Source organism: Sipha flava, unplaced genomic scaffold (assembly GCF_003268045.1).
Source record: "Sipha flava isolate LNK unplaced genomic scaffold, YSA_version1 275_pilon_pilon, whole genome shotgun sequence".
NCBI classification, from domain to species: domain Eukaryota; kingdom Metazoa; phylum Arthropoda; class Insecta; order Hemiptera; family Aphididae; genus Sipha; species Sipha flava.
This window is the reverse complement of record NW_020272940.1, coordinates 137,182-209,270: the sequence shown is the minus strand read 5'-3', so window position 1 is coordinate 209,270 and position 72,089 is coordinate 137,182. Positions and strand designations below refer to the sequence as shown.

General features: G+C 31.9%; 3 protein-coding genes across 5 annotated transcripts in view; 1 reads left to right on the top strand and 2 right to left on the bottom strand.

Moving 5' to 3' along the window:
- Nucleotides 1-10,255, top strand: part of LOC112685420 (putative inorganic phosphate cotransporter) — a 130,621-nt gene extending 120,366 nt beyond the window's left edge. For all 3 annotated transcript variants that reach the window (XM_025557283.1, XM_025557284.1, XM_025557282.1), the window contains 2 exons: nucleotides 89-330; nucleotides 9,632-10,255. In XM_025557283.1, the coding sequence (XP_025413068.1) occupies nucleotides 89-330; nucleotides 9,632-9,829 (440 nt within the window). In that variant the 3' untranslated portion in view covers nucleotides 9,830-10,255. The remainder of the gene's footprint in view (nucleotides 1-88; nucleotides 331-9,631) is intronic.
- A 5,700-nt stretch (nucleotides 10,256-15,955) lies between these two features.
- Nucleotides 15,956-16,682, bottom strand: LOC112685409. Its single transcript, XM_025557274.1, has 3 exons — nucleotides 16,613-16,682; nucleotides 16,444-16,536; nucleotides 15,956-16,374 (listed from the first exon to the last, which is right to left on the bottom strand). Exons 1-3 carry the CDS (start codon nucleotides 16,659-16,661, stop codon nucleotides 15,956-15,958), a joined length of 561 nt encoding a protein of 186 aa, XP_025413059.1. The 5' UTR covers nucleotides 16,662-16,682.
- Nucleotides 16,683-51,678: 34,996 nt separating this feature from the next.
- Nucleotides 51,679-67,961, bottom strand: LOC112685398. Its single transcript, XM_025557264.1, has 5 exons — nucleotides 66,928-67,961; nucleotides 59,021-59,171; nucleotides 58,752-58,891; nucleotides 53,332-53,517; nucleotides 51,679-51,927 (listed from the first exon to the last, which is right to left on the bottom strand). Exons 1-5 carry the CDS (start codon nucleotides 67,112-67,114, stop codon nucleotides 51,755-51,757), a joined length of 837 nt encoding a protein of 278 aa, XP_025413049.1. The 5' UTR covers nucleotides 67,115-67,961; the 3' UTR covers nucleotides 51,679-51,754.
- Between the last annotated feature and the right edge of the window lie 4,128 nt (nucleotides 67,962-72,089).

Sequence of the window (72,089 nt, the reverse complement as noted above, 5' to 3'; positions counted from 1 at the left end):
AAAGAAGTATTTGATTAAATACCCGAGCCCTGTTCATCGCACTCGAACCGGAACCCGTGGTTAATCGTTTCGTTTGTTTCGTTTCCAGGTCAATTCGGCCCTGCGGTAGCGCTGATTGCTGCGTCCTACACAGGCTGCGACCCGTACCTGACCGTGGCCATACTGACGATTGGTGTCGGCCTGAACGGTGCCATTTACTCGGGATTCAAAGTCAACCATCTAGACATATCGCCGCGGTTCGCCGGGATACTGATGAGCCTGACCAACTGCCTCGCCAACCTTGCCGGACTGTTGGCCCCGATCGTTGCCGGCTACGTCATCGACAAAAGGGTGAGGCCACGTGTTGTTCATGTATTCGTTTGTACATCCATGCATGCGTATATTTTTGATTTGTTATCGGAAACCGTTACGATTGTGATCGTTTGGGTGTACGCACCAGAGATGTCCACTTTACAAGTGCTCACACGTAATAACGTGTGTCCCTTGGTACACAATTATTCCGAAACAGATCCCTGAGCGTTTCCCTTTAAAAACGACCAGCTACTCCTGGTGCAGGACCCCCAGGCATCACTTAGTTCTTTTTCGCTCCGATTTCATATTTTTTTTTTACGTGTTTTCTTCGATATGTTTACTTTTTATCCCAAAAACCCAAGGTCAATAGCCAGTATGTATACTGCCAATGGGCATACGTAAACTGCGCCCAAATTCTTAACTTATTAAATTTTGACTTCATAAAGTCTCTATGTATTTTGTTTTCATTTTGCACAGTCTTGGAATAGAAATATCTAACAAAATGGTTAAAGTAATGACTATAAAAATAAAAATAGTGATATTAAAATATGGTTAGTTCAATGTTACGGCTTACCATTTCTAAGTCCAGGAAGTGTATCTGAGTATTTTGTCAATTATTTAATGAAATCAAAGCCTGGCGACGAAAGAGTGACACGATTTGCGGGTTATTTGGTAAACGTAATTATAAGGGAAGAATCTCAGAATTCACCTGAAGTATGAGCTCAAGCATCAGCAGAGCCAAATTTAACCACAAATGCATGCGAGTATTATCATTCTCACTTTAATTCCAGCTTTTATACAACTCATCCAAATATTTTCATGTTCATAGAAAAGTTAAAAGAAATTCAAATAGAAGTATACATTGAACTAAATAATATAAATAAACCGTTTAAATTCCAAAACTCTAAAACAAAAAAAAAAAAAAAAAACCGCGAAAACTTAGAAAATTTAATTATTTTTTTATTTGCATATGACATATTCGACTTAAGATAATGTGAGAAATATTACAGATAAAGTTAGTAAAATTAAAACAAATAAATAAATATAATAATTAAGATAACTAGTCAGTAGTCAACTAATTAAAAACAAGTAATAAAATATATAAAATGTTAGTATGGTAGTTTATAGTAGGTATAGTAAATTATAATAACATCAATACTAATACCAATAGAGATCACAGACGAGTATTTAGTTCTTCAAGCCATTTTATAGCTGTTGGTCCACCCTCGTGTAGTTTTGTTAATCCTAAAAAAAATTTAATTAATAAATATAATAGTGGTCAAATTCCAATTGAGGAATATATATCCACCATATGTTATTATTTGTGATATTTGTATTTATTTTGCTTTTTTAAAATTATATTTTATTTTAATTATTCATATTATATGGCTGTAACGAATTAAGTATTTTACCTGGAATTTTACCCGGACGCAGTTTACATGTCACCTTTTTACACATGTTAAAACCTCGGACGCAGTTTAAAATCGCAGCTGCCAATACAAACATACAAATAGTTTTTAAACGAACCTTTTTTTTTATTCGTAGAAAAAACAACGTTTTGACTAAAAAATGTTTTTTCACAAAATCTTATACTTAATATGCTATACTATAAGTATATATTTTAAATTTTATATCAATGTCTTGGCCCACATATGTTGGAAGTAACAAATTCTGATAAAATGTGTTCTGTTTGAACAATTTGTCTTATGCACGATATTTAGCATGTACAAATTTTGTACGAATTTACTCTGATAGAAGGCAATTATTTTTCTTTTTGGTCTTGTGCTGTTTGTTATGATTGTTATTGTATTTCAGCTAAATTATAAAAAAAAACATAACTCACCGTATTTGTGTACAGTGCCTTAAGAGTTAGTTTAGTTATTATGTAAAAATATTATACTTTTTACTATATTTTTTAATTGGACGTGATAAAAGTGTATGCCCCCGGCTGAATGATCTGTAGATAAATGATGATGGGGGATATAGTACAAATTTCCTTCAATCAACAAACGGACAATGTATTTATACACAACGTATGGCGATTTTTTACTTAAAACTGTTTTTCATAGAAATGTGTCATAGTGTTTTCGCGTGTACAAACCCTTGCCCAGCAGTGTTAGCATGTTGAATTGTACTTAGCTAGTGAACAATGTAACCGTTACTTATTTTTATTTTTATAAATTATTTACATGAAAAAACTAATAATTTATAGCTTATTTTTATGCGAAGAATCAAGAATTCTTTTGTTAACATCATTTTTTGGTAGTATTTTATATATGTATATTTTTGATCGTTAGCGCGATATCGTTGTTATAATACATCACAAAACACATTTGCAGCATTTGCTTATCAACCCTTAACACGCCTATTATCTGCTGCTTATATGCAATATATTTTATCATCTTTGAGGTAAGATAATATCCTAAAGATTATTCCGATAAGTGTTTTTTTGATGTATGATTTATGTAGACAAGATAAAAATCTTTTTAACGCATAAACGTTAGATTCTTTTTATTGGCAATTTAAATCACTACGATTACTTGAAATGTCATGAATTTGTGAAGCCTACAAATAGCAAATATTTCAATGTTTTGATAAATCCTATTACACAATACCGTTAATGGTCTAAAATAATTAAATAAGCGATTATTTATGATATATTTATAGTATATATTATATACACACAAAATATTATGAATCACGTCAAATGATAATTTATATTATTGATATCAGGTAAATTAAATATGAATTCGAATCGGATTAACTACATTCTTTCTATTTAATTTAACAGTGCAATTATTTTCAATTATTACAATTTTTGTATACTTTACGTGATTAAATATACAAATTATTATTTCTAAATTTACAATAAAAATAGTACCACGATGTAAATTTTTACATGTAGTTAAATATAATTTAGCATTATTAAAATTATATTTATTTAAGTTACCCACAAAACTCACAAGTTTAGAAGAATCAAATAACCAATTACTTAATAGTGTAAACATATTTAGTGAAATTAAAAAAAAATTGATGAATATTCCCGGTCCCAATGGGAATATAGTTAAAGATAAATAAAAAAATGTAGAATATAAAACCATTAAAACTTTCTCTGAGGTAATGACAAGAAATCAAAATGTTAATTTAGATAAAACACAAACATTTTTACTCGTAAATTATTTTAAATATATACCGAAAACCAGTGTAGACGTTGAACGTACTTCTTCATTACATAAATATATTTTAAGTAACAGACGATGCAATTTTCAAGAATACCATTTAGAGGTGTATATAAATTATAAATTTTAATTCGGAAAAATGATATATTTTTTAAATATTATATAAATTTCCATAATATCATTTAAGTACCTAAGTAATTAATGATTATATATTTAATATAATTTTACTATGTAATTTTAATGTATTTTTCATTGCAATTTTAACAAATTTATACTACAATTTTGGCATCATTTTATTACAATTTTAAGATATTTGTAACACTACTATATCCGGTCTTTAATTATTGATTATAAATTAAATGTTTGAATTAAATTTTACAAGACATGATTTCCAAGTTTGAAAGCGTTATGTACCTTATATAACTTTTAAAATTGTGTTACTACAACTAGTACTTTTTTCTATTAAAAATACACAACAAACACTTAATATGATATTAAAAACTCATATCGCATGTTATTAATAATTTGTTTTCACAGACATTACTACTTCGACTACTATACTATCCAACACTTTTGGAAACGAAAAACTTATTCATTATTGTTAGAAAAGGTATTTTGATAATTTCCAATAATAATAAATTAAAAAAAAATAACTGTCCTATTATTTTTAGGCTGGAACTGTACACTACGTTTTCCGTTGTATTACGTATGCCATGTTTTCCGTGTTCATTAAAATGCATTAGTTTCGATTAGAATGGCTATACACGACGGTCGTGATATGTCGCGTTTTTTTTTTCCACGACGGAATACGCTGACCCGGTCGCGTTTTTTTCGATCAAACGCCGAAATTATAAAAACCCAAACTTCTAATTCTACTATGGTTTAAATTAATATACTGGAGTCAGAATACGCTACGATTATACTATCATTGTACGAGTAAAATCATTTTACGTTGATATTAAATATTGTACCCGTTTAATTTAGTTACACTTGCTCAATATTTTTTATTTATTCTATTTTAAAAGCCCGTGAGGTAAAAGTACAGATATTTTGATATAAATAAATGTTTAATTTTTATTTACTATGTATATGAACCAGGCGCGGATCCAGGAAGTTTTAACAGAGGGTGCTCAAAAAAAAAATAATAATATTAATCATACCTTTTTATTGTTCTATTTTATACAACTTTAGTGCTTTTTTTCAAACGTCAGGATTCAATATTTATTAAATATTAACTTAATAATAACACACATTTCTTTTTTTTTGTACTCATGTTATAACTGTAATCATACTTTTTCATTATTCTATTTTATATTAAAATTATAAGTGTTAAATTTTTTTTCAAACATCTGTATTTAACATTTATTAAATATAAACTTAAAAATAACATTTATTTATTTTTTCTTACATATATTGCAACTGTAATTTTCTCGTGTGTTTTTTATTGAATTCTTTAATAACTTCCTTTAAAGTAATTTTAATATCCCTGTGAATATTAAGGAGCATAAGTCCATTTAATCTATCTTCTCCTATTGTTATCTTAAATAAGTTTTTGTTTATCAAAGTGAGGAAAATTTTACTTCTGCAGCGCAAGTGGTAACTGGTATAACGCAAACAATTTTTAGCGATTCCTTTATATTCGGATAAAATGCAGATTCATGGTTTAATGATTCTATAGCGATTTTCGGTTTATCTAATTGGGATTTCCAAAATTGTTTCCATAAAGTAACCTCACCTCTAACAATTGATCCAATTAAATCATCAACATAAAATTTGACCGATTCAATAATTTTTTCTGTCTGTAATTCGTGTAAAAAAAATGGTATTGAATATTGTAAATGCATAATTGTTTCATGACCGTAACCTACAAATCTATTTTTAATTTCCGATATTAAATAATCCACAAATAGTAAGTATAAGGTCAAACGGAAATATTCTTTTGGGTCTTTGGTATATATATTTTCGCGATTAGTTTATTTTGAACACGTTTTTTTACTTCTATCTTATGCATATCGGCTGATGTTAATGATTTTGTATAAATCGAATTAAAACTTTGAATATTGTTCTTTCTTTTATTTTCAAACTTTTCTAAAATAGTATTTACCATTTGCAATGATTGAAAATATTCTAAATTTTGATTTTGTAACTGCTTAGAAAGAGGCAAAGTAATTGAAAATAATTCTACCAAAACTTGAATTGTAATTAAAAATTCAAATTTCAACACAATTTAGTAAATTATTAGCTTTACTAGTAGTGAGCGTTGTTTCCTCATTAAAGTTTCCAAGTTCGTTCAAGCAATTTATAATAATATCGTATAATTTTATAATTCTAGAAATTGAAGAACTGCATCGTATCGTTCAACCCAGTGTATTTCACGTACAGATTTAAGTCTACATGATTTAGAATTAGGTATAACGTTCATTGATGTAGTATTTAAGAGTAACATTCGTGTTGGTGATGCGCGGAAAAATTATTACCTCTGTATAATACCAACAACTTTCCGAATCAAAACTATAGAACACGCTTTTGATATACTTAAATTTAAACAATGTGTTTCACAATATGTATACAAAGCAAGATGCTGAATTTTTAATATTTGAGCTTGTGCGCCTTGATATTTTCCGGGCATATTAGCCACTCCGTCATAGCCTTGAACACGCAAATATTTTATATTAAGCCCTAAGTCATCTAATTGGCATATTATTACTTTGGAAAGATTATAACCAGTTGTATTTTCAATAATAATCAATTTTAAGAAATCTTGCACTTTATTATGAAAAACAGCGAATGCACAAAACTAATTGTTCACTAGTACTTATATCGGTTATTTCATTAACAAGTAATGAGAAATATTTTGATTCTTTAATAGCATTTACAATTTTACCAAGAACTACACTAGCACAGCAATCGATCAAATCGTTCTGTGTAGTTTTACTAATAAAACTTGCATTTTTCGGACAATTTTGAAAATGGTTTTTTAAAACATCATCACCTGAATCTAAACGAAATATCAAAAGCTCTTTAAAATTTCCTACATTATTTAAATTATTTTTAAACAAAACTCCATCATCACGATGACCACGTAAAAGAAAGTTTTGACGACGACAAAGAAAAATTGTATTGATAATCGGGACAAGTTTTTTTTCGATTTTCTTTAATTTTCTTTTGAATGTTTAAATTTAATTGAACAGCTACAGACTTCTCAGTAGATTTTTAGACATTTTTAAAATCATCCGCTTTGATAATTGTAATTTTATGATAGTCGTTATTTGAATGTTTTTTAAACAGTTTGAGAGCTTTTTTTTCATTTAATGGCTTAATGCATAATTAACCTGCATTGTCTTTACTTTTCCCCATTACATCACGAGAAAATAACACACAAGTTCTACAATAAGCTCCTTCGTGTTTTTGACTATAAGATAACCACGGAAAATCTTTAAGCCATTTGAATTGAAATTTTCTTGAATTTTTATCTTTGGGAAAATTATATAAAATATCCGGTCTCCATATTTTTGTCATTGCAAAATATTTTTTATCATTACTTAATTTTGAACTTTAACTGTCAATAAAGTTACCAGTACCTAATGTATCAAGAAAAATATTCTTTTGTTCATGATAGTCAACATCGGTTTGTAAATCTTTAGAACTACTTTCATGTACATGTGCAGAAATATCACTACTAGTACTTACATTTTCTTCATAATTTACTTTAGATCGATCTTGCACTTTATCTGAACGAATTTTCTTTGCAAAGAAAGACATTAATGATCTCTGAATACTGACAGAGAACGATCATGTTTATTGAGAGATTCAGAGTCATTTCTAAAATCTGACATCGTATTATATATTTAAAGCCGGATGTAATAAAAAACCTTGTTTTACTAACAATCATACAATATTATATTCGACTGTCAGTCACGAACCGAGACTCATAAACAAAATAATAATATAGCAATATTATTGACAGCGAATGCCGAATAATAATAATAATAATAATTACAGCGATCTAATCTAATCTAACAAGTGAATTGTGTATACTTTTGTTGCCGAATGTTATATTTCGTCATTAGTCATTACTATACGTACCGGTCACACTATGCGTTTTATCGGTTGCCGATCGGCAAACGACCGCGACATCTATAATTAATATATAAACCGCGTTATCGGGGCTAGACTGACCAATTCAGCGAACCGATTTTATCTAAGCTCGATAACGTAATTTCATGTTGACAGTTGTTATTAGTTCAATTGGTTGTGTTTTATCAGATCCATTTCCTCAACACCGCCATATTGGAATTTTGAAATATTTTTTTTTTCATTCGATTGTGCTACGCTAGTACCGTTTGTTCTACTTGGTCCCGCGTTTGTGCTGACTTTCTAACCTCGGAAAATCAAATTTTATGTTTGGTGGGGCTGAAGAAATGTTAGCCCCGCCATATTGGAATTTCGAAAAAAAAAGAAAAAAAATAGTTGATTCTTGATACACAAATCAAATTACTTGTTTAGTAAGAATCACTAAAAAATGTAGTTAGTAAAGCAAAAAGCCGAAAAGTACATTTCTTGTAAATAAAAAAAAATGAAACTTCTAACAGTATTATTAATTTAAAAATATATGTATTTAATTTTATAATTATGTATAAATAAAATTATATTAAGACTACATTTGCAAATAAAAGGTTAATAATTAGAGTTTATTGTTTTAAAAAATTGTAAAATCTTAATATTTATTAAATAACTATTGTTACTTAAATTTTTACTAAAAAAATTAAAAAAGGGCCTCTTTAAGTCTACTTTGCCCACGTATAAATTTTACCTCGCGCCGCCACAGGAGAGGAGTTGTTACATACGTCCTTCTTCCACTATCTTTGCACTTTTTTCCATACTGGTTAGCGTCTGTGAGGAGAACTAAATTCTTACCTACTTGTATACTATGCTTTATTTGTCCTTCTTCTAGAGACCCATTCGATTGTATATTTTTATTATTTAGTGTGTTTGTGTGTGTGTGTGTGTGTCATTCGATCGAAAATACGAGTAGGAGTAGTATTGTTCTTTTTATTTTTTTACTTTTTTGAAAAGTAAACGCGTAAAATATAATACGATGGCAAAGAGTTGCTTGGATTATACCTATTATTATTGTATTCGATCCGATCGCAGCAAAAATGTCACAACGATTTCATAGTATATAACGTAATGTAGTTTTTAACCATGCTATCTTCCTAATGCTGATCCATGTATTATCTATACATCTATATATGTTTAAGGATATTTTCTGTATTCAACGAGTTAGGGTTGATTTGGGTGGTGGAGACTCGTCGTGAAGTATTCGAGACGGATATCGATAGACCCGGGACGCGTTTTAAACGTTCGTCAATGTACGGTAAAATTTAATTCAAGATGCGATCGTGCGATATCATTGCACAGTATATTATTCAAATTGGGATGACGGCCGTTAATCTGATCTCCGGGATTACCATAGCAAATAAGAAACCGAACCCGAAACTACGTCGACCCATTAAATCCGGATTAAATACGTCAATATTATACGCTCGAACTCGAATTACTATCGTATCGCATACAAGTGTTATTTTTAATAGCTACAGCAGTAATATATTGCGCCGAATCATTGCTGCTGTACGTTTACGTATGCAATTATTTATCTAGTTATGACATTTGGAATATAATGCACTTAATAGGCCAATAAATAACGACAAACAATATCCAGTCACTTGAGAGTTTTAAAAGATCCTCCGTAACAACGCAATGCAATACTAGACAGCAATCTAAACATTCATTCATCCGTAGTGTTATTATTACGGGATGAGATGGTTACGACGATAAATTATCGTACCAATTCACTAATAAAATGTTGAATTTTACATTGTACTGTTATCGAATCGAAATGCCCGGGTTCGCCAAAATAATAGTTAATCTTAAACGATAAGTATCGCCCGAGTCATACAGGTATTTCGCTTGTAAAGTTATGCTTGTAAAAAACAACAGAATAAAAGTCATCGAGATCTCCTTCCAGTTCCTTGTCTTTCGAACCACTCGGCTTGGGTTGTTTATAATCATTACACGTATAATATTATCACTTGTTTTTCTACATTTTCACATTTATATATGTTATATAATTATTTTTTTTAAATTTTTTAACGTTACAGCCTACCCAAGCGGCCTGGAGAGTCGTGTTCATAACATCGGCATGCGTGTACATGGTGTGCTGCTCGATCTACGTGTTGTTGGGCGACGGCACTCGTCAGCCGTGGGACAATCCGTCCAACGACCAGATAAACCTGGAGCATAAGAAGAACAAGAAGAAGAAAAAGAAGGCCAAGGACATCGAGGACACCGTTCAATGAGTTCCGCCCCACAACAGCCGATCGCCGTTCGACGACCACCGCCCCAATCCATCCACCACAACCTCAAAAAAGCCTTCCCACCACTAGCGTGGGGGGGCATTATCTCAATCGCATACATTATTATTATTATTATTATTATTATTATATATATTATTATTATTATTATAATTATTATTATTATTATTATTATTATTATTATTAGGAGACAACCGTATATGTTGGTGATAAGAGGATATAATAATATACGATAATTTCACATGGGTGTGTGTACGTTAGAGTGTAATTAATGTTTTGTGAAGGATAAAAACGAAAAGCAAAGCGCATCTGTGAAAAGGATTAAATATATGGGATACATATACACACATATGTATGTGTGTGTGTATATGTGTTTGCATGTATGTAAAAACATATATATATATATTTATCATATAAATGTGTAGGGGAATAAAAAGAGATATTATTATTTGTAACGGTATATATTATTATTATAATATTGTTGATAAATGTATACACACATTATTTATTATTTTATTTTAAAAAAAAAACTTAATTTTATAGATTTACATATTAAACTTACTCGGGTGTCGAATCTTGACACCATAGAAAGCACATTCTATTAATTATATTTATAATTATATTTTTTTATAATAATTATTAATAAATAATAAAAAAAAAATCGCTGTTAGATCATTATTGTCTATTTTTAAAAATAAAATATTAAAATAAGTTAATTTTTCGTTCTATATATGACTATTTAGCTTAAAGAAACAAATAATTTGAAAAATTGTGATATTGTTAGAGGTACATATTGTTGCTCCGAAGAAGTACATAGCCTGATGTGTTCTTGATTTTCTCAAAATTTATGTCTTCCCCATTTAAAAACATTAAATTATTCCTTCTCAATTTTTTTCCGATTATAACTTCGATAGATTTATAGTAAAAATGAATAAAATGCAATAAGATTAAAAATATTTAATATTATTAATATTAAGTACATAATGAAAAAAAAAATAAAAAAATAAATTATCAAAAACTTTATTTAAATGATCTTGTGTTCCTTCGACTAGCTCAATATAATATTCGTTGTTTTAGACATGCATGTTTCAAAAGAAATGTGCAAAATGTAACTGAAAAAAATTAAAATAATCTTAAGCAATAAATAAAATAGGTCATAATATTTGTTGTTCTGTAGGTGACATTTTTTGAAAGCGTGGAATTACGGTGGAATCGGGCATTTCGCAAACGAAGAAATTGTGCGAAATATTCTTATTAATTTCTTACACATTTTATCAGTATTTTTTTCACATATATATGTATATATAAATATATTATAAATATATTTATATTATTAAATATTTAATTATATTATCACTGCATAATTTTTTTTCAATGTGATAGTTATTATATTTATTAATTTGTTCGTTACATGATTTACTATAGTAATTAAGTTACATTTTATGTTTAAGAATTTATTTCTGAAGTATATTATACATTGTTGTCTTATAACTTAGAATTCGTCGTTTAGTGAGAATGATAATACTATAACTGTTATACAAATAATAATATAATTTTTAATAAAAAAAAAATAATAAATATATAATTATAGTTATTTATTAGAAAACCATTAAAACCAACTAATTTTCAGAGTAATTGTTAATTTATATATACCACATATATAAATAGTATATTTAAATAAATTTATTACTTTTTTTTCCAAATTACTACTATAGTCGAGCCTATAAGTTACCATAAAATGAACCACATTAACAACATGTAATGAGAAGTTTACCTCTGCTCTTTCGAAATTATATAAAATATATAATACATAAATTTATATATATATAATATTATGTATCGTATATTTATGTTATGTATGGCTCACTTTTTTTTTTTTTTTTTAGATAGTATATACATATATTTGTATTTGTATTATTGTCTTAATGTCATGTTAATTTGTTTTACCTTATCCTTCTATTTAACAGGGTAATAGTATTATTGAAATCTAGGCCTAATAATATAATAGTGTATACCTAACTTAAGTTTATTTGACTATTGTCTGATGATGATGATGATGATAATATATTATTATTATAATTATTATTATTATTATTATTATTATTATTATTATTATTATTACATAGGATGTTTATTTATATTATTATTATGATTGTATTTGTTTTCCTTACGTCTTTTTTTCGCACATTATTCATGCACAGATAATTTTTTCTCACTGGTCTTAAAATTTTTACTTACTTCTATAGCGAGTACATGATTATTTTTTTAACCCTTGTATTATCGACTTATATACGATGATGATAACGGCAGTGACGAACGATGACGATGATGATGACCGAGAAATTTTTATCCCTCCGAAGTTCGAACCGAGTTTATCGATATTACACCCCCAGCATACAATATTGTGTTCCGTATTATGTGTTAATGCCACAAACCATCGATGCGTTCGTGTACTGAATATACAAACGCATTCATAATCGTTACAATACGATTACAATGGTACGGACCTAGTCCGTTTTAGACCATTGATCGGAAACCTAATTCAACAAAATAATAATAATAATAATAATAATTAAATACAAGGGTTAAAGGAGTATACATTATATATATATATTTTTATTTAATTTATATGATATGTATCTTAATAAAGCGCGACCCGATTTCAACGAAAAAAAATATTTATCCGAAATAGCGTGCTGTTTAACGCGTCGCTGCGGTCTCGCGTATGTCTTACTGTATTGTCGATAATTTAATAACTATGAGATGAAAAAAAAAACCAATCCAACAAAATTAAATGACTGTTTATTAGTTGAAATAATGTGTTTATTATTGTTTAGGTTGTCAATTATTATTCTAGAAATAAATACATGAGTTGTCAATAAAAAAAAATTGGTTTTTCTTGTTGTCCATTCGTTCGCGATATCCTGAACAGAGAACGCAATGCTCGAGCGGAAAGTTTTAACGGCACCGGTCGAACCTGAAGCTACCGCGACCACTATCGACGAAAACGTCGGTTTAACGTTAACGAACGCGTCGCGATGCGACCGAATGTTTTGCCCGTGCAAATGATGATGATTTTCGGGTAAGTTCGATTGATTAGGCTTAATACAAAGGTGAAGATCGAACTTAAACGTCCAGAGCCGTGTTCGCATGATGGTGGTGTGCTCGGCGCGCTTAAGTCAAAAATACCCCTTCCCAGTACGGATGATTTTTAGCGAAGATCTATTTCAATTATATACTCATGTTAATTTTTAATCTAAATTGATTTTACGTTTACGAGAGTAATTCCAGAGAGTATATTCCAGTTTTCATTGGTACTACATATGCGCAATACATTTATAACCGAGTGGTGAGTATTATTATATGTTTGTTCTATGAATGATTTACAAATGTGTGTTGCAAATATGCACGTTTCAAAGTTGATCCCTACATTCTGCACTTTTAAGTCATACGTTTAAGTCGTTTAAGGTGGAACCAAAATAATTCTTGAAACGAGCGCTAAATGAGCTTAAGTCGGCCCCGGTCGCAATGTATTCTGCGTGTATTATAATATTATTCCGAGTAACATAACTCGTACCCGCGGAACACGCGCTTGACCGTAGCCGAAACGGAGCATACTAGTTGCCTCCGAAAATATACGAATTGCCTCCCGTCCTTATCGTAAATAAAAATGTTAATTTACCCTGGTTGCCTCCGATCACCAGGTAGTTAATGTTTATATACGAGTTGCCTCCCAAGATTTTTCACACTAGTTGCCTCCCGTATAGAATTAAAATTAAATTATTTCAAATAGGTATTTAAATATTTCAATTAAAAAGTATTAAAATACATATAATTCAAAAAATATTTAAAATACATTTTTTTAAGCTTTGTTGTTGTCAGATTCTTAATTCTTAAAACATAACGATAAAATAACATTAATTTCTAGTAACTAATGACTTACTTAAATTAAAAAATAAAACTAAAAAAAAAAATAAATACATTTTAATCATTTGTAAACTTCACTAAACGGTTCCACATAAATAATGTTTATTCATTTTCGTAAATAATTTCTATCTCACCCAAAACATTCAAAGCTTCATTTCTTGTTTTAGGTAAGTTCGGCAAAATTGAGCTACGTACGACCTCGATGTATATTTTTTTTCGTATACCACACATTGGTAGTTGTAATAGTATCTATTTTATAGTGTCTTAATTCTTCATGTAATCATTTCGAAGACCTTTCACATAATAATGTTTCAGTGACTGCTTTTCATTCTAGAGTTACTAATTTCTTACCTATTAAGTAGGTACTTGTTTAGATAATGCTATTTGATTATTTTAATTCAACTTACATTTGTCAAATATTAATTTGTCATTTTTATCCACTTTTAAAAAAACCTTACAGATTTTTGTCGCACAGTTCCACTGTTCTTTGTTAATGGCTAACTTTTTTTTTGAATACTAAATTTAAAATCTTTAATTGTTTTAATAAATTCTCTCTTTTCGCTAAATACCTGCGTCCGCACATCACATTGATCAATTCTAAAAACGTTTGTAAAAATAATATCGTACAACGATAATGAGTGTCGAAAATCAACTGAATGTTACTCAATCACGTATATTATTTACCATAGTCTGGCTCAGATCTAATTTGCATTATATCTTATCATTGCACAAAAGAGTATAGGATCTTAATGGTTCATCGTATAGATATAATCGTATCAAATATTAAATATAACAAAAGTCATCAATTACGACTATGAAATTACAAACTTATTTTGTTACATGATATTTGAAAATATTTGAAACCACTTATATATTTATTACCTGACTATTGGGAGGCAGGCAACTAGTACTAGACCCTTTTTGTTTACGATAAAATTTAGGGTACGTCGGGAGGCAGTTTTTACAAAAATTATTGACTTTTTTGACGTTTTAGATAATAAATAAAATTTTTAAAAAAAACATGTGAAAAAACACGTAAAACGAGAATTTGTATATAGAGCACGTGCACTTTACCCCTTAGCACGCAACGTAAATTTCACCCGTGTAAAATCAATAAACGTTCATATTGCGTTATTGTCGTAGTTATCATTATTATTATTCTTTAATATTTTTTTTTTTCTTAAATTATACCATGAGGTGATATGATAGTGGGAGCCTCCTAGGACCGTTACACTGGAAAACGTGTTCTTAGCGTAACACTAGATGTACGATCATAGTATGTTGATTAGCAATTGGTGCCGTTCGAAAGCAGTCAAGACCGACGTGCCACAGTAAGTAGTACGTGTTGGCAACTTTGCAAAGATTTTATCAAACTTTTGAACCATTGGGAACGAGCCGAATATAATAATTATTCGGGAAATAGTTAAATCGACGTATCCTTATCGATTGTATTTGTGTACTTGATGCATAATTGTACGTGGTTTAGCGATACGCCAAAGTTAATTGGATATATTCGCTTTTACTCCATTGCGTTCGGAAAAAGAAAACAAATTAGAGTCATTGATTGATGCTTTAATTTTTAGCGCAACATATTACAGTTTTTCAACATCAACATACTATATTACACTTATAATAAGTAAACATACATTTGATACTTGTAGACGTACCAAGGAATTAAAAATGTTTCAAAATGTGTAAAGAACATGATTAGTTCATAATACATTAAAATGCATGTTTTAATTTCCTCCTTCATCTCTTAAATACGATGATATAATACATATTTTGGAAAATAGTAATACTAATTTTGAAAAATAAATCTAGGTTACCACAGATTATTATTAATCAATTACGATGATATATAAATTTTTTTTATATATATTATGAACTATAATATAGGTATGTCTATAGACATTGTCTACAGATATCAAATGTATGAAGGATGTGTAATCTAGTGAGCTGATCTATGAATGGAGATAATATTGATAATTAGTGTGTTATAAATACTGGATGAACATCATCAAAAAAAAAAAAAAGTGACTCAGACTTTACTAATTATAATGAAATTTCTGATTGTGCTAAAGACTAAAGGTGATGCTGGTTCTATTATGCTACCAAATGTGTTAGTTATTCTGAAAAAAATACAGGTAGCTTTGAAATCATAACTGTCAACGAAAGAGCCGGTGGTTATATAGAAGCATCTTCTTCAGCAGTTTGTGTGACTTTTGTAGGAATCATCATATCCTTTCGCCTCGGAATTTTCCTTATATTATCACCATCAGGTCTCCTTAATTGTTTAGCCATAGACTTCAACAATTCTGTATTGATTACATATTTTGGAAATTGACTAGGCAGTTCACATTTTGCTTGCAGAGGCTTAAATGGTGGTGGTGGAGGTGGAGGTATTTTTAGAAATTTCGGTTCTGGTTCTCTCGGTAGCGCTAAATGAATAGGATAAGCTTGTTGACTTTTCGCTGCGTGTTGAACGTTTTCTATTGAATCGTTTACTCCACCTCTTAAATATGTTCCTGACATAATCATAACATTTTGCCGCATTTTTTCGGCATTGATCTGATTTATGAAATTTCGGTTTGTCTCTTTTGCTTCTAAAACATATTTATAAAATAATTATAAAAAATATCCATTAAAAATGTTTAAGGAGATCGACCACTTACTTTCCAGCTCGGATAATCGAGTTTTTAACTTCTCATATTTAGGATGAATAATGTTGTCGATGTTCTCATAATTTACAACTTTAGCAGTTGTATCTTAATAATAAATGTATACGTGTTAAATATATTTATGTTTCAGAAAGTAATTATAGAAATATAAACATTATATTACTTTTTAAAGTATATGAATGTTTTTTACGATTGTCCAAATCCTTCTTCATTTGATCCTTGAACCTATTGTAATCATTTTTGTTTACATAATGTTTTTGTTTATTACCTAAGAACAAATTATGTATATTTAACCTTTGATGAAAAAAATTTCAAATACAATAATTAATTAAAAAAAATATATACTCTTGATTTCTTTAGCCATCGTTGTAATCGTCTGAATTAAAAGTTTTTTTTCTGAACCTAACGAGTCAACAGTATTTACAAGGTTTTTCATTTGGTTATTAATTTTCTTGAATTTGGCCTCTAATTCAACTAAAAGTAAAATTGAACATCAATTAAGTATTTGAACGTAACGGAACTCATAATTAAAATTGTCTAAAATAAATGATAATTTTTGTGCTTTCGAAACATCTGCCGTGCAAAATAATAATATTTTTATTGTCAGATTTAAATTTTGAGCCAACACCGTATGCGTGTAAAAAAATTAATGTCTACGTAATTATTTATCCACACACCGTGATGTATAAATAATCACATACCGTTAATCATTTTCAAGTTATTTTCCATTCTGCTGTTATTATCTCTCAGAATCCATAACTCTTTTTCCATAAAAATATTATCTTTTTTCTCAGAGTCATCATCTAAAATTCAATGAGAATAAATGTTTAATTATGTTCATATATGTTACGGTTCAAATAAATTACGACACTTGCAGTTGGTCGAATTTTTTTTCATTTTTTGTATTTCAACATTTAATTCTTTGACAATCTGGTCATGTTTCGCCTGTTTTTCTTGTGTCGCCCTTATGTGTGCATCTATATTTGTAAACAAAACATATTTTAAAAAAGTATCACAATTATTAAATTTATTTTAATTTAATAGTTTTGTTTGCCTTGAATCAATTCAATTTTCCGCTCCATTATATTACATTTTTCTCTCATAAATGATAATTCATTGACCAAGATGTAATTGTCATGCTTGAACTCGGTTATAACTAAGACCCAGCGATAGTTATTATCATTAACCGTTCATTATACCGAATTTTTACAATATGGTAACATAATAATTGCCTACCTTTCTTCGCCTTTTCTAACTCACAGCACATCCGATTTGCCGCTGTGATTACGTCATCGGTCTGGTTTCCTTTGTTTTTGGTTTCTAAACGTGTAAGCATTGTTTCATATTGTATCATTTGTTGTTTTTCCTTTTTTTGTTCCATTATATTATAATAGTTTATCATGTTTTTACAAACCTGTGTGAATTTTTACTATTTTGTTGGACAGCAGTTCATCTTTGTCCGTCAAAGAGCACACTTCTTGGAACTTTTGCGTTTCCCTTGTAGAAGCGTTTGCCATATCCCCCTGACTTTTGACGTCATCAACGTGTCCATTCCATCTTATCCAATTGAACCATCCTCCGATTATTGTAGATATCTGCTTTAGAACTGTCGATATTTCTGACATGCTGCTTTGCTTTCTTACATTTGCCATTTATGCTATTACTTCTAGTAATATTTATTCAAAACTCACTCGAATACTACGAACAAGCCTACGCTTACTAATTATATAATATTTAGTAAATATGATGCTAAATCTGCAATGCACAGGTGCAAACAAAATTATTTTACTAATAAAATATTAGACGAACTTCTATACGGAAAGATCAACAATCTTTGTTCGATATCTATGCCAATATTTGTAACAAGTCGTGTTTTTATTAGAGCCACGATATACATTTTTATTTAACACACTATAACTTCTACCGTATTCCCGATGTATTTGTGTTGTTATTCGGATTTTCGGACATATCAATGTAAAAATAAAAAACATTAGTTGTTCCATTTAGTCTTTTTGTGAAACAGTCGAGTGTTAATTTTTCGAACGAATGTAATTTTGATGTGCGCCACATGGAATTGAAAATCATCGTTCCGAACTTGATGTTACCGGTATCGACAAATATTTCTTTGTCGTCTCGGAATGGACATATTTTCTCGTGTGACTTCCACACCTGACACGGTCTCGCGGTAGTTAAGGTGCATGACGTGAACTACTATCACTAACACTATCACTCTCTACCCTCTGCCGCAACCCGGACGATGACAACGCCAAGCTGCCGAATCACCGTATCACGTTAAACATCAATCCCTCTCTTGGTTAGATTAGTTAAGCTTAGTTAAGCGACGTCGACCGTAGCTAGTACCCTCCACCACCATTCAGCTGCAAATAACCGGATCACGTTGCACACCTCGGTTTCTCATCTGATCAGAACATATTTTAAGTAATTTTCAACAAAATTGTCTACCATCATGTAATTAATAGATTTGATATTTTTCTGTAGAGTAACATACAGGGAAAATCAACTCCTGTCACTATGGTCGTTATGATAATGTGTTGGTTAGTGGCATGATCACACTACTGAGTAACATTTAATTGTCACTAGTAGGGGGAGGAACACTAGTGCTACGTACTTTTTATATTAAAATATTCTCTGCATCTGATGATTAAAGTCTGAGCAACTTCAGCTATCATCGTCCTGACCAGAAGCCACCGAGGACAGCATCGTGCCTTGTCACACCATTTAAACGGATCAACACTTCAATTCTGGTTCTGCCGGTTAGCCGTATATGATGTCATTGAATTTATCGCAAAATAAAAACTCAAATGCTCCCTTATTTTATCAGATAAATTATTCACCATAAAATGTTCTTTAGTTACGACAACACTGCCTCTTTAAAAAGTACAACGACGGCCCTATAATTTTTTTTCATATTCAAATGTTTTTCTATCACTTTTGATATCAATGGTCTAACCATTTATATTGGATAATGTGTTTCGACACTTAAAAGGGTTGTATCAACTCGTAATGGTTTTAACAAAATTTCTAGACTTTCCATTATTATCCAGTCACTCTGTAATTTCCAACTTTCTAACCGTTGCGAAATTTGTTGTACCACGATCAGCTAAGACGTTTGTCACAAGAAATATATTCTTTAAAACCTATAATTGAATAAAAATACTCAATGCTTGATGTATTTATTCTATTTTTTCAGAATAACAAATTCGATTTTTCTCCCGATTTATATCTGTTTGTTGCTGTTTTCTAGATATTGAAGCATACATTTCCAAATTTTGTATTCTTGAAAAACCAGCAGTTGTAGTTGTACTGGTTAACGCATCGGAATTATCAAATTCATGACAGATGTGCTTTATGTGATGATAGCCACATAATAATAGAATATCATTATTAATTTTTTTTTTCTCTAACTATGAAAATATTGTAAATATATAATATAAATATTTATCTACAATAAATTATAGAAATTATCTTAATTAATCGAATAATTTTAACTTATACTCTTTGTAATTGTTAATCTATAATAGTTTCCACTAATTGTAAATAAAAATATGAAAATAAAAACAAAATTCTTATAAACACCAAAAAATGGCTGCTTCCAAGCTATTAGCATGTGGAATTAATATTTTCAATCTACTTCAATCAAGTACAAAATACGGCCCGAGTTATTACTAAATGTTCTATTTATAAATAAAAAGATATCGGACGTCAGTCAGATTGACAAAGCAGATTTTACGCACTAGGCCAATTTTTTTTTTTCGTTGGGCATGATCATACGATTTTTAACAGAACTTTATATACATTTGTTTTGAAATAACATATTTTCGTTACATTACCACACTCGCAAACCTACCCGTTAATACTTCTGCAACAGAAGACGAAAAACTATGCCGGCTGTCCGATACAGCAAAGCTTCCGTCTTCAACCTGACACCGTGAGTTAAAAAGCTCCATGGACTTACACGTGAACATAATATGCATATATATGTTACGGCTAGTGTTAGAAGTATGACAAATCTCAAGTTTAGCCGGCTAATAACAAGTATAACCACTGCGTTTGGCTAATATCTAAATTTTGGACTTTATCCATCAATATTTAACATTATCCAGATGCATATGGCTAATGTCTAAGTCAGTGACGTACATAAGAGGGGGAGGGTGGTCAGGGTTCAAACCCCCCAGGGCCAAAAAAAAAAAAAATGAAAATTGTTTTATTATTGATGACGTGTAATAAATTCGTAGTTTCATTATTACGCTTTGAACTTAAAATATACAACTATACAAATATTATGATAATTAAATAATTATATAAATAGGTGTTTGAAAAGTTTTGTTAACTATGCTGTTTTTATATTCCAATAGCTATTAATTTACTGTAATGTTAAAGTAAACTGGAAATTGGTAAAAAAGTTGTATAAAATAATAACTATAGCAGTTATTTATCTTATTTATCTGTGCAACGAAAAAAAAAGATAACGATTATTTTTGTTAACCCCCCCCCCCTCCCACCCAGAGCAAGATTGAATGTACGCCACTGGTCTAAATAACATTATCCATATAAATAATTAAACGGTTTAAGTCATACAAAAATTCTTTAATTTCTTCTCTTATTCAATAATATTTAATAATATTGTAGATTATAGAATAATTTTAATAATAATAGAGTAGAATTATTATTAAAAATTATTTAATCAATGATAAATATGTACCTATTTTTATTATTTAGATTTACGGCTTAGATCATATACAATGATGGAGTCTTACAAATAATTTGTGAAGTCAACATAACAGTAGGACCGCAGTGATATGCGCATGCAAGGAACACAGGAATGCAACGAAAATTCGTCACGTTTTATACTAATACATGCGCATGCGGGTCATTTTGTAGGAGATAGCAAACGCAGACATTAATAGTAACGTTGGCTGTCGTCAGCGCGTGGCCTATGTTACGTACTCTTATTTTATACCTATACACACGCATGTGCGTGACATTAAAAAAACCAAATGTGTCTAATTTTTTTAAGTCAGACTTGCTTTGCTTCTAAAATTAACATATTTATAAAAATGTATTTATTATTTTATTACTTACTATTACTCACTATTTAGTATTTACTGTATATTACATTTAATTAAACTGTGATATTATTATACATACAGAAATTTGTGATTTGTGTAGCATGAACAGTGGTATTTTAAACTTGAAATAAAAAAGTATAGGCAGATAATTTTAACGGGCAAGTATGTAAATTTTTAATTTTTCCTTTATTACATGGATAATGTTAATAACTTACTGCTAGGGGCCTCGAAAAATCGATTTGCCCAAGGCATCCGAAAGTCTAAATCCGGCCCTGTTTCCCTCCCTTTATAGATCTTCTCATTTTGATTACTAAATAATTCTCTGCAAGGACAAATAATAAAAATGAAACCTCTACGACAGTAACTGTAGATTGTACATTAATAGTTTGATATCACCACGACTGTTGTGAGGAAGTTTCACTTCTATGACCTGTGCCCGCACAGAATTGTTTTTATATTTGGTTTTCTTCGTTTGTATCACGATCGATGGACACCTACGACAGCCTCACGGGACACGTGTAACACGTTATTTCGTTATTGCTAACTATTTTTTTTTCCTCTTTGCACGTTTACAACCTTCAGGAAGCACGTAGCACCGGTACAATATACATCTACAATTTATAGGTATTGATTTGACAGGGTACATACAGACATTAGACAGGCTTAGATGGTACTTTCTGCCTTACCTTAGGCGGTCCACGTACAAGCCCTTGGGGTCAAAACTTTGGTCCTTTTTCTAGTCGTTCTTAAGAATTAATTGTATACATTTTAGGACGAAATGAGTACCGCCCCTTAAAACTATCAATTCTTCTGAGTACCCGATTTCTATGGTACTTGATTTTTATTCTCATCTATTTTTAGATACAATTTGTTTTGGCCCTTAGAATTTTAATCTTGCCTCGGGTGGGATTTTTTCCTGCGGGCGCGCTTGTGCACACCGGTCATCACGGCCCACCAGGCTCACGTAGTTCAGTAGATTAATCGGAACGAACGTGTGTACGCGACAAGCGCACTATCAGCCCCACACGTCATATCGCAGCCGTGTGACGTTGCCCAGTGTTGTTTGTTTTTTAATTGTTTTTCTTTCACGGCCATTTCCGTGTCGGAGGTCAACGCAGAAACTCGACCAATGACACGAAAAATTAAATAAAAGTGTACGAGCACCTGAAACATTTCGAAGAACATAGTACATCCTTATATAACGTTTTTCTTTCAGTCGTATTATCATCATCATCATCATCATTCCTGTTTCGCCGATGACGTGATGCCATTTTCTTTCGGATTTATAAAACAACTTCTACGCATTAGTTTCGATTACGGACGACAAAGAGGGAAAACGGTTCAGTGGGTCACCGCTTTTTAAAATCGATCGCGGCACCTTATAATCCTCTATATATATACGTATATGGTCCTCTCGTCGTCGTCATCGTCATACAGCCTCCTGCTACATTTTTTACATTTTTATCCTTCTTCACGTGGTTTCTCTCTCTCACTCTCTCTCTATTTCTATGTCGTGGGTGATAAGTTATTCTTTATATTATATAGGTTCATTAAATTTTAAGAAGGCCACACGGAGATAATAATAATATTAATGTTGCAATCAAAACAACTAACTTAACTCATCGGTGGCGCAGCAAAACCATATTATGACGTGATATATACAATGGCACTTCAATTCCAAAATTTTTCAAGTGTTTGGAGATATTATTATACCCACCCGAAAAACTGAAAGTTCAAAGAGTATATATAGTTATTTTAGCTATTAATATTAAAAGTATTACACAAATAATAACATATGAAACATAAATAATACAGTATTATCATTATTAATATTAACAATTTTATTAATTAATATGTCTTCTTACGAACATACATAAATGTAGGTCCATACAACTACCAATACATAGGGGGATCACATAAATAGTAGATATCGATGAGCAATATAGAAAGGAATGATTAACACTCGAGGGTAACACGAATATGAGCAGTCAGGTTACATTTCAAAGTATTATAATAAATACAATTAATAAAATCGCATAACAAAATATGAGAAATGTGCAAATAGTAATATTACCTAGGTCAACCATTTAAATTACAATTTAGCACCTCGGGGTAGTAACAATATTTGGAAATAACTTATTACATAGAAATTCGTAGCCAATTCCCACGAGACCTAAGTATATAAGGAGGTTGGGAATAGACCAATATTTAGATGTGGTTTATACGTATATTAGCGAGCACCTCCACGCCAGATCATTTGTTAAATTAATTGTTCTTAGAGAAATTTCAAATAAACAGTTTAACTTAGATTGAGTATTTTATTTGGAATATTTCCTAAATCATCACCTAACCATCTTTACGATTGAACGACAGCACGCAACAGTCTTAATTTTATTATTTTAACTTTCATGATATAGATAGTACCGACCTATCCATTTTTTTCTTTGTGTAGCGGCTGCTACACCTAGCAATAGGGTTGGACGCCACTGGCGGTATACGATAGTTAATAATAATAATGTATTTTGTCACGAAAATGTTTCAAAGCCATTACTGATTCGCACCGTTTATTTATTTTTTTTGTAGTCATCCGCAACCTTCAAAACCATTCCCATGCGTATCCCGCAAAGTGTGCACCGCCGATAATGATGCACTAAAATTTTGTTCTTACTTCGCGGTCTTGATCGAGTCACTTTTAATAAATATAACTCTTTATTTCGAATTCTCGTTCTAAAAATTTCAATGATTTTTTTAAGTGTTAAGATTTCAATTAACATTCATCCCTAACAACTTATTTTTATAAAATCTATTCTTCTATTTGTTCTCTCTGTTATAAGAAAATTATTTTCTAATATTATTATATATTTTATTATACGTACACAATAATACTAATAAATACATGATAGTATTTTATATTATGGTTCGGTTGTCTTTATATTTTTATTGATGTTTATTTGTTTAACGTTGTTAGGGAATCAATATAAAACGACAGATCAATATATTTTGATCAAATTTCTAGAATGTGATGGAGAACATTTTTTTTTTTTTTTTTTTAATTTAAATGACAATATAAGTTTATAGAACCAACAGTATTCTTTCTAGTACGGATTATATCAATCTTAAATAATCCAACATTAAATAATAATAATATTATCATATATCTCTTAGGATTAAATAACATTAAAACAAAACATTTTTCTGGTTTAAAACGGTTAAATTTTTTCTTGTAATAAACTATAATTTAGAATTACATTACATAAATCGAAATAAATAATTAAGTATGATAAAAAAAAAAAACCAAAAAATATTCAAGTACACAACATGTCCATTAGCTCTGCAACTATACCTATGTGGACTAATTGATAGTGAAATATTCTAACCTTTTTAATTATTTATTCTATATATACTTGTCCATGAAAAATAATGAATTGCATTTGGAGGAGAATGAAATATTAACACTAGTGTCAGGTTTAAACACAGTGACCACTGTTTTGAAAAATCAAATGACGGGGTACTATGATAATCGCTCAATCAATACAAAAGGAATTCTTTCGACTTCGAGGATCCCGTCTTTTTTTCCAAATGCCTTGCAAAAATACAAACATATTTTATCCGATTTCAACGCTGCTTATTAAGTACGTATTAATTTGTGTTTTGTTTCTATCTATATTTTTTCGGAATTCATAATGTATAAGGTATGCTGCGAGATTGTTGTAATATATTAAATTAACGCAAATCGAAAAAAAAAAAAAGGTTAACAGTGAATTGAAATGAAAAAAATATATAATATGTCTAAACAACAGTATCTACATAAAAATACTATTGACATCGATTGCATCAAAGAGCAGAGGTGGAACTAGGAATTTTTACGCCCAGGGGAAATGTTAAAATTACGCCCTATAAAACGACTAACGACCAATAATCAAATACTCTTCTCGAGAATTGTTTTCCAATAATTAATATACAATCATACTTATTAAGTATTAACCCAATAACAGTATTTAACAATGTTAAAAATATCAAATTAATTGTCAATAATTACAAAAATTACACCCTCTAATATTTTACGCCCGGGGATGAATCCCCGTCTTCCACCCCCTAGTTCTGTCCCTGTCAAAGAGGGCACTACACAAATAATGTAGAAATAAGACGTTGATGATACCGCAAAAGGCAACAAATTTTAGTCTTCATCCCGGTCTCGGTAATAGTGAGCGAATGCTCTGAACGATTCATTTTCAAACGTTACGTTAACACCGTCGTAGATCACGTATCAAATCGCGACGTTAATGTACCGTCAAATCTATTGACGGTGCTTCGTCTGCATTTCATCCGACCATTTCGTGTGCGATACAACCACATGGCCTTGATTATTGTTAGTATTTTGGTCCGATTAATCAGCACCGCCTTGTTGGGCTATAAATTAATGTTATATTATTAAAGGACTATCAAAACTAACCGAAGTCACTATACAGTAACAGCGATTAAGAACGTAAGACTTAATACCTTGTGGAAACTTGCCAATACATTATATTGTCTTCGAATACCTCTTACTGGATGTGGATAAAGTTTAGGTACGATTTCTCATACATTTTGCTGTTTCCGCAAAGTGCGGTATTCATATAATATTATGCATGCGCTGTTGTTATAAGTTGACGCGGTGTGTTTCGGCCGGATGACCTTTAACTCGAACCCGGGTGCGGTAACTGGTAGGGGTTGGTTTATTATAACACGCAGTAGGATAATTCACGGTTCAGAAAAAAAAAACAAAATGCTACTTGAATTAGCTCACATGCAAAAAAAAAAAGAAACTAAAACGTGTTTAAACTTACTCCTTAAATCTCTTCCCATTTCTACGAGTTTCCGTCGAACCGGAGAATGGAATCACAGAATATTAAATTAAACAGAAACATGACCTTGACTTTTAATAATTGAAGTGACCGCTATATATTTTTACGCGTGAATTTTCCTTTAGGATAAAAAAAACTTATGTGTAAACGAACACACACACACAAAAAAAAAAGGGCAAATACAAAAAAAAACATATACGATTGTATAAATACGAAAAAGTCGTCTAAGGGTCAACGGTTTCAAATGTTCCTAAATTATGTACTTTTACATGTGTATTGCGAAACGAAAAAAAAAACCCTCAGGTTCAAATCATTTTAACCATAACTAATTGCAGTACATAATATTATATAATATGATCAACTCGTTTGTTTAAGAACAAAATAATTTGTGACGCGTAATAGTATAGGAATCGACTACAAAATATTTAGAGTTCTGCAGACGTCAAATTGTTTTAAAATTAAATCGGGTTATATTAACCGATCGTAATAGAATTATGAATTTATAAAAATATAATAATAATGATATATTACAAATAATATATTCCATTATAATTATATATAATATATACATATACAATTAAAAGTCATGCATTTTCCTCTAATTTTAATCATAACCTTCTGACCAACGGTTTTTGAATTGCGTTTAATACAAGTAGTATTATACTAGATATAATATCTATACGATAGTGATGTGTGTTGTCGAAAACTATTTCCGTTGTTATTATCATAACGACGACAAATGAATGAACGAGTTCACTTAGGTCACAATGCAGCGGTACACGTAGTTGGTATCGTATTCAATCGATAAAAAGATAAAAATACCGAATTATTATTGGCGTTTAAGTATTGTGCGACGTGAACCAGACATCTGTTATGGGGGAATAAATTTCATAGAACGACGGGAAAGAAAGCTCTTTGGAGAACGGTGTGTGCATTGGAATAAAGTAATAATGTTTTTTCATCCCACTACTCGATCATTTATGTCGGGCCGGGAAAAATACGAAGTAATTTTGCCGATAAGTCAGTACAATACTTCCGGTTGATTCGAATCGACGGATTCCCGCTGCACCGTAACGTAAGACTGCTGATAAACGACTGTTAGCTGCGGGATCTAGAATGGAAAACCACCTGATTATATGGTAAATATAACATTACGTCCTCCTGGCAATATGAACACCTAAAAAATAGCCTCAACCGAAATCCCGTTGAATATATGACCGGACTTCTTGGACCGATTTCGCCGTAGAGAAGAGGTTCTCAACCAGGGTACAACGAACTTGAATTTAAGATGCGGTGAAAGAATCTGAAACATGATTCAGTAAATACTTTTTGGATGTTGAAAAAATACACGCTTGTATTGGAAAAAAAGCTCTAAATATTGTGCCACAGTTTTAAATGTCAAATTTATGTGAACAAAGACTTTTTACAATTTTAAATATAAAAACGAATCCATGAATGAAAATGAAATCCATTGAAGAAGAAATGAGAGTAAGTTTTCAACAATTCGACCACCAATAAAAGATTTGAGTAAGAATAACAGACCCAAGTGTCACATTATGTCCATAAGTTGCCTAATTGTTAATTAACTTGAATAATTTAAAAATATTACACAATAATAATATAATAATTAAATATTAAAAAAAATATAATTCATTTTTAGAATAATAAATTTGTTTTATAAAATACAATATGAGTATATACTACTTTTGGTTTTTATTATGGAATTGAAACCATAATTACAAAATATAAATACAGTGGAACCTCGATAACTCGAATCGGCAAAAAAAAATTCGAGTTACCGAAATATTTTTTTATTTTAAACACAAAGAGTTCATTTTATAATTTTATTTATTCATGTATTTACTAATAAATGTATAATGTATGTAGGTACGTGTATTATATTATAATTTTTAAAAAAATATAGAGTAATAAATGTGTATATGTATAAATTGTATGTTATAAAGAAAATATAATGATTAAAGTAGAACTATTTTTTAAAGAAATCTGATATTTTTAATTGTTTTTTTATTTTTTGACCTATCTGTAAAGTTTTCAATAACGTTTAGCGCGGAAAAAATCTCATCTTCAATTTTCTGGTTGTTCTTGAATGTACTTACGGACAATCAGTAAACTATCTAATGCCTGGGCAAGAGTAGTTTTAGGCAATTCCTCATCATTATCAATATCCGACTCCTGTGACAGCATTATATTAAATATCAACGTATACATTTCGTAGTTTAATCCACATATAATTTTACCAATAATAAATGTATAATAAATGTAGTAGATAAACGTAATTCATCGGAGATATAGACATTAAATCGTATTATATCATTGAATTTATAATTGTACCTTTTAAGCATTAGGTAAAGATTAGATTGATAATATTAATCAGTTTTCGATTACGATTACCGTTATTTATAATAATACACTTGGTTATTTGACCTTCGAGTTATCAAGGTATGTACGTGTTACGTATGTATATATTATTATATAAATTCGAGTTATAAGCCAAAATTCGACTAAAAATATTTCGACTTATAGAGAAATTCGAGTTAGCAAAATTCGAATTATCGAGAAAACTTATCACGCATATCATGTATGGGCCAAGGCATTCCTTTGAATTATCGAAAATTCGACTTATAGAGGTTCAAGTTATCGAGGTTATATAGGGTTATAGGGTGCCTCGGGATTTTCAGAAAATACCTCAAGCCCTAACGTCAGGTTAACCTAAGTCTTGGGGTGCCATATACAGATTAGAATCCTCTGCCTTATGGTATAGAAAATAGTATTATGTTCCAGTCAAATTGGCGTTTTCCCGGGTCAGAACGAACCGTCGTGTGGATATCATCTAAACGATTGTGTAACGTGTACCCTCCGAGGCTTATCGATGTACAATATTAAATAACCCTGTCGCCATATATTACAATATCAAACGAAACGCTGCGCGGGTCCAATCATAAACTATCGAACACGTTCTTATGTAAACTCAATAATACGCGTGTAGTTAACAAGCGACTTGTACAAAACGTAAACTCTAAATAAATATTACAGTAAAACTACAAACGTACTTTTGATCGTTGCAGGTAAGATTATACCCTAAGAGAAAACCACCCGAGTACTTTGATTCGTTCTCTGTCGATTTTCAAATAAAATGAAATCACACCGACTCGTTTACAAAACACAAATTTAGACGTGAAATAGTAATTGTTATTAATATTTCAGTTGTAATTATATTTTCCAGCATTTTATGCAACGTAAATTGCAAACCAAGTTTTTCGTTGAAATAACGTATAAAATAAACTTCTCACTGATAATATAAACTTGTAATTATCCGGTTTGTAATATTTTTCGTTGAATTTTTTTTTTCGGCTATATACCATCATGGAATTTTTAAATATTTTTCGGCTTTAATTATATTGTTTTTTACTTGGGTCATGCCTAAATATTTCGTTACTTAAGCGTTTGAGTACCGCAATGGCGTACCATAAAATAATTTTTAACGATTGAATCTTAACAAAAAAAAAAAAATAAATAAATAAAAGGTTTTAAGTGAAACAAGTCACGATTTTAAGTAAATATGTCGAAATGCTTACGTTCAACAGACTCGTACAAATAGCGTATACATCATTATAAATACTTTCAAATAATAATATGATAGATGCATAAAATATGAAAACAATTTAAAAATTTTAATTGAATACTTAATTTTTTTTACGCAATAAAACTAGTTTTTTTTTATAAAATTTGAAAATTTGGTTGAAAAAAATCACTGTTGTTTCAGCCTGCAGCAACGTTGTAAAATAAAGCAACATACAATCCTGGATTGTTTGTGTATAAATATTTAACAATGTATACAATAAAAGATATCAACGATTTGACGAAAAACTGTATTAATATAAATATTTAGGATACAGAAATTCACGAATAATATTATTTCAATAATTGGAATCTTTAAGCGGTGACGGCGTTTCAACGATTTGATTATAGTGCTCTGAGATGCTTCGATTTAATTATTTTGCAATGAAAATAACAATAATAAGAATAAAAATAATATTATAATAACATCACGACGCATGTATATACACTTTAATCATTCGAAAAGGAAGGCCAACTATAATCATAATAATAACAATAAAATTTATTGTTATTTAATAACAGTTAGCGTAGAATCAAATGTAACCAATGAACGGTGACGCAGCATTACTTCTGTACTTTATATCTGTATATTTAACATACAGCAAGCTTAAAATATAATTGGTGTAATTTTTTTATTTTATTTTATTAGTTTTTGACTTCGAAAACAAAAGTAAACAACTATATTATTAATGTATATTTGTTGTAATAGTTAAATCCTCCTGACAATCAACAACGAGGAGATCCAGGAAACATGTCTTCTCAGGAGTCGCGGCAGACTTGGAGCACGAGGTCTCAATTTTACATACTCATACAGGACAGAGAAGGTATCGAAAAGACGAAAATGACGTCACAGGATTGAAATGACGATTCGCCAGACAATGTGGTTATCAGGTATACTTCCGATATACCGTGTTATGTTTAATCGTTTTAAGGTATCCCCCTCCATATCATGGTTTTAGTATTTTCGATAAACCGATATGTTAAGGCTTCTGAGTGAGGAATTCAAAGTAGTTAACCGCGAATCACATGAACGATGGAAATGGTTATACACAATATACATATCTAGCATAATCTTTGAACTAGCCACAAACTCGTCTAATGCTTAATGGGCCTAACCACAGGAAGGCTACACAGTTATATATTACGTTACACATATGACCTCAGGGAGACCGATCGAAAGACAATATATAACCTAAATCACAGGCACAGACTTGAAACAACTTATTTCCCTTTATGTCCTGTTGAATATTTAAATTTAACCAGAGGTCTGTATACAGACGGCCACGGCGGATTTTAACGCGCACCAGCCCACGTTTTTTCGAAAAGAGATCACACGGATTTGAATTCACATTTAAATCGGTTTGCAAGAGATCGATGTTTGTCATACATTTGGTGCACCTACCTGCGCTAATCGAAATTAATTACGAAATTAATCCCGTCAATGTGCGACGACAGCAATGGATGTGAACACTGGAAGAAATGAACAATTCGTCAGACGTCGAACAAAATATATACCGTATTGATAAACACCTCTCAAAATATGTATTAGCTATAGATGAATATAATGAATTTAATGCAACGTGATTCAAAAATAAGACAGAAACGTCCGAAGGAATTGAAACATTTAAATGATCTACCGAATGTTATCAGGTATAGAATACGAGGCTTACATTTTATCGGAAAATGATCGACGGCAGTGTATTGTTTGAAATGTACCGTTGAAAATGACACGTTTCCCATGTTTTGTGTTTCCTGGGTTTGTCTTTCGAACTCGCAACGGATTCGAAACCGTTGTGATTATCGTCCCGCGACCGTAATCGACCAATCGCGATTTCCAAACTTTGCTGTCGCTCCAGAACACGGTTCTATTTCGGTTCCGTACGGTTTAATGTTTAACAAGGTGTCCGCGCGATACACATCACTGAACGCGACAATAGTATTACCGTAAACAACGTCATAATAACATTTATAAATGATACGGGACGCCGCGAAGGAGACCACGGGAAAAACTTTTATCGCACGACCACATCGATGTGTTATAGTTATGCGTGCAGGTACAACGGAAGACGCGCGTGCGATTTTATACTAAACCATAATATGTACGTTTTCCAGTGGTTATAATCCGATACGATTCTGACCACGGGGGAGACTTTAGTAAATCGAACATCGGGCCCTTCGAGATGCGCGAGATTTACGTAACATTATTCGTCCCGCGATCGAAAGGTACACGCAGGTATTTTTCTAACGGGCAGTACGATCCAATTAGGGCAGTAGAAAAAAATTTAAAAGGCAGTTGACTTTACGAATGTGGGCGCCTTACGAAAATATAATTTTTCTTATAGAATGATTGAATTCCTACTGAGTATTTGAAATGTGAACAAATTTATAAAACCAGCTTAATATCTAATAAGTAATAATTATGTAAGTTCACCATCTTTGCTGATTCGATGATTAAATAGTATATGAAATTTAAATTTAAATAGTGGTTCACATATACAGAAACATCCGTATTTATTTTTGATATTTTACCAAGCGATGGTCAAAATTTTAAAATATCAATATACAATTTATTTGGAGAGGTGGTGAGTATAAAAATTCAAATAAATTTCATAAAATAAACTTTTCAGTGTGCACTAGGTAAAAATCCTTGGAATAAGCCCCGGATACACGGTAATATTACGATGTTGAGGGAAACTCTCCCAGGGAACGATGCTATACAGCATATTCGCCACATAAACGTCACCGAAAATCCTTCGCGTAATTTAGTTTTTGGTAGAAAAACGAAAAAGTCGAACTCGCGAAAGGCTTAGCGTGCCGGGGAGAAACTCGATCGGCAGTTTGCATAGTACAGATAATTGAAGTTATCTTATGAAAACGCGTTTACGGATGACCCGTAGCTAGTCAAACAAAAGTCGCGGTGATCGGTTCGGATACGTTGATCACAAGTGTACATTTTCGAGTTCGGATGGAAACACGAAATGGAAACTCCAAAGTGGCGCGTATCGCAGTACGTGTAAGTCCCGTGTAGTTTTCGCATATTTTTTCTCGCGTGATTCGCAAACACCACATTGCAGTTCATACCCGAGCAATCGAATTTTTGAGAGAATTTCTCTGCTCGTGACTGCTCGCAATAAATCAGAACGATTTGCACAGTAAAATAAAAATCGGCCGTATTAAAAACTCCGTTTTCGTGAACTCGGGCCCGCATTACCTCATGTTTTATTCATTTTCTTCGTCCCTCCACCCTTTCCTTCTCACCACCTCTCTCTCTTTCACAAACTCTCCCTCTCCTTCACTCACCCGTCATCTCTCTCTGTCGCTTGCACTAGTTCTGCACGCGCGTAAAATACAATTTTGAATAAAAAAAAAAACACATTTCCCTTAATGCGTTTGACTCGGACGACCTTCGCGTTTAAAAACAATAAAAAAAAAAAAAAGAAAAAAAAATTACGGGTCCACACTATTTCACTGGGCGATAAATTTCGTTCCGATCGTGCAGAGCAATTAACCAGTGACGCTTTGAACGTTGTCGCGGTAATTCTACAGGACCGGAACAAATTAAAACGCTGACGCGGCGCTCTGTGTATGCAATATGTAACACACGGATGGCATTGCCGGGAACAACGGTCACGTTGAAATATTGCGATTAATTTGCGCGTTGCCCTCGTCCAACTGACCCGGTCATCGCAATCGTCGCGTCGTGTTCACGGACTGTGTACGATTTTTTAAGGAGTTTACCCAGGGTGATGACAAAAAATGACCACGTGTATAATCGAAATAAACGTCAACGTAATATAATGAGCGTAAAAAAAAAAAAAAAGTACTTATTCGAAGAGATTTTATACGTAACAGGGCATTTCAACGTTTTTATACACAATTTTACGATTACCCACTGGCCATACCGTCCAAACTTGCAGTACACCGATAAGTACGGACAGTCCATGCGTTAACATTTGTTCTTTTCATGACGGTATAATCAATTTTTTTGTGATTGATATATTCCGATACAATATTGATTATAAAAATATTTTTATTTATTCTTCATACTTGGATTATTTAAATTTTTTTTTTTCAAACTTCTCCAGATAACTTTTTTTGTACAAAAACGGTCTTCGTATTATCATATTATTCTTGTTCGTCTGTCAATTTTTAACTGACATTATTTTTTATTTTGAAAAAATCTAGCAAACAGTGGTCTTGAATCAAAGACTTTTCTACCACTGCTATTCAAAACGTTATAGTGACAGCTATAAATCTCTTCCGTATAATGGTTCGAATATTGTCCATAGTACGATTATATGGATATTAGATAATCTGACGATCTGTTGTTGGTACAATTGTTATTTATGTAATCATTTTTACTTAAATTTTAATAATATCTAGGTAATTGATTAATAAACAGGAGATAAAATAAAATAACATAAATAATTATAGCATAAACTTATAAAATAATAGTCGTAATTTTTACATCAAAAATCGTTGACGCTCAATAATTAAATACACCATGTACGAGGTAACAACAGTATAAATTTCCACGACAACCATGATAATTTACGTCGATTTACGAATAGTTTAAAACGACGCTTGTTACGACGATATGTTTCTCCGAAACCGTTACAATTAACCGTTAAAATATTATTTTTTGTAGCGATCGATTATAATCTCTATTCGGAGTTAGTGATAGGAATGAAATCCGGATTCTTTGAAAATCTGCCAAATCCGATATCCAGATTTTTGAATTTAAAAATCTGAGATTTGGGTTTATTATTGCAAATTTCTGTATTCTAATCATATAACTTTCATTATACCACTTTTTAGTCGTTATTTTAATTCTTGGACAAAATTATGGTAATCTAAATGGATATTTAAATAAGATATCTTAATAATTGGTAAACACGTCATGTCTTATATACCATTATTTTTGGAAATACAACTAACAATAACTACAATTTATTTTATGATATCCGACTTATATATTTAATATTACACAAAAACTTGTATATGAGATTTTTAATTAATTTAGGTAAAAATATCATTTAATTTTAAGGATGTTTAATCATTTTGTATTTACTATAAATAGTTCTTGAAAAAATACTAATTCAATGTTTTTAAAACCGAAATCCGGATTCAATGTAAAATCCGGATTTCGGATTTCGAACTTCAAAAATCCAGATTTTCAAACTTCAGCGAATCCGGATTTTTCCCATCATTACTTGGTGTAAAAATGTCTTCATAATAATACTATGTAAATTATATACATAAAAGCGATCATTCGGTATGATAAGATAATACCGAACAATGGAATAAAATGCGTTTATACTATATCGAGTTCGCGGTAAAAAATAAATAAATAAAAAAATATAAAACGTTAAACCTTCCTTATTTTAAAAAAAAAAAATAGTAATAGTAATTTTACGGAGAAATCTTTTTATTTCTTTTTTTTTTTTTCAAAATAATTTTATCTTTTATAATATAATCGCATTTACACTAAAAAAGTCACGTCTGGAATAATTCTGACAGTAAAATAAAACACCCTCGAACGCTGTCTTGTTAGTACTTACCACTGCATTTAATTTCTCAGACACAAACGGTTGTTAGAACAAACATAATAAGTATTTACTTTTTTTTAAGTACTTCTTCAAAAATAATGAAATTTACAACGGTACGCAGCGAAAGCAAAATCAATACGAACGTAATCAACGAACGTAGAGTTGAAATTACAATATAATAATATTATTTTATCCATCTTGTTTACGAGCACAATCAACTATTACAAATAAATAAGCTGATTATGGTATCATAATCAGTGGTACAGCCAGGGGAATTTTGGGTTTTATAACCCCCCCCCCCCATTAGTTTTTATTTAATAATTTTTTTAATTATTCACTTTCTTGTATGCACTACGTCGTTGATAGTCCACCATGGTAGACAACAGATGGTGACCAATTATAGAACAATAAATTACTCATTTTGTGTTGTTCCTTCGTGGCTGATAACAGTAAATATTCATATGGTACGCAACAATATAATAATGTGTACATAACATCATACTGATTATTAGACTATCGATATTCCATGTTATCAATTTATCATGCATGAAAACGGTTTTTTCTCTCATCATAAGTTGGTATTTTTTTTAAATATCCCAAAAAAATAATGTTTTATTCAAATTAATAGGACGTGTATGTTCTTCATCAACCCATAATCATTTAAAATTGTAATTTCCAAGAAGATGGATAGACCGAAATGACTCAATAATTATTTTCCTCGAGTTATTTGATGTAATAGTTGATAGTTTATCAAAATTTGTACTTAGCTTGATAAGGATGCTTCATCAGGAGCATACCAACTGCAGTGTGCTATAAAGAAACCAGAATTTATAATAGAATTTATAATAATTATAATTTATAATAATATAATTTATTTATTTATAATAAAGTAATATAAACTGGGATATGTGTTGAGTTTGAGTTTACCATTAAGTAAGTTTATTCAGACAAAGAATATAGATCTAGTTTAAGCTATTCAAACCGCTGAAGACGAAGATAATACACGTATAATATAAATAAATATTCAAACAACTAAGATTAAATAATAAAAGTGAATTTAAAATTATATTTAATAATATAAAATCTTAATGTGATGCCTTAAACATTGAACTATCTATTCTTCGTACAACTAATGAGCAAAAAAAAAAAACAGATGCAATATCTAGGTTGATCTACCTGAGGGTTATTAAAGAATATCTTTATTCATTCCATTTATGGATCATTTTTTAAATCAATTAAATAATCGATTTTTATTTCCTAGATCTGTAATTGAAAATGTTAACGTTATTTTATCATCATCCAATAGTACACAATATGAAGAAAAAATTAAGCAGCCAGTTAAAATTTATCAAGGCCATTTAGATTGCAGTATGTTAGCAGTTTTGAGTGAAATTAAAATTTGGCAACAAAAATTTACAGGAACTAAAAACGCTCTAATAAGAACTAATAACGCTGTTAAAAAATGTAACATATCAATTTTCCCTTCTACTTTCAAACTTTTATAGATTTTAGCAAATCTCCCAGTTACAATTGCTAACAGTGAACGATCTTTTTCAACATTTAAAAGATTGAAAACATATTTACGAAACATCATATGTGAAAATAGGTTAAATTAGGTTATGTTGTAGTTATAACGAATCTATAATAAATTGCATTTGCAAGAAAGACCCATTGGCTATAAGTAATTATTTTCATTTGGCCTGTGGAATAACCGTAACTGCGATTACATCATCTCTTTGGTATACACATTTTAAAAGAAGAAACTTGATGTCAGCGGCAAGTTTGATACCTCGTGTGAGAAGGGCCTGGATTAATTTGTCCATGGGGCCCTTAATTTCTCTCCACGGCTCTGAATATGGGTCGTGATTTGCAGCACTCGTCGGGCGTACGATTGGAGAACAGTGAACAAGATATGTAGAATAACGAGTGCGAAATTTGTGCAGCGGTCATGGCATGGGGGAATTTTGAATTTAACAAGAGACAGCGTTGTGCCGATACAATCAATATTACCGAAGAGGAGTATTGGTAAAACGATGAGATTAGCTGCGTTCCCATACACGTTATTACATCGAATAAAACAGATACATCGTATACACATTGCATTCGGTGAAACCATTAATTAGTGTCGTCAGAAAAACTAAACATTTCGAAAAAACTTGACCCTTAAGAAGATCAAATTTTATTTTAAAAAAACCAGAGAGGTACGTAGAGGTTATCAATCAGACGATTTTCTTCGGTTGTCATCACTTGCTCGGGCTTTTATCTATTCGCCTGGAAAAATCATTCGATACTTATTGTTATACAAGACGTACATTGGAACATTGAAATAGATAAATGTTCTCTTAAGTAAGTTTAGTACAAGCCAAAACGAAATGATCAATGCGGTGTATCTGCTTTGTTCGGTTCAGGCCATAACATTTTTCCAAAAGCTGTAATCGGAGGGATTGATTCTTGATTAAAACGTTAACCGAATACATCAATAGAGCAATGTGAATTTCAATATTTTCAATGTAAGACATATGTTGATTACTCAAAATTTAAGTTTTTTTTTTTTAAATAAAATGCATAATTACTAATATCGAGTTCTTTATATTTTGTTTAAACATTGTTCACGCTCGTATTTATGTATTGAATATATATTATACTTGTAATGTACTCGTGATGTACACGATTCATATTAATTGCTGTCATCTTACTTGCGGTAACACTTATGCGGCTTCTTCATCAGTCACAAAACATGTCTCCGCTAAATGCGTCATCATTGAATCCTTTCTATGAAAGACCATGTGACCGACCATCGGACGTCAATCAATTTATTATCTCCGAGGCTGTATATGACCAACCATGAACGCTGACTTATACTCCAGACCAGTTCCCTCTCTCCTCAAAACACCTCTGCATACGCTTATGATTAGCTATATTATATTATTTCTCCTATAAAGTGTCCCGACCGTAAATAGATACTGGACCAAGCCTTGACTATAATATACCATTGTGTACCCGTAAAAGTGCATTAAAATAATAATATCGTATTAGTAAACGAAAAGCTATTTTACAATATATTGCTACTGACCAACGTAAGCCCCTATGAAATATATAAAATACAGTGGTACTTTTATAAAATCAAAAACGCATCGTTTGCCGTAATAATACACTAACAGGCAGTTTGTATACTTTATTTAGTCGCTTTATTTCGATGATAATATAATATTGATCTCAATTATAATGTACACTAAAAAAGACGTTTCCAAACAATACTATTTTGTGATAAATATACTTGTGATAAACACTTCAAAATAGGTATCTATTCAGAGTGCGAATTTCATTTAGTCCTAGGTACAAATATCATCAATCCCTGATTATTTATAGACAAAATAGTAATGCTAAATAAAACCATTATGCTTTGGAACCTAAAACAACATTTATAATTTAAGAATTCCGGTTTGGTTCCAATACTTAAATGATCAAAACAAAGATTTTGATTCCTACAGTTTAAAAGGTTCCGATTCCGAAATCGGTTATTTTTGGTTCGATTCCTGCTCCTGCTGAAGACTACCGGCAGTTTAATGATTCTATATGTGAACTCAGCGACTGCGAATCGACACCATGAATTTATGTAATGAGTCTGCAATCATCGACCCATCCATATATCCGATATCGCGGGAGCCACATTGAGAGTCATTCTATTGAGCATTAACTCATAGTTTCGTCGTGTTTTTGGAAAATAAAACCATACAATGAATTTTAATGTTTCATTCCAACAATGATCGATCTTCTCGTCCAACGACCTACCGATAAATAAAGCAGGTTATAGTAACCTAAATTCGCACTTTAATCAATTCAATACCTAAAGACATGGTAAAATATAAATACTAACGTAAGGGGCATGTCATTTTTTTATAGTTCTTTAATTTGAGCATTATTCTGGCAACAATAGCATAAAAGGTATCGTAAGTATTACTAGGCGCAGGATTAACAGAAAAATACAATTCGTAGATATGGTACAAGACGTAAGTACAATCGATGGCAGTTTCCCTAGATCTGTGAGTGTATAAATTTTATAAAACATTTGATTTAGTGAACGGATACGTTTCTATATTTAATAACATGCGTAAATTATTTCTCGATTTGTTTAAAATTGACCGAATAAAACAAGAATTTCCTATCGTGGTTTAGTATTATTCACTTGTTGACCGTATACTCATAATTTTTAAACAATTATATTTTTAGTAAGAATTTTAGTTTTTTATTAGGTAAAAATAAATAACACAATCAATTAATAATAATTTGGTACAATGGCTAAACTAGGGTGACCATATTAAAAAAATAAAAAACGGAATAGCTGTTACTTCCCCCCCCCCAAAAATAAAAAAAAACTCATCCATATACATTCACACATATGCACACAAATCTCGGGAGTTATAGTCCAAATCTCTGTCATATCATAAACTATTATTTTCATTTTACTTTACCTTTTTTTAGTAAAATAACCTAAATAATAAAATTTTTTTTTTAATTATTATTAAATTATTAAATCGGTAATTTTATAGTTCGTCGGCATCGGGAATTGACGCTTGTTCCACGAAAACATTTATCTGTTATTTCTAAATTTTATTTACAAGCATTGATAAAATGCATATAATAAATAATATGGCAATAACGGGATTAAGACGGGACAATCTTCTAAAAACGAGATAAATAGCGTCCCATTCGAAGTTTGTCGGGACAACGGGACGTGATGATCAAAATAGGGACAATCCCGTTTTAAACGGGACATCTGGTCACCCTAGGCTAAACCAATGATGGGTTTTTCATTTATATTTTATCCTATACAGCGAATACCTCTGTAAATTGAATATTTTTAGTAAAAACTCATTAACAATTGTTAATAATAGGTTTCACCGTGTAATTACAATGATCACCAAGAAAAAAAACACTGTAATGTAAGGCTAAGTAGGACGATGGAACAAATCATTAAGTCACAAAGTATGTGATTATCGTTGGGAACGTTAAAACGTTGATACAATAACGTAGTTAATCTGCTCCGGATCGACATGGTAATAATAATCGATGAATTGGAAATATTATTATTATATAGTAGTAAAAAAACCGAAATGTGATAGGTGACCGCCCAGGCGACGGTATGGAAAAGGTAACAGAATATTTATTTATATTTATTTTTTATTTTACAAGACACTTGGGCTGAAAAAAAACAGTTTAAAACTAAACAAATTGATATTAAGTGATATACGAAAAATATGTTGTGTAATTTTTTTTTTCTCAGGATCAATACACGCTGCTCCGAGTGATGTTCGTGTGGTTATACGTGCGTGATGGAAGCGAGAACTGATTTTATGATTTTGTAAAGCAAACAGATATGTAATTTCAGTTATAAATTACTAAAAACCGTTGTAAAATGTTTTTACGAGGTATACAATATAATATTTGAGTTTGTTGCCAGAAATCAATATACGACCTGAGGCTGCGACAGCCGTGGAGGCACCCACAGTCGAAAATACGTCGAGTGTATCGGAATAAATTGCATATGAGGAAACAATTTTATGGTTTAATTGGATTCTGGTTTTGGTTTAGGTTTCAAAAAGTAAATATTTAAGGTCCCAAACGATTGTATTGAGTATCGACGATACTGGTTATCAATTGTGAGTGACGTGGCAAATTTGTTTTCAACATTTCAACAAGATAATAATAGCAATAAAATACTATCGACAAAATGTAAAATACAAAGTTCCTATATGATTTAGATTATAAAAAGTTTGAATGTTTTACAAAGGCCATAACTTATACTATTTGATACCTACCTAATATATTTCTAACATTAATTTAACATTTAAAAAACTCATTGCATTACTCAGTGGTGTATCCAGAATTGTTTTTTGTGGGGGGCTATAAAAAATGTAACATTAAATTTTTTTGAATTTTGTGTGTTTTTATTATAATCAATAGACATACATCAATACATTAAACATTTTTTGGGGGGTTTATAACCCCCTAACCCCTCTGAATATGCCACTGGCATTATTAATCATTCACAACTTGAAAAAAATCCAGGAGTAACTTATGATGGATTCCTATTAAAAAAAAAACCGACGATAAGCACCCGATAAATAGCCATTGAATGACGATAACCTGGGATGGAAATTTATATATCTTGGGCCTTATAGTTGTCCCCTTTCCCAACCACGACGACCGAGACCATTACATAAGCCCTTAGCGTGATAATTCGTTTAATTAAAACCCTTATATGCGTGCGTTGCACCAATATTGTTCTAACGAACAAGCCACATATTTTCACTTGTCATTTCACCATACTATACGAGTTCGTCAAAAAAATAAAAAAATAAATAAATAATAAATAAACAAATAAAATAAAATAAAAATAAAAATGAAAACAAATCTAATTACAGTACTTATGCGAAACACGTACATAACATAATGCAGTACAATACGCGAGTAAGAGTTAGAAGAGTGTGCCGCGGAGTAATGGCGTGCACCATTATTGCGAATGATAAAAAATAAACATCATTAGCGAGCATCCCAGCACGAGTGTATCATCGTATTATGTCATTGATACGAGCACATATTATCCATACAACATTTGACTGTATACAGGGTGTTTCTGAAATGAACGAGATCGTTAATATGAGCGTACTCAAAAATAAAAAAAAAAAATGAAATTTATAATATCATATGAGTAAAGGAGGGAAGTGACAATATATTTTTCTTTACTACCGTCAAATGATTTTTTTGTTTATCAAATTATAGTAAGAACAGTGTCTTGAACCTGAAATTTAATACTCGACACGATATCCCCTAGGAAATTCTCACGTGAATCGATATGCAACATTGCTCGTCAAAATCAAAAAGTATGATTTGACATATCAATTGGTGAAAGGATTCTGCAAGATTAACGGTGATAAAATTAATTTGTTTTTATTTATAACACACCAAAATAATTAACACAGTTTGATATTTTATAGAAAAAAAAAAAAATTTGAAACAATAAAAAAATTATGGTAAACTGATTTTTAAATTATCGAAGTAATAAATGAATAAAACCATTGTGCTATTAACCTTATCCATTTTGGAAACACCCTGTACCACACAGTAAATCTTAATTTTTTTTTTCCTTCTATAAACGAAACAAAATGTACCTACTAATGGAAATCTCGTCAACGATATACCTCGGTACATCATTATTGTGCGTACATATCCCCTGGAGAGTATTGATTCGGTATGTTATTATTATGAAAAATGAGTATGCTTGAGTGTAAAATACACTACGAACGAAAAATCGCATTCGAATCCTATGCGCAAAATATGGCGTATAATATAACGTTATACGCGAGTGACGGTTTACGATTTGGAGTGTTTTCATTGAACGTACTCGTGAATGGAAATATTAAACATGCGTTTTTTACGTGAAACATTTTATGTGCATTTTAATATGTGTAGTATATTTACTGTACGATTCACAAGGGTAAATTTAACAAAACGCGTCGGTACACGATATTTATTGTACGACAAGCAAGAAGAAGAATGATGGAATGGGTGTATTATTTTTTCCAAACGATTTGTTTTGACCAGAACAGCTTGAAGGTGCACGGACAAGAACAATTTTTAAGTAGAACGAAAATCAAAACATAAATAATCAACGAAAAAAGTACGTGTATTGAAAATATAAACGATGTCAAATCGCAACGTTTAACGAAAGTGAAATTAATATTTTGTAAACTATATTTGTACAATAGCAAAACTATGATCCTTTCAGGCCCAGAGTGTTCTGAAGTGGACTCAAAATTGAAGAAATTATAATAATAGATGAATTGTTTTTTCCGTGTGATAATTTTGTTTCTAAACGAAGAAATTACTTTATTCGAAAAAAATAATAATAATAATTAATTAAAGTTATAGAGGTATTTATTTTACGTCGCTGAACTTGGCTCACCCACTTACCAATTAGTGTACAAAATCTGTATCAACAGTTAGCAAGTTGTTAGCAAATGATAGCAAATTGATTTTCAGAGTTAGCAAATTGTTCATTTTTTCTTTACAATCAATTTATGTTTGGGTGGGCCAAGTTCATGTAGCCCACCCACTTTACGTTATCAGCACGAAATTCATGCCAAAGGTTAGCAAATAGTTAGCAAATGATAGCAAATTGATTCTCAGAGTTAGTAAATCATTATGACTTAACTAAAAAACGTTATTTATATGGGTGGGCCAAGTTCAGGTAGCCAATCTTACATTCACTTTACGGTATAAATTTTAAAATTAACTGTGTTATAATGTGTATTATAATAATATTGTTCTACAATTCACTATTATGTACATTTATCAAAGATTTTTTCTCTGAAGAACCATATATAATTATGTACAACACATGTTGTTTGTAACCAAATATTGGAACAATAGGTGAGTTCTAAGAATACTTAATCCATACAGCATTGTCAAAAACTACGTTTCTAAATATAGACATTCCTACTGATATGACTAATTTTATTGAAAAATATATATATATATATATATATATATTATATGATTTTTGCATAAAATGTTTTCTCTTAATAAGAGTCATTCGTTGTTCTGTGTTTCTATCTGAATAGTGTGCCAATCCAGGGAAAAATAATCCAGCAAAAAAACTGTTTTGTTTTATTATATTTTCATTTTTTACCGTGTTTTTAATTTAACGATGACTAACAAGCTAAGTTTTTCAAATATTTAAAATACATATTCCCTTTTACTACGTAATGTTATATCTTTATACTATAATTTTATCTGTATTAGTACTAACAAAACCTAACCTAAACTAACCAATAAAAACAAGATTGGGATTAAGGGTGAATTAACTGTTATTTCTTTCGATAGGTACTATTTATTATACACTGTACATTGGGGTTAGTGATTTCTTAATTTGGTAAAATTAACCAAATTTTGTAGTGCCGCAACTAGGGATTTGAGACTCTGAGTGCAAGTCATATTATGGGTCCCCTATTTTTGATTTGAGTGTAACAATCATACCATAAAGGTTTGGGGGCCTCCTTAAACTTATACATGAGGGCTTTTGGGGTTGCAATGCACCCCCTGCACCACCGCTAAGTGCGAAACTGAAATCTTGCCTAAAACAATCGTATGACACTATGAAAGTAGAATTGGGTTAATTGAGGTCTCAATATTTTTCCGAAGAGAAAAAGCATTTCAAATTATTCTTTTGACGATTTTATATTTTTTTGGGGAAAATATGAGGTACCACCAATCAGCATATATACTCATTTCTGCCAGATAAAGGTACGGTTTCGCGCAGATTAGGCGATAGCCGACGATATCGCTTACCAGTTGTACATCATGCTCAAATAGTAATAACCTTTTTTAACCATCCATACGCAATCAATTATCAAATAATAATATAATTTACAATAATAGTATTATTAATTATAATTAGTTTTTATAATATAAAAAGTTAAAACATCGAATACGAAAAAAAAAAATACAAAATATACTATAAAACACTATAACTATATCAAAATTAAAACACAATATCAACGCTCTGTATGTCTCGAGTAAACAAACAACAATACTCGGCACAAGTTAAGATCATGACCAGTTGCGCATTAACCTAACCTGAACTTGGTCCATCCATATAAATAACGTTTTTTAGGTAAGGTATAATGATTTGCTAAGGAAATCAGATGAGAATCAGTTTTTAATACTAGAAAGGAAAATATTACGAAAGATCTTCGGTCCAATAAAAGATAACATCACAGGAGAGTGGAGAAGAAGGAAAAATATAGAGCTACAAGAAATTTTTAATGAAAACAACATAGTAGATACGATCAAGAAAAAAAGGTTGCGGTGGGCAGGTCATGCAATGCGAAGCCAGAACTCTTTACTAAGAATGGTTTTAGAACAGAATCCAGTAGGAAAAAGGCCCTTGGGAAGACCAAAGTTGAGATGGGAAGATTTAGCTAAGAGAGATATAGAAGACTTAGGAGGCGGAGCAAAATGGAAGGATTTGGCGATGGATAGAGATGCCTGGAGAATTGGTTGTGAGACGGGATGGTCCTAGCGGCCGAATCCCAAGAAAAAGAAGATAATGATTTGCTATCATTTGCTAACTATTTGCTAACCTTTGGCATGAATTTCGTGCTGATAACGTAAAGTGGATGGGCTACATGAACTTGGCCCACCCAAACATAAATTGATTGTAAAGAAAAAATGAACGATTTGCTAACTCTGAAAATCAATATGCTATCATTTGCTAACAATTTTGTTGATACAGATTTTGTACACTAATTGGTAAGTGGGTGGGCCAAGTTCAGGGACATATTTATTTGCTATGTTTTACCCGATTTAGTTATAAATATTAAAATTAATTAAGTCATATTAATAACGTTGAAACGAAAAAATATTGAGTACAGATGAATATTGATGCATATATGAAAAAAACAAGAGCTGTAAAATTTGCCAAAATAAGTTTCAAGACTATAAATATAAATACAATGGAAAAAATAGTGATTTTAATTTTAAAAATTGGGCCTTAAAGAGTTCCTATTGTTAATTTAAAATATTTTATGTACCGCAGATGTAAGTGAAGTAATTATTATTCTAAATTCAAATTTTTTTTCTTTTTAAATCAACGGTTATTTTACATATTTGTTGAGAATTGTACAAACATATGACTCTGAAAAAAATGTATTTACCGAATAGCTTTTACTTCGGTTAAATCATTATTGCGTTAGTTTTATTTTAACCTTTTTACATGAAATAAAATAGTCCATGAAATAAAAGGTGTTTTTCTTTTATAACAATTTTAATACACTAATCAAAAATATTATTCATGGCAAAAAAAATCATTTATAAGTTTTATTTTTATTGTTTTTTTTTTTGTTTTTTTTTAATAGATATCTTTTCCGATGTATGTATGAAATAAATACTCACACATTTTCCAAGACCGATATCCTATAATCAAGTTCAATGGGTTCCCAAAATATGCATCACGGTGCTCTCGGAACACCACCACCATAGGGCACCAAGGCTCACGTGAAAAGAAAACTAGTGTTCGTTTACTGTGCAAACTGTTAGGTCCTCGTGATATTTTTCTGCACGGCACCGTGATTAAAATTGATACAAAAAAGTGAAACAAAGGGTAATATGTTTGGAAACCACTGATATAAGTACATAGGTACCTAATAACCGGGTATTTGTTATTAATCATAACGTAATTATTAAATGTACTCGAATAATCGAGATAAGTGTCTTATTGTTAATTTACATTATCTATAAATATCAGTATGCGATGTCGTGGTTGTATTTTTTTACTATCAATCGTTCGGCTACAGTTGATATGTTGGTTTTCGTGACACGTGTTGACATTTTCGTACAAAATATTAACGCAGTATTCACTGCAGGGTTAACCCGAATCAACCCGAACCCGTAACACCCCTAAAAATCATTAAAAAATTTAAACACCCGAATCAACCAAAACGCAAATAAAACATTCTGGTTAACCCGCAATCTGAATAATTTTTTGATTTTTTACAACCTTCATCTGATATATCATTTCGTATGTATTTCATGCGGTTGGTTCGAGAAACATTTTACAATTAATAATAGGTAAATTCCATAAACATTTTCTTGAAAATGAAATCTGATAAAATCATTAAATGATTCTGAATAAACCAAACAATACTATATAAATCATTTTTTAAAATATAAATATAATATAATTTATAACTTCATTAGAATTTAAAATAAATCCCAATATAGCCAACAGCAATGTAAAATATAGACGTGGTAGTCTTGATATTCGTGACCAAATACTACTAATAATAAGTAATAATCAATTCCTATAGGCTATAAATAATATCTAGTATTATTTTCCAACCAACTTTCCAAGCGATTTAATTATAATTAAGTAATAAATATTGTAATTCGTGGCTTATTAACTATTCACCATTTTCCCCGGAAATTTATATTTTATTTTTATCTTTATGGCTCTACGCACCTATGGCCTGCCTATTTGAAATATTATTTTAGTCACCTCATATTCGTCTACTTGGTAAGCGGTGAATTGTATCTCACCATCTCGGATTGTTTTTTGATTATAGTTATTTGTTTAATGACTATTGTAGTGCTGATAAGTAATTATTTAATAATTGTCAATAATTGTTATTGCTGTTCTTATTAATTCATCATACGATTTGTAAGTATATATTTTTATATTAATATTTATATAGATTTAAACTTCATAAAACTGTAAAAGAAAGACTATTTAAATTAAAATTCATGATAAAATGATCAATCTTCAGAATCTCCTGTTATGTATGTTTTATTATGCAAAATTGAGATATCAAATTGTTGCAACTATTGATTTTACAAAATGTACTTGAACACCCGTAATAACCCATATTAATCCAAATAATAACGATCATTAACACCCAAACGTTTATTTAGATTTACATTAGCCCTAAATCGCTGCGCTTCGTTAAGCATACCGTCGTGAAAATAACAAATTTTAAAAAATGGATCAATATACTAAAAAAAAAAAAAATGAGATTAATAAATGCAAATACATATATATTATAGGATCAAAAATACAGGGAATGTATGTACTTAAACACTTTGGCATTATCTGATATCGGTGTAACGACACAAATTGTCAGTCAAGCGTGCATGTTGACAGTTATGTGACAAAAACTGTTGAATGAACATAATATAATTTCGAAAAATATTATCATTAGACAAATGGCGAATTGCCGAGTCAACTGAAAATGTAATAAATTTCAAGTATAGTTCTATTCGCTTGTCAAATTTTTCTCGATGAGTTCAGTCGTTCAACTCATATTTTTTTCTGAAACCACATCTTTTTTAATTCGCTAAAATACAATGATTAACTTTTTATAATACATACGCTACAAAAATGTGTTTATATTCCTTTAATATACTGTATGCTGACGTCGAAATCAACTAAAGTTTCAAAAGATGCGTGGCGAACGGTTACATAACTATTTTTAAAAGCGTTTGAAAAAATATGTAATTAGTAATTTTTTGTTTTTATTTCTAACATAACCAATTTGTTGGCATTTTCGTAAAATTTTAAAGGACAACGTTTGCGTTTTTTGCCGGTAAAAAGTAAAACGGGCGGAATTGTATAATATTTTTGAGCACAATCATATTACCTTTTTTTTTTTTTTTGTTATGTAAAATGTATAACAGGCGCAATCATATTGCAACGTTTATTTTATTTATTTTCTTCGATAAAAAAATCATAGTAGATAATCGCGACCACCTGCAAAGTACACTCACACAACAGAAATGAATGAAAAAATCTGTTGGGGTTTGTTTGCGAAAAGACATAAGACCCGTCGCGTGTTTGTTGTTTTTTTTCCAATGAATCACAAACTTCAGACAAAGTGCGAGCGATTATGGTTGTTGAGTTCATTTGTTCACGCCGACAATAGTAGTCATTTGAAAAATGTATTACACTATATTTACTTACAAACTTTCGTTTATCAATTTATCCTAATGTTACATCACGTTGACGTATTTTGCAATGCTTTAAGTTCCATAGCATTCCTGGCGCAGTTAAAATGAAATCGGGTTAACGTTATCGTAGGAGGAAAACTCTCAGTGTTATCATAAAAACTACGAGGACCACTTTTGTTTGCGTTCGTTGCCGTAAAAACAAAAATCGTTAAGTCGGATTGAGCTAAATTTGTATAGTCGAAACCATTCGTTTGTTTTTCTCTCGCTGCTGCGAGTAAATAATGAAACGTCCGACAACGAATAAGTTATTTTTCATCTTTTTATCCATTACAAAAGTTTAAAATGTTGATGACAAATGCGCTACGAGCAACATAATGATGGCCCATGATGTTATTAATACCCCGGGTACCACTACTGTTGTAATCTATCCGGTCGTTAATAATTCACGGTAAAAAACAAACGGTTTTCATTAACCTGTTCAGATCAAGAACTATATATTTATTTCTATTATCATTGCACGCGATATGTACTGGCTGGTGGTTAAATCTATTTTTCTGTTTAGTATTTGATCAAAATACAATATTACTAATGAAATCATTATAATACATTTCGTATCATTATTATTAATAATTTTTCGTCGGCGGATTATTGACGTTTTGTGTTCATCAAAACGTCTGCCGCGACATAATAATAATTCTTTATAATACACCGGTTTAATAATAGTATAATTACGTGAACCGTAAATAAAAATCAGATTTTCTGGTACAACCCCAAATAACAACTTTCCAGTTATATGTTGTTCTGTTTTTTTAAACAATGTATTCGTCTTATTAGAATAACTGTTCAAATTTTCAGATTCCTCAAGAGTGTTTAAAAACACATGCGTACAATGATATCGTACAGTAATTAAAATTCAACAATAAGATTTAATTAAAATTTCGAATTTACCTGTAACTACCTAAACTCACCTCTGTGTGCATATAATACAATGTATTTTTAAATACACAATATATAGGTTCATATTAAAATTAATTAAAATTTATATAATTTATTTTTTTATTTTGACTGAGGAAACATTTTTATTTGCATTCGGACTGCAATAATTATAATAATACAATTTAGTTATTAATTAAAACTCAGTTTAACAGTCTCATTAAATGTTCATGGTGTACTCTCCTCCCACTATATTATGCTTTTAATGAAATTAATTGTAAATACATTCAATTTGTTCTAATTAATATATGTGCTCAAATTACCATGATTCCGTCTTCCACAATGGTAAGAATGTATAATATAACAATACTGAAAGGATCAAAGGTCTCTCTCTACGGCTATTAAGTTTCAACTGTTTTTATTGTAGTTTGTTCCTTGTTGTGCTATCTAGTGGTTATTTACCGAAACGTCACTTTCACCCCGTTTGTTCGTGTTTATTTAATTCGATTAAGACACTATTTTATCGTTGAAAAATGGGTAATTTTAGGTAAATAAATTATATTTAGACGTCTAGTTAGTTATTAATTCTAGAATTTCGAAATTCCCTTTAAAATACAAAACGAACGTTCGCATGTAGGTACTGCAACATCGGTCAAATAATTTTCATATAATTATGTAAAATAACGCGGCCTGAAAAAAACAACCGTAAGTAGGCAATTAGTGGATAGTTGTATTTTCACTTATTATAATAACTACAGATGTTACGGCGCAAAACTGAAATCGTTCGATTGACTGTAGGTTTTAATAACAAATAATAAGTTGACCGATGACGGACATGAACTAGTAAAAAAGTTAAACAGAATGAAAAAGCTATTATTTTTTTTTTTTTTTTAGATTTTACTAATATATCATTAATAACTGGTTTTAATAATCATTGTATCACATGACTTATAGTTGGTTATCTTTTTTTCAATTAGTTCGAAAATAATCAGCAAACTAAAAATTAAAATACTATTTTATTTTCCATCTTTGAATTGGACCAAGCGATGAATACGTGTACATTACTTCGGGGAGTATAATTATGACGAATGTTTCATAAAACGGTAAATAAATTAAAATGGGTACAATTATTTTGTATGTTATCTAAGTGGCTGCAGAAACGCTAATTAAAAAATGAATTAACTTCTTCATGACTAAGTAGAACAATATTTTTCTCGGTATTAACTTTAAACATAAAGAATCATATTAGTCATATTGTTATTTAACGTTGGACATATGACTTAACTTTCTTGTGTTGACTGAACCTAACTCCGGACCAATATAAATTCCAGAATCATCGAATTGTGGCCAACGATCGTTGTTTATCGTAAAAACAACTTTTCGGGGCGAATCGATAAAACCAATACAGATGGGACAAATATATGATTGCAGTATATTATTTAAAAATCATAACCGTTCGACAATATGTAAAACTGGTTTTATTGAAAAACCAAATGTGAACGATCAAAACTACGTCGATTTGAAATCCAAATACGATTTCGGTAGTGTATGAAATACTTATATTTACGTGAAACAGATAATAAGTACAAGCAATAGCAATTCGATTGGTGGTTGTAATATGTATTAACAAAATAGAATATATATATATATATAAAAAAAAAAAAAAGGAAATATTATACAACTCGTGTTAAATTATGTATTGTTAAAATGGACTCTAGATGGAGAGGATAAAATAACGGCTTCGCGTTTAATAATAAATGGCGGACAATCCTTTTTGGCTGCTAGATTGGTTGTATTCCAGGTACGCGTCGTCTGAGTTGTCCGCGAACCCGATCAGACCGAATTTCTCGAAACGCTTTCCCCATTTGCGTTTCGACGTGGCGTCCGACAAGGCCTCGACAATTCTCGACTTGAGCTCACCTGTGCGCACACAAACAAGATGGTGAAACGGAATGCAGTACAGGAAACGCGTGAACACTACGATTTTGATATTTTTTTTATTTTTATCGCGTCGACGGTCGGACGGAGGGAGTAGCCGAACGTTCCCATTTGGCCGAATTGGTTCCCGTTTGTGTACAGGTAAAATAGTGACAATTTTAATTTTTAACACAATTAACCTAAACTATTAAAAATTAAAATCTAGCGGGTCAATACGTAGAGAGAAAAAACAAAATTTTAAAAGCTATTTGAATGACATATAGATACAATTATTGTATCGATAAGATAAAATATAGAAATACAATACATTATTGATTACTAGAGACTAGCAAATTATCGATAACGATTGAGATATACTCGTACGTACTTATATCGCTGTATAGTGAATTGTATATATCCTATGTACGTATAACGATAATGTTCGTGAGCACTGTACAGTCTTGAATTACGCATCGTCATTTATACTGGTGTCTATAATATAACCTATATAAAATTATATATCATATTTTAATTTTTCGTTATTATGGACTTTATGTTCAGTGAAAAGGGAACTAAGTTATTGATTATTGACCGTTACAAGTTTGGGTTCTAAAAGAACCTTGCAGATAACATACAGAGGTGGATATGTACAAAGCGAAAATGTAAAGCTTACGTAAAATTGAATAAAGATTGTTTATGTGAATCAGTTTTAACACATAACCACGAAAAGGAAAGAAAATTGTAAAATTGTATTTATTATATTTTATTATTTGTATTTAAAGTGATGACAAGTTGACTTCGACATCAACGATTTAAAATTATAGATATTTTATCGTTTTTTTTTTTAACACACATTAGCGCCAAGCCCACGCCTACTATATAGTTGACAGTCCTAAGCCTGTGAGATTGAGTAGGAAAATGTGCGTAATTAAACGGGAACCAATTCGGCTATACCTAATAAAATACCTTTTTCAGATGGGAACCAATTCAGCATGTGAGTTTGGAGCTCGGGAACTAATTCGGTACCACCCCGGACTGAACAGGAAGAAGTTCAAAAGGTTCCGGGTATCAAAAGCACAGCGAGATTCGTGTAAGGATGGGTGGATGGGTCGAATTCGAAGTATACTTACGACGTTCGACCCGACAAGGAACTAGTACGCGTAAAGGGAGTTTGCGAAGTTTTCGTCGACCGATAGACGATATCGTTGAAGACGGACGACGAATTCGATTCGAACAGACGATCGGTAGACAGAACAGCGTTTACGTAAATCATACGCGGAACGAGTGCGCGAAAACGTATTGGTCAAGTTCGACAACCGTACGGATCGCGATCTCGCAGTTCGAAATGGAAAAAAATAAAAAAGGATCCTGATTATCGGTGTCTTACACACGTGGTGTTGCGCTTACCGGATAGCTTCTTGTTACAGACGATCGCATACGGCGGCAATGGTCCGACGCTGTCCAACACGCAAATGTCATCCACGTCCCTGTGCAAAACGTTTTTGTAATTGTAAAATGCCGTCGAGTCCACGGCCGCGGCGGTAACCTGCTTGTCCTGCACCTTTCTCACGGACAGCAAATGATTCCCGGTGTCTACAACACACGCGCATTTTTTTTTTTTTTACCGCAACAGTCGTAATTTTTTCAACCATTTTGAATAAGATGGTAGAAATGACAATAACCGATTATCCGAACGGGTATCGTTCAAATCTAATACATCGAAATATACCGTGAGTTAGATTGAATTCGCTATAGTGTTGAGCTCAATATATAGTAGGGATGGGCACGAAATCTGAATATCTGAATTATCCGAATATCCGGATATCCAAATCCGGATTTGAATCAAATTCTTATCCGGATTTTCCGAATTATCAGGACTATCCGGATTGATGGATTTGCTTTTTATGAGACTTCAGACTTACAAATATTTTTAATGTATGGTAAAATAAATTATTTTATTATAATGAAAATTTAACAAAATGTTAAAGTAAGTATTAAAATATTATTAGTATATAAAAATGAGTCATTAAACAGCAAAATCGAGTTGAATAATCCGGATACTCCAGATAATCCGTGAAATCCGGATTTAACAAATCCGAATAATTCGGATTTTTTAAATCCGGATATGCCTACCACTATTATATAGATCGTCCCACTGCGGATCAAAGCACTGGTAATTGGTCAACGGTTGGTTTTAAATTCAAAACCGAAAATGTTTCCAAAGAATTGTTGCCCAGGGCCGTCCCGAAGATGAAAATCAAGGCAGGGGGGGGAAATATGAAAAATGCTGACTAAAATTTTTTTACTCAATGTATGTAGTATAATTAACTATATGTAGTCGTATTTTTACTTTTTAACATGTATATATGTTTCAGTGTCGCACATTTTTAATAATTAACAATTTAATTATATATATATATATATATATAATAATACTTTATATTGTATAATAAGTAGTAAATTTTATTCGTGTATACACTGTATTACGAAATAGGTAATATTTGTTTTCCGTATGTAAAATTAGGTTCTTCTACTTTCTAGGCTGTAATGAAACAAGTCCGACTTTCGACGGATGTTTTTGTTGGGGGGGGAGACACCCCCCAATAAATCCCTTAGGGACGGCCCTGGTTGTACCGTATACGAGGTTTCTTCCATTGAACACTGGCGTGCGTACGCGCTCGTGTAAATAGTGAATTAAGAAAACTAGTAAACTCGTCGGAATTTCGACCAAACTTGTTTGTCGTGAAGATTAGTAATGTAGTAAAAGTTATGTTGAAGTCACGAAAACAATATTCTGTCAACTAATTTTATCGATCGACCGGTGTTAATTCTATGCGCAAGTTATTGAAAAAAGTCAAGCGGAAAATTAGTTATGTTTAAACTATATCGTTAATGTTCATCGATTATTAGTGCGAAGTTTTATTTTGGCTTTCGGTTATTTAACATCATCTCCGTTAGGTTTTGTGAATTTTCTGGTTTCGTGACAACAGCAGCAGCATGTTACAGTCAAAGTCGCACGCACGTCGTCGCATAGGAACGCGTTCGCCATACGACCGTGATTCGAAACGGAAAACAATTTACGAAATGTTACAAGTGCATAATAATACACTAATATTATATTAGTATTATAATCATTTACAGAAACGTTGAATATAATGATAATACGCTACGGCCGAGACTGCTAAGCCGCAATGGATTTCGACGTACCGATTATCTCCGACGTGCAATTATCGTGAAGAGACGTTGTCGTCGTTTATAATTGTATGTAATGTTTTCGAAGAACGCCGTCGCGAATAATAATAACATTGCAATATCGGCATGACCTAAATATGTGTAATGCGAGTACGCGCTGACGTCGGTCGATTGGGTTACATCGGTTGTTTTTTCATTTAGCTGTTTAACGTGACATTAGACATATTTTCTTCGGTTCCTTTACGGACGGAAAGGGGACAAATGTATCAATCGAGTCGATCGGCTAGATCATAGGTTCCCAAAGTGTGCACCGCGGCGCCCTGTTGCGCCGCGATGTCTGTATAGGGGCGTCGCGCCGTCATGAAATACAATCGGGTCTAACATTTTTCTTATAATTAGTCATGCTATGAGTTAGAGAAGGGCTCCCTGAAAAAACCTTAGATCAAAAAGGGCGCTGTGAGTCGAAAGAATTTGGGAAGCACTGGGCTAGATGAAAAAATTTGATTTTCGTTACGTATAATTATTATTTATTATTTTCATTATTGTTATTATTTCTCTTAACTTTTTTATTTTTTATTTTTTTTTCATAAATCAGAACATTATTATTACCAATATACGTGTTTAATGTTCTATTCTCGCGATTGATTTATTTTACTACGCATGATTCCGTGTTGTTTGCGAACTATTCGCGAAAAGGGTTTTGAACAGTCCACTGAAGTACACCTATGGTTTAGATATTAATTCGCAACACTCGGCCACGACGAATAATCTGTGATCGCAGTATTTTATGGCGTATGTTGCTTAGACGTGAGATCGCATACGGCCGAGTGAAAGAATAATGTTAATAAATTAGTTTGTCATTGTCATAGCAGCTGTGTGGTAGGTAAGTACTTTCTATTTTCAATTGAAACGAACTTTCTATAAAAAAAATAAAAAAATACGGTGAAAAACTTTTGAAATTAATTTTTTTATTTTAAACTCTGCAATATATATATTCTCACGACCACCACGATACAATGGACAAAAACTGGTTTTTAATTTATATTAAAAGTAAAATGTATCGAGTACATTTTAGCAAGGCTGGGCATTAACGAGTTAAAAGTTAAAATTAAATTAATTAATAAGTTACTTTTCTTTTAGTATTAACGTGTTAACTGTATGTTAATTTTATTTAAAAATATCTAAATTAAGTTAATTTTAGTGCAAAAAATAATGCAAATTATTAAATGAGGTTTTTAATATATTTATAATTTACTATTTTTATATGAATTTCCTGTAGACGAAAATAATATGACAAATAACTTTAATAGTCATTATATGGTCTATATTTTACTAATATATTTTTATAACATTGTTATTGTATAAACACTATAAACCCATGAAAATCCTAAGAATATTTTGTGAAAATGGTAAATACCATGAGAGCGAGTATTGATGGAGGATTAATTACAAAACAACTGTGCTATAATTTCCAATTTAATTTCATTATTCAACTAGCATGTGGTCTGTTCATATCTCGTTAGAATTTATAATATATTGTTATTGGTTTATTACTTTATTAGCTTATTATATTTCCGTGAAAGTTTATTATTTCTTTATTCATTAATTAGTTATTAATAGTTATTAATTAGCTAGTTAATACTTTTATTATCATTTTAAATTTCCTCAGTCATTTTCTTGAGCGTAAAAATACTAATATTATGTGAACAATTATTTATTTTTGCAAATTAGAAAATTTTAACTTTAAACTAAGTTAAATTACTTTTTTTTTCAAAGTTAACTTTTAACTTAACGAGTTAACGAAAAAAATATAAGTAACTTTTAATTTAACTTTATTTCATTATTATAAAATAACTTAACGAGTTAAAAAAAATCGTTAACTTGCCCAGCCTTGAATTTTAGTATTATTTTATGTTAATTACGCAAGACTACTGAACAAGAATAGGTACTTTGCGTAAGTACTAGTTTATATTGTGTACAATATTATAAAAAAAAAAACCAGTAGCTACATCTCAAAATATTGAAGCATTTTTAGAAATACACACGCATAGAGTTTGTACATAAAAGTTAATAATACTTTAAGTGCATTCAATGAGGGTGGAAAAAATCCCGTATATTCTATTTTATACTTTATTAGAAAATAATCTAACCTCACTTGATCAAATTCTCACTATTAATAATCGCCTTTTATTTAATCACCACTATTTTTTTTGTTGTCTGTGTAAACAATTCCGATCAAAAGGATTACTTCGATCTCCACAATCGTAAGGTATAATATCTTATAGGAAAAATGATCTAGTTAATAATTTTATAGGGGTTATTTTATAAAAGATTTAACAGTCTTCTCAATAATTACAAAAAATTGTCGAAAAATTATATAAAGAAAAAAAACGGCAACATTTATAATATGTAGATTTTCGACAAACTTTCTTTTAATTGTTATTTGAAAATGTATTATATAAGCGTTTGAATATTATGTATTGACAAATCGATAAAAATCATGAAAATCCATTAAATTTAAAAAATTAAAATTAAAATCCAAAAATGGTAATTTAAAAATTACTTTTCGAAATAAAATATACGTACATGGTGCGATTCCATTCTTAACGTACCGAACATTCTGTTGCCCGGTGTATAAACGTTTGTCGCGTTGAACGAATTACTCCGTGTGTAAACATACAATATATGTAAATCATAATTGTATATTATGTGACTATCGGAACGATATTTCTTGACGCGTAATTTAGTACAAATTTCGATGTTAAACTCGTCTAGCTGAGCGTGTCTCTCGCACTGTTGTCGACTTTGTTTCGTCGTTGTAATCATTACGCACGTGTACTTATGTACACAATTAAATAGATGTGTTTTTGTTGTGCGCGAGATAAGATCAACGATAAATATCCAACGTCGGACAGTTCATCGTTGAAAATCGTGAAAAAGTGCAATCAATGGTTTTTCGATCCGGTTCGAACATCATAATAGTCATACACACGACTTTAATACTTCCTGAGTTTCCAGGGTGTTGATTTAATCTCGAAGTTAGATGAAAGTTAAATAATGGGACGGAACGTGGTATTGGCGTATTATTGTGTAGGACCACTGAGGTTGCTCGAAAAATTGTTCTTCTCGGATTTATATTGCTATCATTACTCTTGGATAATATGGGAGTTTTGTGTGTGTATATGTGTGTATTTATTAAAGAACTACTGAAATATGATCATCAGCCGGTCAGCAGTCGGATGTCTAAAACGACCTTAAAGGTCACATTCAATAGAATGATATATATAATTGTACATTGTATTAACATATTATAATTAAAATATAGTCGTACGTTTAAGCAATGTTCGCCTAATATACAGAGAACAGAGGTGTGAATTGAACTTGAGTAAAATATAGGTTTTTTTTTTTTATTTTTATTTTAATTCAGTTTAAAAATTATTAATAGTAGTTTAATGAAACGAGAGGAAGCATAATGGATTAGTGGTCACGCGGAGAACAAAAATTAGTTGTTTATTAGTTTAAATCAGTATGTTTACGTTTATATTATTTGTTAATACGATACGTGATCAGTTATTAGATAATTCTGGGCGGCATGCTGACGAGATATCCTGCAATAAAACAGAATGTTTGGTTACCTATTGTGTTGCCGAAAAACGACGAGTTTTCGCCCAAAGACCTCAGTAACTTCTGTATCGTCAGGCTGCTGCTGAGCGAGTTGTTTCCGGTGTATCCCCAGCTGCTGCCTCTCAGGTCCAAAAACGACTTGACGGTTTTCCTGGGATGAACCAAAGACGGGAAAAAAGAGAAAAAAAGTGTATTAATAATAATTCGTCAAACTACGCACGATAGAAATATCGTTGCGTTGTTATTAAAGTAATTAATATGCTGTGTAGCTTGTCCTAACTCGACGTCCTTATGCATGATTATGTCGGAATAGTATCCCGGTCTTTCGGCCGCGTTCTTTGGATGCACAAACACCGGCGATATCGGCATCAGTTCGAACTGTTTGACCGGCAACTTTTTCATCTTCAAGTACTGCATCGGATTCATAAAACCTAGAACGCACGCACGTAAACGTATAGCATTTATTTTAGAATAATACATGGGTATTTAAAATGATAATATCATGTGAACACTGCGCCCTGCATTGATACATTACTGGTGGGAGGGGTATTCTTTGTCGAAGGATAAATGTCTTTCCGAAATATTTTGATGTTGATAAGAAAATAATAAAAAAAAACGCATATTACAATACGATTTGCATTATTTGTTCATCAGCAGAGCACTAACATTTTTATCATAATAATTATCGTTTTCAAATAAATTGTTATAAAAAATATCTAAAATACTTATTTAATCTTTTTTTTAATTTTTTTTTTTTTTTTATTATTTTGTCATTCAGTGATGTAGGGCAAAGTCAGTAGTCGAAAATACCGCACGCATCAACAAAATTACTAAATCGACATATACTACGGACACCGAACTGATACTGATGTTTACCAATATGCACGACGCATGATATTCGGTGTACCATAAAGTGACTCAATGACACGGTGTGTTATAGTTTATAACCATATTTCAATGTTATGGTCAACCATATTCCCATAGGATTATATTACACATACGCCGTATACTCTTAAAACTATTTTGAAAATTCACTTTTTAAGTCTCGAGCACTGCGGAGAAGTATTGAATGTTATTAGTTTTACAGGTTTTAATTTTGCCCTTATTTTGTAATTTTGTAATTTAATTTTGTAAGGTATTCAGTTTTCCTTCGAACATTCGTGTATGAAGTATATATTTATTGACGGTGTACGGTATACGTATTTACGGCGATATAAATTTATTTGAATAATTTGTATTCGCATTTCTGTGAAAAATGAAAATGTACGCGTTTCAGTTGTTTGTTAATTTTTATAACCCTTTACTTCCACCATTGTTTGAACCATAAAAATGTCAATGTTCAGACATTCGTCGGCGTGGTTTACTCTGGGACGAAACTAGGGGGGATAAAAGACGAGTGTTCATCCCCGGTCGTAACATTTTAGAGGGTGTAATTTTTTGTAATTATTAAAAACAAATTTCATATTTTTAACTTTGTCGAATACTGTTATTAGGTTAAAACTCAATAAGTATGATTACATATTAATTATTGGAAAAAAATTCTCGAGAAGAGTATTTGATTATTGGTCTACGGTACGGCGTAATTTTAACATTTTCCCCGGGCGTAAAAATTTCTGGTTCCACCTCAGGGTATACTGCCAATAAAATCGACAGGAAAATCACTGTTTCTAACGCATGTGTACACCTCGTCGGCCACCGGTGCATCGCGAAGCAGTTTCGACTAACCAACGGAATACGCGGTTGCAAACGACTATAATTGTAATCGTTCATCTGCAGCAGCTATGCTTACCGTGCCGTGGTTATACAATGTTGTGCATTTCAATTACGTAACGACGGCGAAAAATAAAATCCCGTGTAAATATTCCGTTTCACGTGTTCCAGAAGTTCTCGTACCACGAGTGACCCGTATCAAAGCATTTCACGTACCTAAGAAGTTTGCCCGCACGAAAATAAATTGTACATAATACATGTATTATTTATTACCGTTAGTAGATCGCGACTCTTTATATCAAAAGAAAACAATGTTTTTTTCAACGTATTTAATGTTCCAACAATAATTGGTCATACGTTATCAATTGTATGAATATTAATAAAAATAAATATTTACAATTTGTTGGACGTGATAGCTTTGTGCGCGTAAAGTAAGCGTAGGTACGCTACAAAATCGTTCGGCTAGTTACATCTATTGAAAATTATTATCGGACTAAAATTATTATTTTTTACCTATTACGAACCCGAAAAAACAAAAAAAATATATCTTTCGACTGGATATCAAAAAAATTATAAATTTAAATGAGTCATAATTTTTACTAACCAATTTATTTGAAATATGTCAAGGACGTGTATAGTATTAAATATCTGTTTGTATTTCAAATTGTTGACTCGTAACAATACAAATACGTACATTATATTATACTTATACATACTATTTAAAATATGGAAATAATAGTTATTGAGAAAGATAATTATAAGCGATAATGTAAATAATTTTCTGATGATAAGCTTTGTAATGATATGTTTGTTTTTTTATTTTTTATTTGTATAGACGAATTAAATTATAAATTATAACGACTACCGCGGTGTCAGTGGTGGCTCGTGAGGTTCACACAAAGTAGTGTAGAAATAATTTGTAAGATACCTATGTGTGTAGATGGGTAAAAATAATATTAATTATTGTACAGGTACGGGTATACTTACCAACATATAATTCGTTATTTTATGATAAATCGGAAAAAAATAACTTAATATGTATAAGACATAAACACGAAATCTTATTTCCACGGTTGACGCGACACGCCGAACGAAAAAAATTAGTCCGGTGCACAAATCTAATGCCCTCCAAACGACCATGTATTAGGTACTAACCGACGTGTATTCCGTTAGTTATTGGATGGTTATTAGACACACTTCTCAATACAAAAAGCTGCGAAAACTGTATTTTTTTAACATATATTTTTAATAATTACTGACTATGTGCAAAATAACCGATTACAGTTTACCATCTAATAATTTTTTTGGATGGTTCAAATGCTCTTGTAAACCGTAATACAAGCCACCACTGCGCGGTGTAATTTAAAACAAAAATTTAAGTTGAAATGTTTGAATATTGTTGAATATTTAAGTACCTCTTATCAACTCATTAAGTTTTGTTATACCTACTCGCTTGCTATAATTATAAATATATTTGTTTTTAACTTAAGTGGCTTTATTAATTATAAACATTGAAGGATATATTTTTAATATTTCCTTTTTCATGATTGCTAGTGTCGGCGTGGCAAGTGCCTACCATTAGTAGGAGGCCATCTTGTTCGCCAGTTTAATAAAAAGGAAGAGTACAAAATAATAATAATTAAACAGTGAAATTAAAGCAATAAGTGGACTGTATAATTTAAATAAAACAAAATGCATGAATAATAATAAATAGTTGACTGTAAAATATAAATATAAATACGTTGCCTGTTTGGCACGTGCAAGTAATAAATATAATAAAATTAAATGAAATAATTTGTCTACGCAGTTTTACACATACAATAACAATTAATGCAAGAAACGAATGATATAATTTGCTTTCGACCGCAATGTCCGTCGGCCTTTACGCAATAAGAATAGATGTGATCGACCAATACTTACATGTGATCGTGTTCGATGGCGGATTTAATCCCATGTGACCGCACAGGCACCGTGACTTTCACAATTGAAAGGTACAGGGCAAAAACGATAATAGTCGATTTTTTCAAATTTTATTTTACGGATTGATTCGATAGCAAATTAAAAGTATTGACTGTTGAGATCAATATAGTGAAAAAATCTTTCAGTCTACAATTATCAAAGGGAAAGTATGAAGTATACTGGTAAAGAAAGATAAGACGACTTAGGTTTTGCTACCCTGAATAATTTACAGAAATAGACTACTACCAAATTTCCTCTGTACTTTTCAATTGCCTATGACGGCACACTGCAGTGTACAAAACAAATAAAAACAAAATTCACAGCTCTCGGTACGTGCGATAGTCAAAGCACATCAGTCACCAACGAAGATGAATTCACGTGTCTGCAGCGAAACATTACTCGCAATGACCGCTAATAGACATGCCTAAAAAACCAAACTATTAACTCAACAGTTGAAGGATAAATACCACACGATTGAACATGAAACAACGTGGTTTTCATTTGAAATTTACTGCAGATAATGACTAAAACAGATTTTGACGTATGTACCGCAAAGGCACGAAGAGGACGAAGAGATGGTGCCGACGGCGTTCACCAAGAAGGAGTCCATGGCCGCCGGACACAAAAATGATGATAAAACGCTTCAGTCAAACTAGGACTAAAATACAAAAAAATTATCGAAACTTTGTGGTGCAGAGAAACGACTTCAATTTTTTTTTTAAATATGGCCGGTACATTTTTAAAACGTGGAATAACGAACACATTTAATTCACAGACGGGAAAACATGGAATTCAAAATTTATTTGGCTTATTGAATTATATTTTAACAACAACCGCGATGACGATAGTAAAATTGAGATGTTAAAATGTACACAGACTGATGAATGCAAGGCATTTGATGCATACATTTACATACATTATACAATAAGGACCAAGTAGATAGTGCTATAATATCATACGAATTTTAGACATCTACTTAGTAATATTTGTTACGCATAGATTTTTTTAATGTCTAAATTAGAAAAAAAAAATTAAATCTAATCAATGTCTATCACAATAAATTATTTATTCTTGTAAAATTATTATTTTTCTATACAATATTTCTTTGAAGGTTTCTGCGAATCGTCATTACTATACTGTAAATGTTGTACAGTTTACACGTCAAACACTTTCGATGTTAAAGAGGGAAATATTATCGAGTTTTTGAACTAGTTATACTAACGTATAACAAGACGTCAAGATGTTATATTGATACAACATAGACTGCGTGAAAAAAATTCCATTTCGTAGATCACTATAGAACTGTAAGGACATTATAATCATGTTGGTTAAGATTTTAAACGGTTCAGAAATCGAATGCCAATAGTTGTCTAGTAGGAACACAAAATTGATAAAGTTATTTTAATAATCATTTGTGATGGCGATCCAAGTCTATTGTTGCGCGTACAGTTGTAGATCAATATAATCATATTTATTTCATTATTTTTTATTTTATTTATTTTTTTTTAATTTGCCATTATTCGCACATTACAGAAATGCGATTACAAATCATATTAAAACGAGAAATCCGTCAAAAGGAAGATACGGTAAACGAATATATGTGTACGCGGTGCAATTTAGAAAAAAAACAATGTTTAAATTGTAAGTGGATAGAACTCCGATTGATAAAGCGCATATGGTTCGGTCAGGACCATTTTGTGCGTGGGATGAACAACCGAACCGTTTCGGACGTATACATAAAATATAAAAGAAAAAAAATAAGGACGTTCGTCCGTGTCTGGGTGGTGAACCGTATGTAACGTACGAACGGTTTGCAAGAAAACTAATGTTGGTCTCCGCGTACGACCGTAAGGGCAAAACACGATTGCGTACGTTCGTTATCGGCGATACTTTTTTAACCTACACGATTCCGTACGATTTTACCCGATTTTTAACTACACGGATTGCGTACGTAGTTTTAAACGTTGATGCCAATTTTCATACAGGTATTGGTGTATACCACATGCCTATACGAGAGAACTTGAAAAAGTTAATAAATATTTTGTGTTTTATCGCTTTTATTATCCATGTTTATTGTTAATGATATCAAATATATCAGATATAACGAAATTTTGTTATTTCCGTAATATTATACGGTATTTTCCGAGTTTCAGTAAAAGTAGTAAGTTATATAGATGTCAGGAAATCCAGATTTACGCATTTTCAAATAATTTATCAACAATAATTTTATTCAAATAAAAACTGTCGATTTTATTTATTTATTAATTACTTTTTGTTTATTTAGTTATCCTCATTATATTTATTATTTTATTGTTAATTCTTTTTACGAACTATTATTATATTAGTTTATATTAGTACATGCATTCTATATTTATTCTATACAATACGGTGAAATTGTAAATTGTTCAACATTGCAAACAATTTCATACGCAATAATGTTGCCAAAATGGACAAATGTACGCAATCGTGTTCTACCCGACCGTAATCCGTACAAACTTTCCTCGCCCGTCCGCAAACGACGTATCGGTTTCGTATCGAAGTTCCTCTCAGTAAATTTTAATCCGATCTCGACGTTTTCAAGTGTTTACGACGGAGCGTATCGGACGGCGATTTATGTATACGGACATATGTACACACCTAACCTAAACCTGTCAGCCTAGTCTGTCCGTATGCCCATCTTGTGTACCGCTCGGCGAAACCTGTCGACCTGTTTGGCACACATAAATGAAACGTCGCATACTGTATTACGATCGTGTACATAACGCCGCGCCGCAGTTTTGAATAATATAATTAACGACTAATTAACGCGCACGCACACCGTCCTACTATGATAACGATAACGATTGATAATTGTTGTAATCTAATATCCGCGTACGAGAACATTCCGGCGATATCGTAACCGCCGTTTGTGTAAACATCGAAACCGAACGGGTTAGGGTATTAATATAATTAGGGTGTTCTCCGGAAAAAAATAAAAAAATTAACCCCAATCGTACACACCAACATCGTAAAAAACAAAGCGAGTCCGTTGCTTATGTATGCGTTTACTATTATGGTCGATAATATCGGCATAACATCGTAGATGTCTTTTCGACACCGATCCGTGCACGTGGTGTACCGTTGATAACGAATACCAGTGTTTCGCGGTCAGCACACGGAACATTTGATCGAAAACGTTGCACAACAAATGCGCGTTCGACGGTCTTGTATAGTGCCGCAACTACCGCGGACTCCGCCTTATAAGATTTAAAATATTTTTATTGAGGTCCTCTGATTCCGCAATTGTCATGTATATGTATATATACGTTTTACGATCGTTAAAACCCGAATTGTGAGGTGAATTAAGTATATTGTTTTTGTGTAATTTTCTATATTCCTATTGGGCATATAAGCTGATTAAAAGTGATGATGAAGGCCCTCAAAATTGTAGTCACGACTCTGGTCTTATAGTGTGTACGTTCTAACGGTGCGAGACGGAGAGAAGAACCACAACAACACGCCTTACGGTCAGGGCCGTCCCTAAGATGAAAATCAAGGGGGGTGATTAATATTAATAAATGCCAATTTTTTTTACTAAATGCATGTAGTATAATTAACCATATGTAGTCGTATTTCTACTTATTAACGTGTATATATGTGTCAGAGTCACACGTTCTTAAAATTGACAGTTTAATTATATAAGTATATAATATTTTATATTGTATAATAAGTAGTTATATAAATTGTATTCGTGTAGTCACTGTATTACGAAATACGTAATATTTGTTTTCCGTAAGTAAAATTAGGTCCTTCTAAGCTATAATGAAACAAGTCCGACTGCCGACTGGTGTTTTCGTTGGGGGTGAGACACCCTCCCTCAAGACACCCCTTCGGGACGGCCCTGCTTACGGTGCGACGAATTCGAGTGCGAATTTATACGCATATCGTTTAGCAGAAACGCGATAGACGTATTATCGCGATCGAACACGTCGGTTTTGCTTGTGACGTTATTGCCGTTGCGCGCACGGAATCGCGTCTATGAGATGCGCGCGCATAATTCTCGGCTGGTTGAGCTACGTCACGTGGCCAGAAAACGGCCGGGGACCGTGTTAGCGCGACGCGAGAACGGCTAACGACCGCATTACCGTGCGAACGCGATCGCGTTATTCGATTACGGCGCAATAATTTAACAATGATAACATAACGTCCGATAACCAGTAAACATTCAGCGGCTGCGACACCGATTATGTAATATCGTTCGATATGGTTATGCGGATTCTCGCACCAGCACCGTATTTAGTCAAGGGCGAGAGGGCATGGGCCCGGGGCGCAATTCCAAGAGGGACGCAAAGTTCAACACTATTTATGTAATAGAGAAACCCGGGTCCGGGGGTATATCTTAATTTTTACTGCGGTATTCATTAAATTGTTATCATTAATTGTGTTTAGTTTTTAATAATTTGTAGCTCCTGATTTCCGGGCTCGGAAGGGATCATCCTTTCCCCCCCTTATCTTGAGGTTCGGGTCCACGCGGCTTACCTAAATCGGCCTCGTTGAGGAGAAACGGATCCGGGCGGGCGTCGAACAGGTCGACGGGGTTTCTGGACTCGTACTGCAGCGTGGCCCTAACGTCCAGCGCCTCTTCCAGGTAATGCGCGACGCACTCGAACATCTCGACGGGCAAGCTGGGCACCAGGTATGTAATCAGTCGCAGCGACGGGTCCATGACGACGCGGTAGTTTTGACGGCCGTGCCCTGCGAACGCTCCGGACGACAAAAGTTATGCGATCGGGACGTTTTCGATTTCACGATCGGAACGCGAACGTCAACGACCGCGGAACAGATGCTCGTGAATACGATCGGCGTGGAGAGCGAACGAAGCGCTAACTTTGTTACGATCGCTTTTGTCGGACAATCGTTACGATATCGCGGTTTGTTCATGAGGCCGAGCCGATTTACGTTGTGGAGCGGGAGTGGGCTAGGCAACGGTGTTTGGACATTGACTTTTAGATAAGCCCGGTGGTGGCTGATAAACCGAAATGTATACACCACGCCGTGCGTTCAACACGCGTTTCGGTCGTTTGTTTTCACGTTTATTTTTTTTCTTCCTTTACAACAGATAACGTCCGCATCGTCCAGACACCACACGTGCGAACTCGTTACATTAAAACGCACACGACGTTGAAACACCGCGTCGTCATCGATAAAACGGACAAAACGATCCATGTTTATTGATCGCTAATTCGCTGGACTCGATGCTATTGCTCCGTAGACGGACGCGAATCGAACGGCACGTTTCTGTGTACGCGAAGTGTTTGTTTTGCTGCAGTAAAAGCGGTACGGAATAACAATCGCAGTGCAATAACAGAAAACGAGAACGGACCATGATTATTGGATTAAATACCTGTTTGAAGACGTTAAAACGTGATGTAATAGAACTTATATTATAATCTAGAGATTCAAAGTACGCGGTTTCGTGAAAACAACATTTAGATATTATTGTTGATGCACACGCACTATTTAAACAAACTGTAATGATTTAGTGTGTACATTTACAATGAGTTCTGAATGAGTGTAATACGTGATCAACGACGTGAATAATAAATAAAAACCATTAATTACAAAAAATTAAAAAATAATCAAAAAATTAAAAACCCCATCGAATAGCATTCTTCATCCTGTCCCAAATGTCAAAACCAATGCGGTTCGGGTTTGTAGTTGAAATTTATAATGCATCTCGTTCATCGATCGCGTATAATCCATTCGTTGACACCGTTGTTTTAGTTGTTTTTTGTGCAAAACAAAACCGTATAGGTCAGAGATTGAACAGCACGCAACAAAGGCGATTAGGCGATCTCAGTGGGTCGAATGAAAAAAAATAAAAATATCAACAACAAAGACCGATGTAAATATGAATTACAATAATCCGTGTCCACGCGACGTTACTTAACTTTTTCCAAACGACTTTCGACGTTTTAGCACATCCGGGTATGCGCGTATATCTGTTCGAGGTGCGAGAGAGAGAAAGAGAGAGCGTGTGCGAGCGTGAGAGGGAGAGAGAGTGCGTCTGTGTGTGAGAGAGAGAGAGTGACAGACGGACACATCCGTCTTCAGCGGTATGTGTTTGAACGTGTACAACAGTGGCAGGGGTGAATGGAGGAAAATATTTTGGGAGGGTTTTGAAAATATGTAATATCTATGTTAATAAATAACATGTTTTATTGTTCATTATATACTGTATTTGCAAGTATCGCGGAAAACTTAAAAAAAAAATTTTTAGGTCAGGTAATCTTTTTCGGGGCGGGGTTGAATGCCTAAACCCTTCCGTTAGGTTAGTTGAACAGCGGTAAACGATTCCCGGTCGGATCATCGATGATACGTATGCGAACGATGATTTATACATTACAATAACAATAATAATAATAATAATTATAATAATATAGTACAAATAATAGTACGATTAAAAAAAAAATAAAATAAAAAATAAAAATCCTCGACGTGAGCAAGAGCAATCCAAACGAACGAAAGTCCCACCGACCGACACGATAAAATACAACACGATTGATGAAACCTTCGCCCGTCCGTAACGCACTCGAAATCGATGCGACCAGTGCCGCGTAAAACACTTTCGATTTTTTTAAGTTTTCGAAAAACGCGCGCGTCGACGAGAAGCGCGATGGGAAAAAAATGCGTACCCGCGAGAAACGAACGCGGCGGACACGACGACAAATCGGCGAAATTAAAAAACGAAAAAAAAAAAAAAAAAAAAACACCATTGTCGGCAACATTGTCGCGATTCCTTGTCGGAGAGAAAAAGAAAAAAACGCGATCGCGACGCTCCGGTCGGTCATGGTCGCGTTGCGCGTACTGCGAAGCCGTTATCCATTCATCGAACGAAACGCGCGCGCACCGGTTGACCGTTTTCGCCGCGAGTGGGTTGTAAACACTATTACCGCTGACGAACCGACGGCCGCAACGCCAAGGCTCGACTACTGCCTACTGTTGCCACTACCGTTGCCGGACCGTGCGCGTCCAGCCGGATGCGCTCCGGGGGGAAATGGCGAGAACGGGTAACCGGTTGTTACGTGTCCACGTCGCCCGCGCGCGTGCCCGAAAACGGAACGGAATCCTTTGCGAGATCGGATAACCGTTCGCGAAACGATACGCGCCCGAGACACGGGATCAGTGTTTATTTCCGGGGGGGGAGTTGTTGGAGTGGGTATACCCCCCCCCTCCACCGACGAAATCTATGACGTTATCACGTAAACTACATTTAATTGTAATAATAATATATTAAATATATATATATGATTTAGCATGATGGAGTATTTAATACCCTCGTATTAATAGTATAGTAATGTATAGGCTTAAGGACTTATAGCTCTAAAAATACACAGATATGCTTCTAAGACCATTAGAAAAAAAAAAATCACCACATAGTACACAAAATAAAACGTGTCCATCGGATTTAAATGTATCTTTAAACTCCGAAACAAAACTATGTAGTCGGCTACACTCGCAGGGCCGTATTAGCGCATATGCACTATAGGCACTGTGCCTAGGGCCTACGAACATTTTTGGACCTACTAAAACGTGGGGCTACGATTTATTTGTAATATACGAATCGGTATAAAAAAAAATTTTTATGGTTTTTGACAATTTATATTATATATGTTTTGGAATAAAATGAATTTTTTTTAAACATTTGTTAAACCTTTTATCGAATAAAAATGTACAATAGTTATATAAAAGTTTAGATTTGATTTTAATGTTGTAAATATTATTGTTTTTAAAAGCTTAACGCTGAATGAGATTCAACACTTCCACAAAGAGAAGACTTCTTAACCATTTAAATACTGGACAACGGCCCTGCAAGGACTAGGGGCCTGGGGCCTACGATAATGTTAATCCGGGTCTAGCCACTCGTAGATTGTTGTACTTTCAACATTACAAAATGTTACAAAATATACACGTACGACGTATGATTCGACGTTGTGTGGTTGTGAGATGCAAAAACAACGACGGGTAATAATCGACTGAACTGAACACAAAACAAATAATCTATTATTCTATATCGACTATTATCTTTATCGACATCCGATCCATTTCCAGCGGGTTATACGGTCGATATGGGTTTATAATATTATTTATACTCCCATACAAATTATAACGTGATATGAGAGGTATTTTGTAGATAGCATATAACTGGAAGTAATAAGTCCTCTTAGTTAATTTTTATTTCGATCGGTTGAAATATGTATCTATAGTTTTTAATTTTAAATTTGAAAAATTTGTCAAAATATGCAAAATAAGCATAACAATTTTAAAATATGCACTCTCCTGCAAAATCTATCAGATATGCAAAAATATGCACATTTAAATTTTAGATCTGATATCATGGCACCGAGAAACGAATTTATTTCACACTCTGCTATATTTAACAATAATTAAAAAAGAGTATGCAAAAGCTAGAAGTCCTTAAGCCTAGAAATTATACAATTAATCAAAGTTAGTTTTTTTTTTAAGAATTTAAGTATTCGTAGATAGGTATCTATCTAATACTAATAAATTGAGCATAAAACGATAATTTTACTTCAAAGACATACCCCTTTGGAAATGTACGATACTCCACCGGGATAAAAGGTCTGACATTAACATTGCATGGAATCCGCCGCCCGCCCGGTCCTCTGACGCAGCGGTTCCCAAACCACCACCACCTTAGGAAATATTATTTGTTTCATGGAACCCCAACTCGATCCCAATTTTTCGTTTATTGTTACTGTAAAACCTATACTCCAAAAAATGTTTTAATGATGGTTCATGATCATTATTTACTACAATTACCGTTCTCAATGTTCATGTACACCTTGCGGCAGTGGCGCAACCAGGAGGAGTGTCCCCGGGTCTGCAACCCCTCCCCCTTGAACTGTATCTTTCCAAAATAATAAAAATGTTCGACAAAATTGAATAATTGATTCGAAGATTGATTTGAGAAATTCATCAGTAAGAAGACTCGATGGAATAGTTGCTTTCAATATTCACTACGAAATCAGAGTAACATCCGAGGAAGTGAAACAACATTTAAACTATACAAAACATTGTTTAGTTTCATTTTATTAACTTGTACATAAGTTATACCTTTATATTTTACATAATGCATTTAATTATCATTCAATTTTACATTATAATTACAATATTTACATTTATCAAATAATAAAATAATAATTAAATTTGCTATCTACTTTATAATAATTTTATTTTTGGACCCCTCCCCCCCATAAAAAATCATGGTTTCACCACTGCCTTGTGGAACCCTTGAGATTGTACCACGGAACCCTTAGGTTCCGCGGAACACACTTAGGGAATTGCTGCTCCAACGCTCAGTGTGACCTGCAGATACCGCAACATTCTGCAGTGAAAGCGGCAGCGGTCTCGTCCGTACTAGAGATGTAAGCTCAGTAAATTATTACTGCGTACGTTTACCGATCATGTAAATTACCGAGTAAATTTACCAATTATTTATTTTTGCTGGTTAATATTTTTTTATCGAAAAAAATAGTATGTAACACCTCGAATTAAACGTCTTAATGATGTGCATAAGGACTTTAAGGATAATAAAACTTCAACCGAGACTAGGTTGATTTTTTTATATGATAATGTATTTACATTTAGTATGATGTAGTAGGTACTCAAAATGGTAA

What these genes read in the sequence shown, in the direction of transcription:
- LOC112685409 (XM_025557274.1), bottom strand. Translation starts at nt 16,661, where the DNA reads ATGAAGAAGGATTTGGACAATCGTAAAAAACATTCATATACTTTAAAA. An exon ending in ACATTCATATACTTTAAAAA is followed by an intron (nt 16,537 to 16,612) that starts GTAATATAATGT and finishes TTTATTATTAAG; the next exon opens with ATACAACTGCTAAAGTTGTA. An exon ending in TCGATTATCCGAGCTGGAAA is followed by an intron (nt 16,375 to 16,443) that starts GTAAGTGGTCGA and finishes AATATGTTTTAG; the next exon opens with AAGCAAAAGAGACAAACCGA.
- LOC112685398 (XM_025557264.1), bottom strand. Translation starts at nt 67,114, where the DNA reads ATGGACCCGTCGCTGCGACTGATTACATACCTGGTGCCCAGCTTGCCC. An exon ending in CCTCAACGAGGCCGATTTAG is followed by an intron (nt 59,172 to 66,927) that starts GTAAGCCGCGTG and finishes CGTGCGTTCTAG; the next exon opens with GTTTTATGAATCCGATGCAG. An exon ending in GTTTTTCGGCAACACAATAG is followed by an intron (nt 53,518 to 58,751) that starts GTAACCAAACAT and finishes CGTGTGTTGTAG; the next exon opens with ACACCGGGAATCATTTGCTG.